Consider the following 72,089-nt stretch of genomic DNA (forward strand, 5'->3'; position numbering starts at 1 on the left):
CATATTACTCAATATTAGCAACTTTTCTGTGGTCCAGTGTGCCTTTTCTCTGTGGTTTTGGTTTGAGGTTTTTTCAAGCCTGTGACATGTATGATTTCTGAGGTCTTCAGAATAGGATGCACCTTGAAAACATCAGAATTTTAGAGACACAAAAAGACCATCTTCCTGTCTTATTTTTATCATGAATTGCGTTTGAAAACCGCTCTTGAAAATTTGCAGAGAAAAAATTATCACTAGAAGCCCATAATGATTTTTTCATCTGCAAGGATGGTGTTTTATGTTTTTTTCTTTTTTTTTTTTTTTACTTTGCATGCTGTTGAATCCATTCTTCCTAGAAAATGTATGCTGGCTTTCTCCCATTTAGTGTCTGTTATCTTACATTTTTTGTCCTATGTTTGACATGATGAGCAGCAATTGAATGAGGCATAATTATAAAGGATTCTATGCCTGTTGTTTAAAATAGGATTATTTGCATAACAATGTATCCTGGAGAAGTAGAAACCAAGAACTAGGGCAAGCCTGAGCTTAAACAGGCTGCTGCTTGGTGTCTACTTTAGGATGAACTCAATCACTCTTCATGTCTGACACACATAAAGATCAGAGGCATCATTCACTTGACAGCAATATTTGATGTGGTGAGGACAGAGATGACACAGGATTTAAGAGAGTTTCATAGCTCTGTGATTGTGGGATTTTGATGGTTGTTGGGATACCACGGAGTGCCTCTGTTGGCACTAGATGACAATACTTAAGCAACTGAGCTGACCCCTAGATCTCCATTAATTCCATTAACTGAAGTTCAGTCACTTACTACATGTGTGGATACTTATCAAAAGGTGCCTACATTTAGGAGTCTTATTTTGGAAATGAATACCAATTCAAATCACTGCTGCAATAAAGTCACCAGTCTGTTTAGATTAAATGTGCAAAAGGCGAAACATTTTTGATACAAACACATTTCTTCAGAGTCCCAAAATGTATGGAGTCAGAGACAGGAGTAGACAGGAGATTAACTGTCTGAACTTTATCCGTAGGTGAAGTCTCATCCAGGTCTTGCAGTCCTGAGACTGAGCTCCTAATGAAAAAGGACACTCCATGGAATATGCTGGCCTGATGCTGTCAAGGCCCAAGTGAGCATTCACAAATGGATATTTTGGAGGAAAAATCCCTCCCTGTTTAGGAAGAGGTCAGACATGTGATGTAGAAGGTACACCTTGATGTTAGTATTCCCACCAACAAAGAGTAAGTCTTTGCTTCTATAACGGTACTACAATGTTTTAGGGAAATTCTTGTCCCCCTCCTCCTAAAAAAAAAAATATTCACCCAATTTTCTTCTGAGAAATTACAGACTCAATGCTTGCAGTTTGACACAACATTATCAAAAACAGCTTTACAGTGACAGGTTTTAAAGAAATATAACTACATAGCCACCAGTACATACATGTATTTCATAAAAAGAGTGAAATACATTAAAAGCTATTGGGAAATGGAATGTGAAAGAGAATTTCATTTTTATAAATCTCATTCTAAAGTCACTATATAAGAGGAACCAATTTAGTTCTAGAGCACAATTGTCTATTTCATGTTTCTTGAAATATCAACTCATGGAGTTGTGAATTTGTGAAAATGACCACTACCTTTGAATCAGTATCATACCCATTAGAAAAACAGCAGAGTGGTCAGAACTGTCTACTAACTAAGCTGTCATTATTGAAGAGAATGGCTTGGAAAGCCTTCTAGCAGTTGTAACACTGCAATTGCTGAAAGAAAAGGCTATAAAACATACTGTGATTGTTTAAGACTCAGACCTGAATTGGGAGACACACAAAACATCAAGATATCAGAGAAATTGTGCTTGAGGCTTACAATACTGTGCATTTAATAGTGTCTTCTTTAGGCTTAATAATTTTAAAAGAATTATTTAGATGTATAACAGATCAATTAGTAGAAATCTAGCCGAAAATCAAGGTTTACACTGGGAAAATGTACACACGTATTTAAAAAAAATTCAAATAAAATACAGCTACTTTTGTGCATGCAAATTTCAGAATAATTAAACAATAATAATGAACACTTTTGTGAATACTTTATACATTAGAACATTTTAGTGTTTGCAAACCCTCCTTTTTGAAATTTTGTCCTTCTAGAACGGATTTTAAAGTGAATATAAGAATTTGACAAAACAAGTTTAAATAGTAGTGAAGACAGCATAACAATTTTAGGTAACTGTCCTCAATTCAAGATTCACTGGAAATAAATGTAAATTTTGCATGTAATGCAAATGTAAACTTGTCACTTTTTTTAGCAAGATCACAATGAACAGAATCAAATATATATTTTACCGCGTTAAAACTAGAAAAGGCAGAAGAAGCTCTGAGCTTTATGTTCAGAGTAGAGAGAAACAAAGGATGCGACATATTAGTTGTTCAGCAAATGTTTCTAGTTTAACTACCTAGCACTGTAAGCACACAAAAGCAAAATGACTTGGGATGTCAGATTGTGGAAGTAGCATTTCTGAGGAATCATTAGTCAGGTCAGCTGCATTTTTATTAAAATATTAGCTTGAATACATCTGTGAAAACTATAAAATAAAGTTAATATTCTGGAAGCTCTAAAAAAACCCCCACCTATTGTCTAGTTTCTAGTAATTTAAGAATACCAGCATAAGAAACAGATGGCAAAATAGCTCAATATCCTTTGGAAAATCTTCCATTACTGTTAAAAGCTACACCTGCTGAAATGTGTGATCTTACTTGAAATGTAGAAAAGCATTAATACGAATGTACAGCAGTCTGGTTATATCTCTTAATTGGTATACCCTAGTGGAAACAAACATGCTAATTAAGCGATCATGCTGATTATAAGAGCCTGATAGGAATACACAGTGCTAGGAGATATTAATTTCTGTTTCAGCAATGGCTTTAAACATAATCATAGTAAGATGATTGAAATATTTATATTGTAGAGCACAGAATAGGCATGAAGGGAAAAGGATTGAAGAAGAGATATTTGTGACAAAGAACAAAGTTACAGCTTCAATTTCCTCTATAGAGTATTGTGGACAATACCAGTCACTTTCATTTGACTAGGTTTTTCATTTTTCTACTCATTAGACAATGAAATTCATTACATTCAATGTATTTTCTGAACTCATTTGGTTTAACGCTTTACTTCAATCCATGTGCCAATCTAGAAATTGGTTTCAAAGGTCTTGTTCATAGAGCCTACTGCAACATTAATCTGGAATGCTTGGTTCAAATTCATCTTGTGCTCCTTTGGGGGTATGAAATATCATTCAGTGAAGTTTGTCTCCATACTCAAAATATGCTCCGGTCACACCGAAAACCATTCTTCGGTTTTAGAAGGCTGATACTGTCAGGCTCAAAGAAGCTGGTGGGTACAGCCAAATAAGAGGGCATCACAGCTTCCAGATCCCTGGCCATTAAACATAGCAGATTCAGGTAAAAAAATCATGGTTTAAATCCTTGAAACTTTCTGATCTATTTGTGACTCCAAAGAGAGAGAGGTAAAAAGAAAGAAAATTCATTTGGAAGTAGACATTGGGGATAGAAGACAAAGGGTTCTGTGACTTCCGAAGGAAAGGCTTTATTGTGGAATTAAAGACTATTTCCTCTAGTCAAATCTGACAAGGGCTAACAGCAACAAGTGTTGTCCTTAACTGAAATGTATACTTTTATTTGAACCATACCGTTGAGGACAACAAGAGCAACATTTATTTGACCCTTACAATGACAGGTCTGGATATACTGAATAGACAACAAAAGACTACAAGAAAACACAAATGCTGTCAAAGTACCATATAGCATAAGGGAAAAGGAGTGGAACAGAAGATTACTTCACATGATGTGTTAGGAACAGCATTTGGAGATATCTTTGTTTCAAGAAGAAAAGGAAAAAGAGTAAAACGAAACATATCATTACTACAAATTTTTAATTAAGAGCCTATTAAATCCAGTATTTTGTAGGAAGTTGAACGTAGTACCACAAATTCAGTCTTAAACTTACACAGAACCAAGAGAAAGAGGAAGATTCTGCAATATTGTTAACAATATTAATCACCTGGTATTAAAAAAATTCTATCAGCTAGCACAGCATAACATTTCTGATAACAGTTTTATTCCTTTTTATAAGTAGAGGAAAATAAGGACAGATCTGCTTAGCCTTTTCTCTGTTATGTGTCAACAAATAATAAAATAACTGTATTTATATCTAAAATGTCACAAAACATTAGCATATTAGCACAATAGAATTGCTCATTATCTGGCATAAAATATACCCTTTTCTTTTTTACAAGTAAAATTAATAGAATAAGGTTGTAAGAATCCTAACACCTTTCTGGTGCCAGTTCAGTTGCACTCTGAATTTACAGGGCTTTAAACTGTGTACCTCAACCCTCACCTCAATGCATTCCTGAACTGCAGGAAATCCACTCAGTGCAGCTAGAGCTTTTGAGAATCTTCTGGAAACTGCTTCTTTAGGATTTTGGGCATAATTTGCTATAAAATGAAATCTGAGTCTTTATATTTATATCTAATTTCTCCGATATTTCTATATAATTTAATGGATGTGGAAATATATGAAAATACAAATAGAATTTTAGTCTTTAGATACCAGGATTGGCTTATATAATATAATACAGCATACATGAAATTACAGAGATATGGGATTACTCTCTACTTGAGTAAAAGGGTAAAAAAATCTCTGAGCACAAAATAGTTGCTGAATTGCCAGAATTAGAGATACTCTTGGAAGAAAAATACCAAACCAAAAAACCGTCCTTGTTGCCCTTGTTTTGTAACTGTATATAATACCTGAAGAACTCCATAGTAGCTCTGAGGTTCCTTTTCTGAACTTCAGGTGTGGCTCTCCCTGTCAATTTTTTGCAGGTTTTCCATAAAAATTATTCAGAACACTGAGCGATCAGTCCTTTGTCTTTCATAACATGATCTGTGAATCCTTGACCTTACAGCATACATAGGTATTAATACGCTTGTGCATTTGTCTCTCTCTAAATATGCATATTCACATACACATGGATGTGTCTATATAGGCATATGAATATATAGGAAGTTGAAGCTCTGAGAAGTTAATGAATATATGATACCTAAAATTTAAGAGTACTAAGACAAACGGTGCAGGAAAGAAAAAGTTCTACAAGTGCATCTGTGCTGGAGACTTGTGAGTTTCATTCCAGTCCATTGCAATGTAAAATGTCTGACTCTTTCAGCATACATAAAAGACAGGATTTACAATAAAAGCACCACAGACCTTTGATACATATGTGGGAAGCAGGACAACAGGGCACTTGCTATAATAAGAAAACTAGTTGAAGAGATTCCTTGTACAGCTGAGTGACGGTATCAGAATTTTCAGTGTTCAGATGTAATTAGAAAACAGCTGTGAAGGAAAATCAATTGTTCCTGGTCGTCAGTGCCTTATTTTCCAGAAGTAGAATAAAGAATGCAATATGACATCTTTGAAAAGAGCAAGTAATTGTTTCTCCTTTGTTTAATGTTTTAAGATTTGTCCATTTATTTCTTCTAGTTATCCTTTATTTGCTTCAGGACTACTCTTAAAATTCTTCAATTTTCTGATTTATATTGAAGTCCTGTCTAGTTGTAAAAATCTCTTTCACAGAGTTCTTTAAGGTTATGATTTGTGATTCACAAAGGAAAAGTTGAACAAATGCTTATAAATTAGTCTGTGATGGTTTCATAACAGAAGTCTTGCTAAATGAAAAAAGTTGAAACCCATCAATGAAATTTCAGACTTATTAATATTAATAAGTATTTGACCCATCAGAAGGCTTAACCTTTCAGATTCTTTGTCCATATCTTTGAAGTGCTTTTGAGGTACACCTGTGTTCTAATATGCTCATTTTCTTTTTGTTGACATTTCCATGAAAAGAGTAGGAGTTGAAGAGTACCATGTCCTTCACATGGTCCACTTAACAGATTGTAGAAAGAACCTCTGCAATCCAAATAATGAGATCAAATTTCAATTCTAGCAGGAAAATATGAGTTTTAAGCTATTATCATTTGTATTATATCAATGTTGTTAATATTGATTTAATCTTACACAGTGACAGAAATTGAAATGCCAGGAATGATAGCTTTGCTGAACTGTTTTGAACATGTAAAATAGTGTGGTGTTCTATTAAATCACCCTCAATTCATTTGTTTATCTTGTGCTGCACTGTAAATTTAATCTCTCATTACATGATTTGGATCCTAATTTACAGAGGATTCCAGGCGGGAAAGCAAAGCGTATGTATTTGCAGCATGCAAGGATGTATTGCAGGAACCTACACAGCTATTCAGGAAAAAAAAAGACAACCCTGTTCTCATTGTGTGTTTGTATAGCGCTTAGCCCAGAGAGGACCTGATCAATAATTTGAATCCTGAGGAACTACTTCCATGTAGCTGACTATTGAGACAACCATTTTAACAGGTCCTTGGCAGCCATTCTGGAGCAATTCTGTGCCTGCTGTACTGTGCTGCTGTTGAAGAGGCTTCTGCTCTGGCAGGGGTGGTAGCTGTTGTCACCTGAGCACTGGTTTTTGATGTTAACATCCAGCTGCAAGCTGTAAAACTGTGAGCTGTGAGCTGTGAGCTGTGCTCACCTCTGGAGGGTAAGCTGAGGCACAGACTCTTGCAGCAAGTGTATCTTAGCTACAATTTTAACCTTTCCTCCTCAGTCGTCAGGTCTGGTGTACAACCTGAGGGCTGGACTTCTGCCTTCAGCCCATAAGTTAGGTGCTAAGGCCACAGACCTGGACATGTATTTTGTCACTGTTCTTAAATAAGGTTGTTCATTTAATGGTTGTAAACAAGATTCTGCTAAATACAGATACTTTGAAAGAGATCTTCAACTGCAAAGGTGCTAAAAACACCTCGCAAAATAATAATAAGGAGCTGCAGCTCCCATATTTCTTTTTCAAAAAAGCAGACTTCACAACTTCCAAATGAATCTGACAGAAAATTTCCTAGTCACAGCTTTGGGCTTCATATAGGAAATATTGTAACAGTATTCATTTAAATGGAATATATTCCTTCAGAATTGTGGGGTAGCAAAATCTAGAGTTTAGGATCCAGACAAAACCGTAAAAAACATTAGTGAGGACAAATATACTGTCATCCATAAGTTTCTACCTAGGAGTTTTAAGAGATTATCTTTCCTTGGTAGGATGCATAGAAATCAATGCAATATGTCTGAAGCATGATCTATTCATTCACTCACAGTAGTGGCACTGACTTGAGAGACAGCATTAAAACTGGTAGCTTTTTGGATAAAAGCTCTATTTGTCTACTTACAGCAATTTTACATTGCTGGTCATTCTGTAATTGTGATGAAATTCCTCCTAGGTTACACCAATATAGATGAAATTAAAATAAAGGTCAAATGGCTTCACAGATTGAGTAATTTATTTCCTAGTGGCAGCTTCAGCTCAGATCAGGAAGACAGAGGCCAAAGGTTGCATCATCCAGCACATCAGCTACCTCTCTTAAATGCATCTGATGATTTCAATCCTGTTCCCAGGACTGATAATAAGTCTTGTTCCTGTTTCCTGACAATAAGCAAGCAAATAAACAAGTTGATAAATAAAGAAGTGCCATCACAACTGTCAGTCTTGCTTAGAAGTCTCTATAAAGGGGTCAAATAGTAAGGCTGAGGGCTGAAGAGACACAGAGAACAAGCTATTTTGCCTTTTAAGCAGTTTCTGAAGATGAGTGTGGTTTTTGAGGCAGCAGCATGGCAGGGAAGGTGGTGGAACTAGCCACAATTCTGCCTCTATGATCAACGAGCTTTTAGGAACATTGAATTTGCATATCAAATTTTTTGAGACTGAAAACTGAGCAGAAAGAATTTCTACAAATGATTGAAAAGAACTATTTGAAACGTTTAGTATGAGATTAGTGAATTGTTTACCTGATTGGAAAACTATGGACTAGTGTGAAGATTAAAAACCCAGAGACAGCATAATTTGTGAGAATGGTGGCTTTGGAAGTATGAACAGTTGATGAGCAGTGGCAGAAAGTGCCTCTCATCTGCTGAATTTGAAAGAGAACTTATTAAGGCAGTGTTTTGCAAATTAAGAAAAAAATCCTATAGAATAAATTTGCAACAGAAGGTAAGAAAGAAGAAACACTATCCTGGTGGCTTGCAATGAGAGGTGCAAAAAAGGGAAAGGGCTCAAGCAGGTATGATACAGGATGAAGCATTTAGAATTACAAAAGCAGAAAAGGGAAGATCTAGGAAACAACAGAAAAAAAATCACCTGTATACATGAAAGTTTGGATGGGTTAAATTAAAGGAAGGTTATTGAGCCACACAAAGATTTTAAATGAAATGCAGGATCTCAGCGTTAACATCTTCCTTCATCCTTACATTCCACAGCACTGCTTTATTTCCAACATTAGCACAGATAATGCATCTAACTAAAAAGATGTGCTGTTCTTTGTCATACAATTAGTAGTGTAGGGGCAGGGATGCTAACGGCTGAGCAAAAAAACTTGAAAAATAATGACATTCCAGGACAGAGATCCAGCCCCAAAATTCTTCATATTCACCCGTGCTAACTCTTCCTTCTAGCTGTGTGTTTTCAACCTCTGAGCCTTTTGCAGGTGACAGCATTAAGATTCCAGAAGGCACAGGGGGGGCATTGAAATTCCCTGCAAGCTTTGAATCTCTCTCCATTGATCGGTGTGTCGGTCCACGATGCAGTCATGCACAGATGTTACACAACAAGCAGCAGGTTGCAGAGCTCTAAAAATATTTGGATTTAATTGAAAAAGAAAAGGTAAATGTGTTAAGCCCTTTATTTAATACCTCAGCTTCTTCTCTGGCATAAAGCAGAGGCTGTTGTAGCTAGAAAGTGGCTTATTCTTTTTGGAGACTACAATTGATTCACATAGAATTTGAAAGGGGAAAAAAAAGGAACAGAAAACATGGCATCTGAAAAATAGTGTAGACAGAAGAAGAAGGGGGAAAGCAGACACTTGAGAAATTTTTCAAGCATGATTCTTTGTCTTCTTGAACTCTGATTTAAAGGTTGCTTAGCAACGGTGGCAGTAACAGCTGGGACACCCTTGATCTTGTTGTGTAAACTATTAAAAATAGGTGATGGAAAGTAGCACCATGGAAACAATGACAATTCTGAAGCAGGTGTCTGCAGTGCTGCTTTTCAGTTTAATGACAGAGGTGTAAATTACAAAATTTATTTCTCCCTTTAATGGGAATTTTTAAAAAGGAAAGAATCTTTATATTCCCAAAATTAAATAAGACGGAAGATAATGTTATCCCATTCTGTGGCACTGACTTCTGATTATTGCTTTATTTGGTTTCTTGCCAGAACCTTTAGAGGATCTTCATTTCCAGAGACTGAGGTCATTTTGCTCCAGTGAATTCCTGAAACAGTCCTTCAGCAAGGGTCATAACTGGTATTTACTGTATTAACCTCAGCTATGAAAGGATCATAACCTTGATTTCAGTTAGACAATTTAGCTAAAGCCTCACCCAGAATTACTATTATTAAAAGCATCATCTGAAAATGCTTACCGTATATGGGGCCAATAATCACAGCTAGGATAAATATAAAAAACATAGACAATGGAATCAGCAACACTCATTCTGAAAACATTTAGAGACCCAGGGTCAAGTTTTTCTTAATATGACTAGTAAATCTGGAGCATGCAAAAGAGGACCAATTCTCAGAAAGAGTAATTGTCTGCCCTTTAAAACAGCCTCCTTTTAAGGCTCTTAAATTCAATGTGCATCTTAAAAATGTGGGACGGTATCTTTTATTAGGCTAAGAATACTGAGTGTGAATAAAACACTGCAGTGCTAGTGAGATTTTTATCCATTGTTAACTTTAAATATTACAAAAGAAAAATTATTCTAACCCATGGCATAGTTGTATTTTACATTTTTTAATTTTTTATTTTTTCGTAATGAGAGGTAAACAGAGTCAAATATTCAGAAAAGACTCAGAGGTCTATGTCATTTTGACATCTCTGTCCTTATTGTATCTTGGATGTACTTGCGTTCTGATTGACTAATAATCACCAATTGCACAATTGAAACAAAGAACTATACGGAAAAAGAGAATAAAGAATTGTCTATCTGCCTAATAAAACTAGGTATGAACCTAAATAACAACTCTTAGGGTTATTCTGACTGACTGAAGCAACTCCATCTCTTTACTACAATATCTTTGAAGAATTCCACTTAATTTCATAATGCTGCTTATGAAGTTGAAAACTATTCTCTCTTCTGAGGATCTTTCCTGCTGAAGCAAGTGCATTGCTGAAGCAGTATCTTCTATCAGTCTTGCTTTTGCTTATATTGGAAGAAATTAGGTACTAGAACGCATAATTTTGGTGTTATGTTGTAGTGCGCCGTACAATTTCTAGAAGATATCCCACACTGAGGTAGGACAGAGCTGATACGAAATTTCTTCTCAAGGAATTAACTTCTTTTGCAACCTGGATGTAAAGTAAATTGTGGGTATAAACCTTATACTTTTCAGTTTACAGCAAATTTGGTAGAAACCTTTACTGGTATCTTGCTTGGATGGGCAAATGTAAATTACCATAGAATGGTTTGGGTTAGAGGGGAACTTAAAGATCATCTAGTTCCAACCCTCCTGTCATGGACAGGGATGCCACACAATTGGATCAGGTTGCCTAGGGTATAGGGTAGCATGAAAGTTAGACTGTTTCTTCTAATCTAATTTAGTCTTACATACTTTCATACATTCTTAGACAAAAGAATATCACACACACAGAGGCACATTCAAATAGTCAAAATGACACTAGAGTGTATTTGAAAGAACATAGGAGTATTAAACCTTTCTGCTCAGCACCCATTTCTATTTTTTGCTCAGCACCCAAGGCTCTTCTATATTGTGCAGGAATGATGTACTATCCAAGTAGATAGACTTGTCTTCCTGACCTCCATGAATTAAACTAAGTGCCAGAACTGACTTTCATGGAAGTCTATTCTTGCCAATAATTTAATAGGATCTATTCTGCAATAGTCTAGTAACATTGAACTATTTATTTTTCTCAAATTATTTTGTGAAATAATGTATTTGATTTCATTTGTCCTGCCCTGTATGGGAAGTAGCCTGTCCTCCTCTACAATTTCAGTGTTCTGTCATTTGAATCTTATTGGTAGCAGCCAATTCAGAAAGGAAGCCACACTAAAAAGTTTGATTGGGGAATTTAAGTAATGGGACTTAATTTGTGGCATATCCAAAGGTTGGACTGACATCTACCAGATGGAGGAGTAAAAAAGAGACTTCTCATTTTTAACCCTAGTATTACTCTACTTTATAAAATCATCTGAAGTCAATGGAACCTAAGGAATAAACCAGTATAATTGACCATAATATCTCTTGATTGGCTATAATATTTTAATCTCTTACAGATTAAGAAAGCTTTTCAAAAGCTATATCTGGTACTGAGAAAGTGTCATGGAAATTATTAAATATTTTCTTAAAATATTTTGGAGGGAATAAAACTTACCACACATGTCAATCTATATCTTCAAGCATCTATTATACCAAAGCATTCCTTGAGTTATGCCAAGAAATATGTCAGTTTAAAGGCTTTATAATATCAAGCTGTTACAAGTTGCCTTTTACTATTTCCTAATGTCCAACATTTTTTGAGATTCCCGGTTTTCTGTATGCATAGATATATTTTACTCTAACAATCAGAGCCATTAAGGTAGGATATCAGAGGCAATGAACTGCATTTTATAGGATGATTATCAGTTAGGAAAACATTTTAGCACTGCATCACTAGCATACCAAAGCACTAGAAATTTCTAAGTATGAAGGAGTAGGTGTCTAAACTTTTCTTTAGTAAAGGAAAGTTTTCAACTGACATTTTCTCACAAATATGTCTTTTTCATTGGAGGACTTTGAGGAATAAATCCAGGGGAGAAATAATCTCAGTGTTTCTACAATTAGCTAAATTTTTTTAAAATTATTTTCTACTTTTTGCTAATGTTATGATTTTCTGGGGATTGCTAATCTAGACATAATTTTCCATAGCTTTTTATATGTCTCTAAAAACCTGCTTTCTTCCTTTTTCCTTACTTGCCACTTGCATAGAAAGCCTATGTACTTAGGAGTCAAAAATTTTCTGGGGTCAGTCCAAGATTAGTAATGAAACCTCACGGGAATTTATGACCAACATGGATTTACTGTAGTCTCTATCAATCCCTTCTAAGCACAAGGTATACCTGGCTTCTTCTCTAACAAACATACTAAAAAATCCTACCACAACAACACACTTCGTTGAACAAGGTTTTCTTTATTTGAAGGATCTTAGGAGAACAACTAAAGCTACAGAAGTCCATCACATTGCTCAATGTACTGCTGCAATGGTCTGTGATATTCAGTAAGGCAGTGAAATCCAGGGCTACCTGTTGGGGCTGAAACGCACTCTAATTGATCATCTTGTCTGGCAGAAGAGCTGCCTGGAGGCTTTTCACGTGGATTCTGAGATTACAAACTTTAGCCTAGCTATTCTCTTCTGTGTTTGTATAAGATGAAGGATTATTTCTTTGATTTAACAGGAACCCCCTGAAGCTGCCCTCTGAAAATGAATAAAACCAAAATAGTCACAGTATATGTGCTATTACAGATCTTCCTATATGGCTCTTCCACTTTGGTAGTGATGTCGTCAACCATCCTTTTACCTCTCTTGTTAAACTGATCACTCAGGTGGAACAGAATGGTAATGAGGAGTCTTAGGAAGCACACTAGTCATCTTGTCATCCAAAAAAACCCGTACCTTCACCTGATCCCACAGAGTAGAGTGGGAAGTAAGGGGAAAGGGGCTGCTCTGGGCCCCAGAGTGTTAGAGAAGACTGCAGGGCTGATCTGCTGTATTAGGGAGGATTCGAACATACTGAAATCTTGAAACCATGACACCATTGGAAGCTCAACAAAACTGATATTTATTACCAAGAGGTGGCCAACAAAACAAAGAAACCCAAAAGAGAGGAAGAAGGAGAGTAATAAGCCCCCAGCATGACCTCCCCAGTTATGCAGCTGCTACCCATAAAGTTATCTTACTGACCTAGAAATGCCTATAATTACCAATAGCAGAAGCTGCATCCTTGGAATGTCAGTAAGTTCACAAATTGGCAGGCGTCCCCGCCAAAAGGCAACATTGTCCTTGATGTGAAGCTAGCTTTCCTCCAAGAAAGGGCTATCTACTTTTTATACAATTAACTGAGTGACCTCAACCTGGGCCGGTGTGGTCAGCACTGCCCAACCAGAGGCCCTCAGTCCTACCCCCTTGGTTATGTAAGTGCATCTCTTCTGTGCACGCATGGCTTTCCCCGCGCCTGCGTACTGCACTCAGGGGGGTCTTTTTGAAATGAGTCTAGGGGTTTCCTTCATCATCATAGTCTTCAAGTTCTCCTTCAAGTGACCTTGGAGAATGATTAGCCAATCAGAGAACACCAATTAAATATAGGTTATACAAGAACTCCCCTCAAGGACAAAGTTCCCTTTTTATCAGTGCTTGTTTTCTCATAATTTGGCAGGGAAAGAACAAAACTTTTACAGGTGGTGGGGCTGAACACAGACCAAAAATATCAGCGTAATTAACCCCTGATACACCTGCCTTTGAACATTGTTGTCTCAGGTATCTGTGGGATTTGGAAGTCAACCTAGAGTTGTGGGACAGACTGGGGACCAAACCCCAGCCAAGGCTTGAATGGCATCTCCATGCCGCAAGGAGAGTACCTGAAGAGGACTCAAGTAGGGCTGGTCCAGTGACACTTGTGAGTAGACTCAGGGCCCTGATGCCTTTTTCCTCTGTCAGGTGAGAAATTTCTCATCCACATTTCAGTCCCTATCCTCTACTCCCTCTTTTCCAGCTTCTCTTTGTATATTTGCTCAATTCAGCGTTTTCAGAATTTTTTTGTGAGTCTGTTTTCTGTACATGCTAGCAAGTAAACATATGGAGCAACCCAAAAAGCCCATCCCCTTGCTGATTTCAATGCCTGCTGGGCAGTATAATGAACTACCAAACAAACTGTTTGCCAGCAATATTTTGAGATTAATGCTTCAAAAAATTAAGCTTAAGAACAGTAATAAAAGACTTGAAAACTGGACTAACAGTATTCCATGCTTCTCAGATGAGATGTATTTTATTCTTGCTATGCCTTGACAAGAATCTTCCCATCAGGACTGCAGTTTATAATGTAGAAATTAATCAGATGTTCAAGATAATTAAAAACACATTTCTAAGTGCTGTTGGGAAAGAGAGACATGGAATGAAGGGACAAGTTCTTAAATGGGCTTACAGACAATGATTTTACAGTTCAGTTCCCCTGAGCATTCCCATTTAAATGAATCTTAAAGTTACTTTCAATCTCTTTGCAGATTTACAGTATCAGCAAAACAATTATGGACACTTTTCTCAAATGAAATGCACACTAAAAGATTTGGAGTTTTGTAGTGTTTTTTTTTTTTTTTTATTCCGAGTGGCAGCACTTAAAATAGTGGTAAGGGGGAAAACAGAATATTTTATTCAGAAAGAAAAGAAAAGCATAGAGGAAAATAAGAGAGCTTCATGTGAAGGTACTGAGCACCTAGATGCAAACATGTACAGTAGAAAGTCCTTTTCAAGAGGGATACTTGGACTACTAACCTAACAGCAATCCTGTCAGAAGGTCTCCAGAAATATATCTGTGACCTGGAGCCCATGAGCATGTGAAGTGTCCAAGAGACCTTTGACAAAATGGCAACCCCTTCACATTTGCACAAGCTGCAGAAATGTTGGATCTACTAAGTGGGTTGCCTGAGAACTTCACCTCATCCAAAAGATAAGAGGCATTTCCTTTGCTCTCTCCTTCTCTTATGTGTCTTCCCAGTGGAAGAAGCTGTCAGAAATGTTAGAAGGATTTGTTTCCAAAATCCTTCCAAAGATTCATGTGACTATTTTAGAAAAAAAAATCTACCCCTTGATAGTTTTTCACTGTGAAGATTATGCCTTTTCAGTGCTCTGAAATCAAAATCTATGCCTTTGTGATTAGCCCAAGAAAGGAAAAAGAAGTGAGATCTTTCAAACCTAGAGGAGTAGTTTATGCTTCTAGTAACATTATGCAATTTTGTCCATATGTTACATATTTATTGAAAAGACTGTTTATTTGTCTGCTTAGGTATTTTTTATTATTATTAATTTTATTTTTAGAATATCTTGCTCTTTTAAAGTCTCACTGTCTCTTCTGGCACTGGAACTACATAATACTGAATATGTGTGACACCAAATTAATTTCCATAGCAGAGGATTAGGCTATTACAAACATGGGATTAGGCCCACTCAAAGGATCAAAGCAAAAAGAGAAGTGAGATGTGAAGAATATTTTTTTTTGCCAAGCAAACAAATATCCAGGATAATAGAGCAAAAAAAGAAAGCAACTGCCCAAGTGAATTTTTATAATTTAACCTGAACTCCCGATCCATAAGAATATTGGATTTCATCTGATACATCTTTTACCCGTAGAAAAATTCTGAGTTGTTTGTTTTCTTTTGTTTTCCACTGCTGCAGTGTTATTCATACAGAAGCCAATATAGAATCTGAAACAATATCCTGAGGCCATTTTCATACAATTTAGCATCTTGTATTCATGTGCATCAGTGAACAGATACACTTCCCATTCACGTTGCTAAGTTATTGCAGTACATTTGTGGTTGATTTTTCCATTGATGCTAGAGCAGTGTGTAATTAGCAGTGAATAACTTATTCCATGAATTCAACCTCATTTTCCTCTTTGTGAAATTTCCACAAATAGATAAAAACATATTGCTTATTCCATTTCACTGTAAAATGAAGAGAATCTTTCTGTTTAAAACTCTACAGCTTTGTATTACTCTGCAATTACTCAGTAATTGAATTTGGATATTAAACTGTTGTTTGATGACATGATTTTTTCACCTGATTGACATAAATTTTTATCATTTAATTAAAAAAGTGTTACATTTTAAGATGAGAGATTCATCTGATACAAAACTGATATAAATTTGTTGCATATAAGAGATGCTTTGTGAAGTGAAGAGAAAAAACTTAAGTAACATATTATGTGTAGAGACACTCTGGACAAAACAGAAAATTATAAGAGAAATAAAGCCCTCTGGGTCCAAAAAACCTACCATATTTCTCTTCAAGGAAATGTTTAGATATATCCTCCATCTTCCTTAAGTGGTCATGCTTTCCTTCTTAATGGAATAAGAGGTTCAGTAATCTTTGGTTCTTGAAAAGCCAAAGAGCTCTAATTTATTCAGAAAAGCTAGAAGGAGAAACATGATTTTCAAATTTTTTTCCCGTTTATTTCCTTTGTTAAGCTGCACCAAATACTGTCTTTGTTGTCCAAAGAATGATCAGTTTTGCTTTCACTTTTGAACATGATATGTTAATCTAAATGGAACAATATCTCATTTCATAGGAAATTTCCATAGAAGGTCTGAAAATGTATGTGTTTAAATGTATTCTTTATGATCCATACGTTAAGTACTGCATTCCTTGAAGATGAATGAAGATGCCTGTCACACACTCAGTGAAAGCAAATTTAATGATTAATCAATTTTAACTACCCTTCAATTTTCTGTCTAGTTGGAGGCATCATTTCCAAATACATTTAAGTACTCTATGTTTAGCTGGTGGATATTAGGATGAGGGAGGCTTCTCTTAGGGACGGTAGGGTAAACAACAGAAGTGTTTATGCTGACTTTGGTAGGTTTACGGGATTCTGTCAACAGAATGTGATTCTGTTTGCATCAGTTCCTTGCAAGTGACCATGCATGTGTGGAAAATTATATTTGAAAATAGTAATGATGTGATATGTACCACACAGTATTCACTTAAGAATTTAGAGTACTCATTGCCATCAATGATTAGATAAAAGGAAAGTGAATGAAGAGCAAATGTAATTTGTCATTTGTCAAGACTGAGCCCTGATCCCTAAAATGAGCAAAATATCTCCCCATTTACCTGCAAATTTGCTAAATAAAACTTGCCTTTGAGTTAACTTTGCAAATCAGACTTCCATACTGTGAGTAAATGAAAAGTAGGTAGATAGTAAGAATGCATGACTGACAGAACTACCAGTAAATCTAATTGCATATGGAACTTGAAGATCTCACTGGAGAATGCTGTACACTCTAGGCTGCAAAGTGTGGAGAGCTTAAAACTTTTTAAAAAATTAAATAAATAAAAGGAGAAAAAAACCCAAGAGTGAGTGAGAGCATTTTCTTGCCAGGCATATTTATCCAAGCTCACAGCTCAAGATTAATCCACAAGGGCATAGAGACAGAAGATTAACAAACTAAAGACAGTCTTCATTCCTTGCTGAATTTTATTCTTACTTTGAAGCTACTATGGACATATTATGTATGTCCATAATATTGCATTCTGACAAGCACAAGACGTCGTTCATGAAACAGATGTCCAGCACATTTGTATCATCTTTGTAGTGGCACATACATACAGTTGTACAATGAAAGCTATATTCTCACAGAAGATGCAGAGGAATTTATCATATGTGAGTAAGATAAAAAAAAAAAATCCCACTTGACTTGTTTTCAAGCAGCACTAGAATTAAGGCTATATTTACACTGAGGAGGGTATAGAAATTTTGATGGAACATAATATTCAAAAGGGGTTATGAAACAGCAAGATAAATTCCTCACTTAAATTTGAAATATTCAGGAATCATACAAATTATTGGAGCTCTAAATATGCACTACAGGATAAGAACAGAAAATTTAAAATTTAGCAGGTGTTAAACTCTGGTCTTAAAATATAAGAGAAATTCAGTCAGTCAGATAGCAGAAATGTGTTTTGAAGATATTCATATAGCCTGACACTGCACATCAAAAATTTAGCTGAATAAAATTAAATATCGATGTGGGCATATGGACAACTAAAGGGTTCAAAGTACAACACAACGTATCAAAGAATTTGCTGCAAACCTGAAATTATTTGCTTAGTGCTAATATTGCACTGGTGGATTCCCAGTTATCCAAGTTCTTTTTTGTTTGTTTTCCTTAATATTCTAGGGTTAAAAGTACTTAAAAAATATTTTTATTTGAAATAAAATTAAAATTATAGTCTACAGAAAGCATCTCATGTACATTGCCGAAAGAGATATGAAGTGGGCTCTGAATTGAACTAAGACTTAAGAAAAGTGATGGGAGGGAAAAATTTACATAAGTAATGCAATAACTTGAACATGGTAAAGAAGGAATAATTTTCTACTCATTCATGAAATCAGAAATACCAAAAGGAAGGCATTGATTCTGGTGATGGAAAACGCACAAAAATAATAAGACCCAGATGACTTAAAGGACTATATAGATTAAGGTGACTTCCATGTGTTTGATCACAGAAAAAGATTTCTGGAAAATGAACATATACAGAAACATCAGAATGTAGGTCTTGAGTCTGTGCTGGACAAGACTTCTACCCTGTACTGCTTTTCAAAATTCATCACAGCAAGATTACTGTCATATGCAATGTATTATTCTTGTCCTCACACAGCTATTCTGGGGCAGTTTATATTTAGTTCGACAATGTCCTAGAAAATCAAGAAATTTTGGAAGTGAAACAGCTTAACACAGATCTTCTCAACATGACATATAGGTGGTCCCTTCCTTGAGTGCCTTCTCATTTAAACTGTGTCATGCAAAAGCAAAGAGAATTTGTGTTTTAATCTGGAAAGGAGATTCAGGGCTGAATGAAACATCCAGATGTTTGTGTATGATAGTTTCTTCAATGAAAATGCAAAATTTATCCAAGGTGCAAGACATATAGGTGAAGTTAGGATCAAGAAGGGATAAAAGTTTCTGCTAAGTCAGTGGAAGCAGAATTTCACACCATACAGTGCCTGTCTCTCTCTCACAGAACAGTGATGAGCAAATGCTTATGAAGACCAAATATCCAAATATTAACTGTTATGAAAGTAAACTGCACACGAACAACACACAAATCAGGTATCAGAAGGACAGTACCTTTTTTTTTTTTGAATACTTATAATCTTTAAAGAAATGCAATACTGTATTCAAGACACTTACTGCTTTTGGAGGAGTAAACATATAAGAAAGATATTCTCTTTTTCTGCCCCAGATGTTGAAGAGAACTAAGGAAACCCTTGTGCTGGTTTTGGCTGGGATAGAGTTAATTTTCTTCGGAGTAATTAGTATGAGGCTAAGTTTTGGAACTGTGCTGAAAACTATGTTGATATTTCAGGGATGTTTTTGTTACTGCTGAGCAGCACTTGCACAGTGTCAAGGCCTTTTCTGCTTCTTACACCACCCCACCAGCAAGGAGGCTGGGAGACCACAAGAAGCTGGGAGGGAACACAGCTGATCCCAACTGATCAAAGGGATATCCCACATCATATGGTGTCATGCTCAACATATAAAGCTGGAGGAAGAAGAAGGAAGGGGTGTTTTTCTCCTTAAGTGACTACTGCATGTGATGGAGGCCTGCTTCATTTTGCTTTTTGCTTGCATACATGGCTTTTGCTTTCACTATTGAGTTGTCTTTATCTCAACTCACAAGTTTTCTCACTTTTATTCTTCTGATTTTCTTCTCCATCTCACCAGGGGAGAGCAAGTGAGTGGCTGTGTGAGGCTAAGTTGAAGCTAGGGTTAAATAACGACAGACCCTTAGATAAAAAGCATTTATTACTATTATCTGGAATAAATCCCATAAAAACTCTGAAATTATTTCCAATCTAAGCACTGTAAAGCTTCCTAATTCAGTGGAAACAGAAGCCAAATGATGGTGATGTATTTAGGCTGATATGTGTTGGTCTGAACATCAAATGTTCTTCCCAGTCTTTGGAACTGCATTGTCAGAGCACATGCTATTTAACATTGTCCCTGAATCAGAAGCAGGTGGCCAAACAATGTTTGTCTATACCCCAATGAGAATTTTAGTATCTCATTTCTTGAGGTACTAAGTGAGAGCATAGCATTATTTCATTGCCTCACATGAACTGAGTACATAGTACTGAATTACCAGTATTTTTGTTATACCAGTACCACTTCTTTGAGCCACGTGCACATATAAATGGACTTTACCATTCATAAGATTTATATTTAGGACTGGGATTGTCTCTACCAGTACATCTGGCTTGTGCAGCATCATTTCATTTCATCTTCTTTTCAACTTCAGGATCTCATGCAATATTTCTTAATTACTGTAACAAAGTGGCTCCCTGCAAGAAAGTGACAAAAGTACATTCTACCAGGAGACAGAAGGTAACCTTTACCAGTGTTGTTCTTGGAATACTCTGTACACTGAGCATCTGATAATTTTCTTGGCCACGTACTTTACAGTCTTCTGACAGCTTCTGATTTTCATGTCAGACCAGAGCAAAAAGTCTATTATTGTGGCTTAGAACCAGCACAGGAGGTACTGTAATAAAAAAAATATATGTGAGGAAGAAAGAAAGTGCAAATAAAACATAGTGCTGTGAGTTAGACAACACGGTGATTCAATATGAGTAAAAATGGTCCTTACCTAAACATGTAAGGCACAAGATCTTTCTTGTTTCAGGCTTTGCGTAACCTTTACTACACTGTTCTTTTTGCTGCTGTTTTATTTTTTTTCTATAATTTTTTCTTTTTCTTCTGAAAGTAAATAAGTGCACTGGCATTTAGCCCTAAGGCTGTCCAAATTCTACCCAGTTAATGAGAAGCAAATACTTTGACTCATTTTTATAGAAGCCTGAACATATGCAAATCCCTTAGGCATTGCAAAGACAGGAAAGGTTCTAACCCACTTTTTAAAAAATTCTGCATGTATGATGGGTACACAGAGAGGTAACTTTGGTGTCAAAACTTCTGGTGATAGCATTACCTGCAGATCTGAAGGACACCTGCTCTTCAAGTTACTTCTTCATTTAGAGAGAGCATTTTGGAAGGTTGCTCCATACATGGTCAAAATGTTAGATACATTTTAGGTGTCACCATCTGGGCAAGGTGTTAGGTCTGTGAATTCAGTTCAAGGGTCTCTTCAAAATATTCTTCTAACCTTCTCTCTATATTATTTTTAGATTGCTTAAATAATTTTTAACTTTTTCCTGACCACCCTGTCAATTCCCTCACAATGTTTTAGAAGAGACTGTCAAACTCACTCACCTGTCAATAATGAGACTGTCACTTAACAACAACAGCAACAACAACATGTGGGAGAGAAATAGTTCACCGTCAGACAAAAAGTATAGTGGTCGTAACTATTATCTGCCTGTATTGCATTATGCATAAAAAAAACGTTGTGCACAACAGAAGGTTTCTTAAGGATGCCAGCAGTTAGAGACTTGAACTTGTGCCTGCAAATTAAATCTACAAAAGACAAAGAAAGTTCAGTATTTATACACTGGCTATGCCAACGAAGTTTTGGACATTAGGGAAATGAATTCTAAATGAAATTATTGAGGAAAGCAGAGACAAGTTTCTTAGGAACTGGATTAATTCTGGGACTTAAGGATAAAATTCTGAAATTTGTCCATCTTCTTTCTGTCAGCATCTTCCTAGGTGTCTGATCACCTGTACACCCAAAGGCAAACTGAACTTCACTGCCTGTACCTGAACTGGGGTGCCTATGCTGACTGGTATGTTTTCTCAGATAGGTACTGACTCTTTTGAGGTTTCCCAACTTCCATTTTGTCTGGACACAAACAACCTTAGTTCAGAAACTGGATAGCCATGTAGCCTTTAACTTTACAATTTTTTAAGAGGGAAAAGTTGCATTTCTTTCAAGGGTGCTGACACTGGGATGTGGGAAAAGGCCTGAAGGAAGCTAACCACTATCTTACTGTGCACGGATAATAAAGATAATTTATGCTTACCATTCTCTTGGTATTGCACACAAGGATAACCCAAAGATATCTGAGGAATTCTAGAGAAGCAATTCTCTGTGATGCTTTGACTGCCTGAATCCCTAAATCTAACTGCAGGTTCTAGTTCAGCTCAAGCCTTTGATGCCTGTCACTTTTTGAATTAATATATCACATTGGAGATCCTCAGAAGAAACCTAAAGAAAGTGAATTTGAGAAGAGATTGAGAAGAACCAATATATTTGGTTCTTATCATAACATCAATATCAGAGTCTGTGCAAACCAAGAACGACAACACTGTCAAATGTGTTCCATCTCCTTGAGAATTTCACATACCAGACCACCACAATCCCACCGTAGTGTCTGGAAAAAGTAAGTGATGCATTTCACAGCAGCAGTGGTCATGGATAACTTCCCAAGTTGAATTACTGTGTCAAGTGTTCTAGATCCTTGGCCTGTCAAAGACCAGTTTTCAGGTTGGCATGTCCAGGTAGTGAGTTCTATGGAAAAAAGAGTGGATGGACAGAGAGCTTCCTGCTCTGATAAACCATTGGGCCCTTTTTGATAAATTCTGATACAACTGACAGTTCAACATAAAATAAGCATACAAAAACCTATGGAGTGGGAATCTTAAAACTCTGTAACTTTCTGCAGCAGAGCTAGATATCAGAGGTAATTTTCAGTGTGATGATTACCCTAGTTCACCATTTTTCTTTCTAAAGAAGGAAAAGAATTAGAGACACAGACAAAGAATTTAACACTCCTACAAGAGTAAGATTTCTCTTGCGCTGGTAGTGGTAAATGGGTAGTGTTGTTCTTCCCAAAATACATGTGAATCAGATGCAGGATGACAAGAAAACACAGCAGTAAAATTAATTAAAGAAACAGAAAGATAACATACACAGTAATGAAAAGAGGAAATAGAAAAAATAAAAAAAGACCAAAACCCAGAAAAACTCTGCTTAGTAAAGATCTCTGACAGAAAGTACTTAATTTCCTAATTTTGTACTGCCTGCAAAATTGTTTCAGAAGGAAAAACTTCCCAAAGCAAGATACTAGTCAAAAAACCCCCCAAAAAACCAATCAACCAACTAACAAAAAAACCCCAACAACCAAAAAAATAAACCAACCCCCCCCAAAAAAAAACCAACAACCAACCACCACCACTACCACCACCAACAAACACCCAGTGCATTGAATAATTTAGCAATATTTTTTCAGGGTAGTTCCTTGCATATGTGATGACACCATACATATTGCAAAATAGCGACCAATTTAAATTACTGCATTTAGCTATGTCTTAAAACCTCACATGTTTTCACTAAGGCTGAAAAAAGCAATTTTTAATTGCATTTTCCTACATCATTAACATATTGTCATTTAAAAAATGATTATCAAGCAACAATGATAAAAAATTTCTTTGGAAATGAGAATATCATGTTCTTTTTAAGTAAAAGGTAGGTGCCAGGGTTTCAGAGGGGTGTATGCATTTAATACAGCTAAGGAAATGTTTTATGAAGAAATTTTCAAGAAGAGTCAAATAAAAGATGTTATTAATGAAGTGAAAGTTGTGTTTAAAAAATAAGAAGATTTGGAGAATACGTTCATGAAAGCTAATGTCAGCTAAACCTGTCATTGCAAACATTCTAGAATTGTTTTTAAAATATATCAGTCCAAGAATGCTCTTATTTCAAAATAGAAATATTTTATTTAGCAGCAACTAAAAGGCTTGATAAATCAAAGCTAGTGAAAATTCCTCAAAGACAATTGAATAATATTTCTGTCCTAAAAATATTGGTGGTGTCCCACCACTAAATGTTAATGGTGTCCCACCATTAAATATTTTTATAAGCCAAAGTGCTCCACTTTGAATAATTTACTCATTCTTTTAAAAGCTAGAGAACACACATGACACTGTACTTATTAAACAGAATGCCGAACATGAACAATTAACCAGATAAAGCAGCACTGACACTTTGAACACTGTCATCTGTCGAGTCTTCTGGAAATGCCACAGGATTAACTGATGAGATTTGAGTTCATTGTCACAAGAAAGAGAAGGATGTATCACTTAATTCCAAGAGAAAAAACTCTGCTGACCTCATGCTCAAGGTCCATATTCCAATGATTTTCTCTTTAGTACCAACAAGTGTCATTATTTGGGACTTTCACCTTATTAATAAGGGGATAAGCCTGCAAGATTCTGAACACTACTGTGTGATACTAAGAACTCTGAATTTTAAATGCAGTTGAAGGAAAACTTCAACTTTCAGTATCACTTTCTAAACGAAAAATGCATGTTAACCATTCAGATTTCTGTACTCATGGTCAGAAACTGGTATACACTGTTTATACACTGTGCTTGTGCTCACTCAGAGGAAGACCACAGCTGAGTGGTTTGATTTCCTTCATTTAACAATGACTACTAAAGACAACTAGAGCGTAGCATGTTGCAATATCAGCTTGCACCTAACTGGGTAGGCACAGTATTTTCGTTCACTGTCTGTGCTGTATCTGACAACCTTTTGAGTGTTCAATGTACATTTCAATCCCGGCAATACAGTAAAATGATGAGATTAAATCTGACAAGTGAGGAATTTTTTTCAAGGAAAAAGTGTCTGCAGACAAAATTTGAGTTCAGAAAATAATCATGAAGTCTGTTTCAAGTATCTCCTCCATAAACAGTAAGAAAAGCACTCTAAATAACTGTGAATTTTATAATAGTTACAGAAAAAAATCTATCTTTTTATATATTAGGTGTTTGTAGTCTTAAGAGTGCTATTTAGAATAGGACCAATTGCACCTGTCAGTCTCAAAGAGTGCCAAAACAATATGCAGTATTTCTTCCTTAAATTATTTTAAACTCTTTCTTGTACTGCACACACTTTTGAGGGTTTTCCAAACACTAAAGTGAAAACAAACATACAGTAACTGGTAATAGGGTATTTTTACGACTCAAAATACAAAGTCCCTGTTCAAAGTTAGAAATATGAAAAAAATGTCCAACCTGAAGTTGATCTGTACAGGTTTACTATTTTTAATTTTTTAATTTGGAACTACTATGATAAAAGAGATTTCATAAGACAAAACTATCTTATGGAGTCACGTATCGCTTATTTGTGTTATGTTTTATATAGCAATTGTTTTAAAACTTTGACTAATAGTTTTTCTTCTATTAGGATAAGGCTTCAATATTGACCTATTTAAGTAATATTGATTGGAAACTTTTCAGGAAACTAGTGAAAGCAATGAAGTGTAAGCAATGCAAAGCAGAAATTTGTTTCCCAGGAAGAAAGTAGAAATCAATGGCCATTGATCATAGGCATAGAAAGTTGATTAGCACCTAGTAGTTAATAATCTCTGTTTTGGATAATAATAAATGCCTGAACTAATTCCTTAAACTGAATTATGATGGATTAGGGATAAGAAGAAGGAGAATCATAATCAGTTTGAAATTAATCCACACACAGAGACTAAGTGACATTTCTGATACAAGCAATTTCTGATAATATTCTGTTCAGGGACAAAATTTTAGAGAGTAATTTAAAACACCCACTCTACCTGAGCCTAAGACATGGAGTATTAGTCCTCTAGGAGACTCAATATTTGAACTAAACTTGAAAAGGGTATAAACTTGAAAGAGGTATACGTTAAATGAAAAATTGCTTCAGGATCTTTGATGCATATTCTATGGATCTAGGATTTTAAAAAGTCTGTCTTCCTGAGAGACACTTTTTACCAAGGCCTGTAGTGACAGGACAAGGGACTATGGTTTTAAATGTAAAGAGGTTAGATTTAGATTGGACATAAGGAAGACATTTTTTATGATAAGCAGTTGCCCAGAGAAATTCTGGATGCCTCATTCCTGGAAGTGTTCAAGGTTAGATTGGGTGAGGTTTTGAACAATCTGGTCCAGTAAAAGATGTTCCTGCCCATGGCAGGGTGTTTGGAATAGGTGATCTCTAAAGGTCCTTTTGGACCCAAATCTTTCTGCGATTCTATTATTCTATGAAATTTTTTTGCTGTCTCTGCTTATTTCTGTGATTTCTTCTCTAATGTTCTCATGAAAAATTGGATAACAGCTTTTATCTAAGATACACAGTTTAGATCTAAACACATTCAAGATCATGAAGAACTTAACTTCAAGGAGACTGGGGCCATGTAATGTACATTATGCAGTCTTTCTATTGAAATGACACTATATATAAACTTTTATAAAAATAGATCAAAGGATGTAAGCTATGTAAACAGATTAAATTTTTTTGCTTTTAGATATAAAATTGTTTTAGCAGGACTGTCGTGTAGCCTGACCCTCCATTTGAAAAGGGCTTGGGCTAAATTTGATTTAAATTAAAAACAAGCAAACAAAACCAAAACAGAAAAGGATGAAAGTTCAAGGGCAAGGCATAACTATGTTTCTATCTGGAATGATTTAACAACTGCTAGCAGGCTTGCTGCAATAGATAGATTTTTCAAGCTTTAGTCTAGGGTTTTCAACACTTACCCATCTCCCACATTCAATTGCTTTCTGTGAGACAAGGGAACGTGTCTCTGACAGCACTTTTTGATTTAATTTTATACTGTTGGGCAACAGCATATCAGCCATAGTGCACCCCTGGTGGATTTGTACAAGCTGGGGGATATAGCAATATCCTATTGGATTTTCTGCTATCATAGGCAGGATGCCAGACACAACAGGGAGAATTAATTATTAACAGTACTGCAATCTTTCCAACGTAGCTTCAAGGCACTATTTTGTTTGCTCTCACTGGTGGTGATCATTTCTCAACTGTTCCATGTATAATGAACTGCATATGCTTCTCAGATTTCAGAGCTTAATCTAGCAGGTTATCTGTTGTAGCCACAAACCCTGTCATTCCTTCAGTATCCAGGTCTGTGATTTCATCTACAAACCTCTCTGGTGTGGCAGTGACATGTACAGGATTTCAGTAAAGAGCATGCTCAGGCATATCCATGGCCATGGGGCGCTGGACAAATTCATGGAGTTTGGCTACTGGGAGACTTTATGTTCATATATTTCAAAATAACTAGCTAAATTTTATACTCTAACTATTGGAGAAAAGTATGGATACATAGTATGTACTCATTCACAGGCGATGACTTCCATTGCTTCAAGAAGGAGGTGACAATTCTCTTTTAAGTCTACAGATGCCTTAAAAGTTGAGTTATTGTGAAGCCCAAAGGCATATCTGAAAAACTTTTTTTTACTCTGAAAATTGCCCTTTCCAGTGTCTTCAAAATTCAGCGCTGTAGTGCTTTTTTCTACAGTCAAGAGCATCTGCTTAGTATACTATGTAAACAATTAAAACTCACAAATCTTTGTCAATATATATGATGGTCTTTGTATGTTGAGGAATGCATATACTGTACATATTGCAGTCCTAAATCAGACTACGAGTAGGCTGAAGAAAATTAAGTGTGAAAATGAAGAAAAAGATTACGAAGGAGATTTTCAAGATAACCATAAAATCAGCAAACACCGGTATTTTTTCACTAGAAGAAATATATACTGAACCAATGCAAAATGAGGTTAAAGCTATTTGTTTTTTTAGTATTTACATAACACCAATTATTAATGTGGCCAAATAGGCAAAAAAAGTGGCGAACAATTTTCTTTTAAGTGCCCAAGGTAGGGCTTTAACTCTTCCTATTATAAGGAGTTTTTAGTTTAAGCCTATGTTCAAGAACAAACAGAGAGCTGTGTAGGTCATTTCTTGTCAGAAGCAGTTAAAATTTTCAAAACATGAACATTTCAAAAGATGTTCACTTAGGAAAAATACTGCATTAAAAATATATTTTCATTTTAGAAATATATTTTCACTTTAGAAAAAATATTGCTTAGCATTGAAAAACTTTTTTATTTGAGCATTTAGATAAGATAAATTTTATTTGTGATTAATCTTAGAAGTGATTTATCTGTTTATTTTATATGTATCCTTAAAATATAATTATTCAAATAATAAAAAAATCATTTCAAAACAAAGCAATGCTTAAGCATGAGATGGAACACTGTGAAACAAAATTCAAAAAATTTAATCAAAACTTCCCACAGATAGTAAGATGATATGACATCAATGGATTGGTATTTTCAAGAGGAAAACCATCATATATCAAAAATACTTTTCATCTTCTCTTGAGACTCTTATGAGACTATCTCAAAGATTAACCTGTTTCATTAGATTAATGGTAATATTCAGGTGTTTTCAAAGAAAGGCTGGAGGCACATCTTCACAGAAGAAACACAAGGAGAATTTTTTTCATGTGCCATTTTTCAATTTTTTCTGCTTGTGTATAATAGGGTAATGAGATACATATTTTGGATTCTAGATTCAAACCTCTACTATTTGAAAAGTGCTATAATGGACTCTGCTTTCTTATTTAAAGTTAATAGCAGAGAAGTTCAAATGCAGTACTTAGTATGAACTAGATTACATTTTTAACAATATTGAATTAAATTCTTGCCCTAATTTATCAGAAATTTTAGTCGTGAATTTTGCTTACTTATTTAGAATAAAACTAAAAATGTTTATGGACTGTTATTTACAAATTACTTTTAAAATCATGGGTTTATGCATATTGATACATATGGTGAGTGAAGCAGATAACCAAATTTGGGTTTCAAAGTCACTTTGAGAGATGTAATAAAATAATGTGGTGCCACAATGGTCTATATAGCCTTCTATAATCAGAATATGATAAGGTGTTAGGCTTTTGTTATTTTCAAATATCTAATTACATCTAATAACATCTAAGGTTAAAAGATGAAAAGAAAGAACAAGTGAAAAGTAACAATAAAGATATTTAGTAGTCAAATCCCTGTGTTCCCTTCACCCAAGGTATGATTTAAAATCTTTATATCTTACCCTCTGCATAGCTTCTGTTACATAAAACAGAATGCTGTGGCATGGGAAACTGTAACTTCAGGTCTCAAAAATTCTGGCTGAATACATTTTATGTATTCATCAGATAATCAAGGATGCAGTTTATAGATGACATAAGGAAAACAAACAAAAAATCTAAAAATTTGTTTAGCTAAAGAAATTTGCTGCAAGTACTCACCTGCTCTTTTGGAGGTTGCTCTTTGGTAGGCAACATCTGAAATCATCATCTTCAGGAGGATAGAATTTTTTTTTTTAATTTTTTTTTAATTGTTAATTCTGAAATAGCTAGTATTGCTACAATACATGCAATGTTAGTTTGAGTTCATGTCTAGCTTGATGACAAAATAGCTCCTACCTCGTAAAAAGTTTGACAAAAATAAACTTATCCAGAGCACTTAAACTGCACTTCTGGCTAGGATTCCAGATGTTGATTGCAATATCTACTTTTCACCAAATGCAACAGATAGTGTTTACGTCATCTATGTAACTTCATTTTTCAGCCAGTAATTCTTTTCTTTCATCCTTGTTTTGTAACCTCTTTTGAATTGCTTAGAACTTTTAGGACAATGAATGAGAGAAATCATACACTACTCTGTTTGGCAAAATATAAACATTCTGGGAGATGTCAGATTAATTTTTTTCAAATATAATTGTCATTTCTGCAAAAAATATTCTATTTTTCCAAATAAGAACAATATATACCAAAAATATTTTGCAGCAGTACTGCAAAGGCCGATTATATTTTTAGAACACAGTAGAGCTTTTGAAGGAAAGTGCCTTGGTATTTGCTGAGTAAAAGCAATGAATGGCCTTATTTTCACTTACATGTTTGTTGAACAAGCTTTGAAGATTATCATGTGGTTTTACACTCGACTCACTAGTCTATTCATTTATTTTCATGGAACAAGCTCCAGAGAGCAATAGAGAAAAAAAGTCAAATGCATGAGCAATACTATCTGTTCTCAAATATCCATAGAAAAAGAAATGGAAATCATAACTATTCACTGTGTTAAATAACATCCTTTTACTGTCTAACATTTATTTTGAATGTTAGAATCCAAATACCATGTAACAATAAAGACCCTTACAGTAAAATATCTTTCAGCACAGGGGGCTTATGTAGCTAGCTTCCATCCATTATGTGTACATTTCCAATTTGTTTAGTACAAGAGTATAATTAAGGAGAAATACAGAAGAATAGAAACAGTTCAGTTTTGTCAGAAATGTGTACAAATACAGCATGATACCAGAGAGTAAAGACGACAGTATTAAAAAAGAAAGGGCAAAGCATTTAAGAAAAAGAAAACTTTTTTTGCAAGAGAACGCAATTGAAGCAGGAGCAAAACAGGTGAATAACTCACTTGTATATGGCCCTGTTAAAGATAATCAGAATAAGCACCTGAAATAAATGTCAATATGATCCAAAATACCCCCAAGGGATACCAGAACTAAGACAAGGGGCAAACTAGCATGTGTCTGTCCTACAAAACTGACACTGCTGTAGCTACTGCTAGAGATAGTATCGCCCAGGACACACAAGCTTTTCTCAAACAACAAATAAATATATGTTTACACAAAAAAAAAGAGTGTAATCACATTGCTTTTTAAGCTTTAAAATGGGAAAATAATCATACACATAAGGTCAAACACAAAAGAACAGACTTATTTTGTACCTATTAGAAGGAAAAAAGTACACATAAAGAAGTTTAAGAGTGACTGAAACAGCATGTATATATAAATATACATAACTGAGAGTATAAAGCAAGAATAATTACATATGGTATGGATCCAAGTGGATAGAAAGTTCTGAGAGCTGCAAGAAAATAGATTACTAATTATGAGCAAGAGGAAACTTAATTAGCTACAGACTAAATAATTACAGACTTATGTCCATTTTAGCCTCTATGTGCCAAATTATAAAGCACTTGGGTTATTAAAAGAAATATTTTTGGTTTTCTGACTTTTTTTTTCAATAGTGTTCCAAAAATAATATAGTTTTGTGGTTGCAGTCACAGTAATATCTCAAAACCATACAGCAAAAATAGGATTCATCATCCTATTCAAAGATGATTCAAAGATATTTTATGGATGTCTTAGTTTCTTACAACCATCAAATAAAGGATATCAGTGTCTATATTTTTGCATATCTACAGTTCAGAATGACTGCTAAACTTTATGTATATGATTACTGAATATAAAAGCCTCTGTTTTCAAACTTAGATAGATTATTTTGACAAATCCTTTTGCTCATAAGATGCCATCTGAGACAGAGGCTTAAATCAAGCTTTGACTAACCAAGTATCCCCACCCCATTGAGAAAATGGTTCAAAAATATTTTACTGTATATATATATTTATATATAATATACATAGAATTACAGTGGATGTTTGGAAGCTCAAAATAAGATAAATTAATGTTTAGATGCATTTAGATACATTAGATTTTCTGATATTCTAGTGTTTGTGTCTAGCTCCAAAATATTTGGAAAATGAGATCTTTTGACAATGAAGTAATATAAAATTAGTACAATCCTATGAATTATTAGAAGTCTTATTGCCACTGCAATTTGCTTTACATAGCTTTACAAACTACAAAATAATTTTAAAGCAAAATGCGAATGCTAATACTCTTTGCTCTTTACTACTCTCCTGCTTATTGATTAGCTTTACAGGCAAATACTGATATCTAAATCTCTGAAGAGAAATGCACTCATCCTTAATGTTCTCCCTTTAAAAAAACTGTTCATGCAGCTTGTTGTAGATTACAAAGATAGAGAACTAGGCACACAATTTTTTGTTTTTCTGCACAGCATGCTTAAGTGAGGGCTGTTCTATGCAAAAGGAAAGGTAACTTCTATGTTGTCCTAGACCCCTTGTGCCTGAAGCAAGTAAGTGTACTCTAAGGAACAGAAGGTTGAGGTAATAGATTATTAAATAGCAGCTTTATAATAAATATATTTTAAATAATTTTTCTCATAATATAGTTGGCATTAATACTCTATTAGCGGAGTTTTTCTACTGAAGAAAATCAGCAGTTTTAGTGAATTGATAACTCTTAATTCACCCACTGTTCCCTTTTCTCACTTTTGTCTCTTTATTCCAATTATCTATGTTCCTCCCCTGAAAAAATCAAACAAACAAACAAAAATATTAATGCAGAAAAAATAAAAAACATGAAACCTATGGTGATCTTTGTGGTGATCACCTATGGAACTATGGATCTACAAATGCATGCAATTACACCTGCAAGAATATCTCCCAAGTTGGCTTATTATGGTAGTTGGTTGCATTCTAGGCCCACTTCAGTCCTAGGAAGAACTTCTTAATTGCTTAATGGCTGTCTCCAGAAGCTGATTTCCTCCTGTGAACTCTTGCAGAAATTCTGATGTAGGGAAGAAATTATTTATATTTAAATTTTAAAAAAAATCTCAATTATCCATAAACAGCTGAGTGGCATCAAGCATACCCCTGTAAAAACCTTAGGTACTTCTAGGCATTATTTTGCCTTGTGTTCTGCTTTGTATTCTCAAGTGATAAAGGAGTAGACTTGATATATGATGCAGTAAGTAGAGGACCACATAGATATCAATCATAAAAAAATAGTTAAAGGAGTAAGAGTAAGTAGTCTCGGTTTAGTCCTAATGTGGTATAGTTTAGGAAAAACAGACCTGAACTTCCCTGGGTAGGGAAATCAGTTTGAGATGAAGAATGTATGAGATATATGTGGTCCTGTTTATGCTGGACTTGAGAGCACTGGAAAGCATTTCCACCCATGATCTTGTGTTCAGTGTTTATTTTCTGTACTCAATATATTCAATAAGTACCACTACAAAACTTAACATCTAAATTTTTTTTGTGCACTTTAATTTGAAATATTATTCCAGTATTCAGGGGGATGGTGCAAGAACATATAGACATATGGCATCCATATTCTTAATAACTGTTTTTTACTTTTTCACATAAGAAATTTTGCTGTTTTAATTAGTATCAAGCTTGAGTAAAATAGTTTTGAATAAAGGAATAAAGAAAAGCATTTTTTCTTGATGCCTATCTGAATAAAAATATTGAAATAATTTTTATATTTCATGTGTCTCTACCTTTTCTAGATTTAAAGGACTTGAAGACTGAAACAAAGACTCTAATAGTAAGTGTTTAAGAGCAAAAATTATTCATAATATTCATTTTTATCCTGTATGACCTTCACACCTTTCTTCCTTTTGCCACTGGACTTTGAATTAAGCTTCCTTATATCTCTAAAGAACTGTTTGAGCTTTGACATCCATTAACCTTCAGAAAACTACTATCATGATTCTCCTTGAATTTTTCAAATTATTCTCTTTTAATGTGCAACAACACAAAGTATGCAAATGAAATAAGCGAAGTATTTCCATTCACAGCCTACAGAGCCTTGCAAAGGTTGCAAACTGTGCTGAAGTTGCTGATGCTTTTCGGTATTCAGCTCTGGTAAACATAGTCAAAAGCACACTTCTAAAATGTGTAGAGGAAAACATATCTCCTGCAGACCTTGCCCAGAACAGCAAATCTCCCAATCCAGCCAAACTGAAAAGCAATTTTAATTCAACAGCATGTTATGTTAGTGACATTTTTCTTCTCTATGTAATTTCAGGCTTTTGCCATCAGCTAGGTCAGTGCCCATATTGTGAAATAATTAGTTACAAAAGTGATTTTAATAGTGACTATATATCCCTGCCCTTGGTAACAAGCCCAAGAAGTTGATTCTTCACAGAATTCCTAATAGTTTCTTTGAGGACAGAGGCAAACCTTGAGAATTTTAAGACAGCAGAAAAAAGAGAATTTGATTTAGAATATAATTCCAAGATTCTGATTCTGTTTTCAGGCTACAAACACTCAGAAACACAAGTTTAGAGCTGCCTCAAGCATTACAGCTATGATTTCTATTTCACTTGAAGACAAATATACACTCTTTGTGTTCATAGTGTATACACATACATTTCTATACTATAAATATTTGAATCCAATAGCATATGAATTACAGGAGAATAAGCCATTTACCATACAGTATAATTTTGGAGTTTAGAGTCAATTACTTGGGAAGGCAAAATAGAGCCAGCACTGTAAAGCCAACAGCCAGTAGATTACTCTGAAGCACCCATCATGATATTGATATTTTGACATGGATACTAAGTAATCACATCTGGAGATATATTAAGTAGTTTTGAAAACAGTAGATATATTTAAACTATCAGACCAATGCTGCTCTATAGAGATTGAGATTTTATTTAAAAAAAGCATCTTGAAACGCTGTGTAAGTTGTTGAATTTAACAGCATAATGGCAATGGAAATTTCTATTCTATTCTGTTCTATTCTATTCTATTCTATTCTATTCTATTCTATTCTATTCTATTCCATTCTATTCTATTCTATTCTAAATATGTGTTAGACAAAGAAACTGAGATGTTTCAGAAACCTTGATCACCGAAAGGCTTTATAAAGAGTAAGCAATTTCCTTTTTTGCTATGATTAAATTTGGAAGGAGACACCTCCTATTTGAAAGATATAGTGTTTTTAACTGTAGGTATTTTCCAGTTTGAAAAGGATATAAGTAACAAGTGTTTTGAGTCAAGAAAATGACTGTGGCTCAATTTACTATGGTATCTTGAGAAAGAATAATGGGACTTTATTCAATTCACTAAGTATTATTTACTATAGGAAGAACTACAGCTGAAAAGAAGGAATCAAAGACTTTAAGACAGTGATCATCTTAATCTTCCTTTAGCTAAAAGAGAATACTAATCTTATATGAATGTGTGGGGGAAATATGCATTAAGAAGTCACTCTGTAGAGAGGTTAAAGCAATTGCAAAATATCAGTTCCAGGAATTGCTCAGAAAATTGCGCAAGAAATCCTCTACTCTATGCTGCTAAATCCGCTGGTGGGAGGATGACAGCTGAGGGATTATTTTATTTTTTTTATTTATTTTTTTTTAGTTAATGGAAAGTAGTTTTCTCTGCTAGGAAACTGCCCTAACCACAAAGAGAAAGATCACTCTGAAAATATGAACTCGGTTCTGTGACATGTCTCGTTTCATGATGGAGGGAGTATCTCTTAAAACTGTGGTTGCTGAAATCAAGAGATTAGAGAAACACCTCAGATTTCATTTTAAAAATGAGTATACACTGATCTTTCCTACTTACAAGGAAAGCCAGAATAATATTCAAGTTCAAAAGTAAGTACAGAAGCTTAGTATTTGCTATTTCAAACCCCATTAATTTAAAAATCAATCTCCTGGCTTCAAGAGATCCAGACTCAGGGTTTGGTAGTGTTAGGAACTGCTAACACTGTATGCTTACACCCATGATAAAGTCACAGGCAGCCAGGAAGATATTTCAGCAGGTTAAAATGGGACAATGAAACGGGGACACTTTGATTGGGAAATGAAATATTGCTGTCTATCAAAAGTGAAGAAGCTGATAACTTTTCTCCCACACACAAAGTTCAGCAAATGACTTCTGTGTCCCATCTAATAGCCCTCTTAGGGCAGGAGCATCAGATTTCAAACACCAGGTGCAGGAAGAACTGGGACATTAAATTTCAGAAATCTGAAATCAGGGTCTTATTTCCAAGAAAACCTAAAAGAAGGAACTACCTTAGGACACGTCCATGTAAACATGTAAACTCAAACTCATTGCAAAACAGCTTATTGATACAGGTTTGATGGAGCACAAATTTATAAAACCTTCAGCTCTGATCTACCTTCACTACAGTAGTTTGCAACAGTATTATGTTAAACAATCAAAGTTCCTTCTTTTAGCTAAAGGGAACACTTGATATGCAGAGAAGGAATAATATTCTGTATCTTGGCCTTACTGTGGCCTACTTTTGAATAAGGTATGCAAATGTGGTTGGTGAACTATGCAGAGAGAAGTTAGAATCATCAGCAAAATGTGAAGGTGCATTGGACTCAATTCAGCAGAGATCTGGCCTCGGTTTTTTCCTGTGGAATATTCTATAAATAATCTATATGATGGAATACAAGAAATACTTCTTTATATTAAATCAGTACAAAAATTGAAAGGATTTTCTTAGACACATGTATTCTTGGCAAATAAGACATATGCCCCGGAAAAACAAACAAACAAACAAGCAACAATAGCAACAAAAACAAACAAACAAACAAACAAACAAACAAACCAGAAAAAAGGGGTACAAATGAAAAGCATTTCAGAAGAAAAAAAATGAAGACGCTTTAAGCATAGAATGAGAAAGTCAAGTCTGGTTATAAAAGTGGGGTCAATAAATGTGTCAATCTGACAAAGGGATTTGTGGCAGGAATTAAGCCTGCTTGACATGACTTTGTTTTATGCAGCACTGGCAGTACCCCAACAAGTGTATTGCAAACAGATTAGAACATCACACCTCTAGAAAAAGTAAGATCACTTGAAGAGCCTCCAAGGCAGTGAGAATGATCTGAGGTCTCTAATAACTTTGTTCTAGGATGAGAGAACAAAAGACTGTGATCAGTGTGGTCTGAACAAGGGAACAGAGGACAGGGAAACATAAAAACAGTCTCTAAAAATTTAAAAGACTGGTACAATGAGTGAAAAAAACCACCCAACCTGATTTGTATGTCTTCATCTGAATGATATAGAGATAATTGGTTCTACCATGGTTTATATAGCCCAGATCCCTGGATTCATGTTTTTTCAAAACAAAATTTTTTAATCTCCCAAGGTCTGCTCCTAGTATTGAGTTCATCAGGGATGAAAGCGATTAAATCGATAAGCATGCATTCAGATTTAATTTTGGGAAAAAAAATAAAAGAAAAGGGAAAATTTTTAACACATTAAGAAAAAAACCATAAAACTCTTCACAAAATTTTCTGAGAATTATTAATAGCTTTGGTCTTACAAAAGCTCAGTTTTCCAAGTGTTTTTTTTAATCGTAAAAACAATCTTAATAATCTTTTAGATTGTTTGATTCAATAATGACTGGTATATATAATCTAATAAATAATGAATAAAAACCTACATGTAAATCTGTACACAATTTTGCCCCATATTTTCTATATCCTAAAGTGAAATAGTGGTAAGAGGATTCAATAGTGGTAAGAGGATTCTTCTCTATTCTATTTCTTTTGCTGAGAACACAGTTGCATTGGGCAGGACACGTCTCAAGGATGAAGGACCACTGCCTCCCTAAGATCGTGCTTTATGGTGAACTTACCACTGGCTACTGCAAGAGAGGAGTCCCGAAGAGGAGATACAAGGACTCCCTGAAACAACATCTGAACCTTGACCATATTGATCTTCATCACTGGTCTACTCTGGCCTCAAATCAGGAGGTCTGGAGACACACCATCTATAACACTGCTGCTTCTTTTGAGAACACACGCAGGATCACTCTTGAGGAGAAAAGACAATGCAGAAAGAATCGTGTCTTGCTGATACCACCTAAGAAGTCTTTCCCTGGGCCTTTTGCAACCGGTCTTGCCTATCTTGTATTGGCGTTTTTAGCCACCACTGTGCTTGTAGCAAATGTGGATAGAGCCCTTCCCAAATCTTCATTCGCGAAGCCTAGCCATGATTTCTCTATATCAGAGTAATTTGAAGGGGAAATGGCAGAGCAGTCACAGACATTTAGAAGTCCAGAATATTTATAATCAAGCATATTTCATCCCTAACAATAAATAACTTATCAGACTAGTTCTGTGAGGTAATTTTTAAATGTTCAAATATTTGAAAATGTGAATTGTATGCATTAAATGATTAAAATAATTCAGTCCTGTCCAGTAAACAACTGAAGAAAATTTGTTTTGAGTCTCTTTTTCTTCTCTTCCCCTAACAACATAAGGGGTCTTTGGCTCATGGTTTCTTTCTGTGCTGATTTTAGTTAGGGCCATTCAATGATGGAAAACTAGAAAGAGATTTAAATTTAGCAGTAAGACATTCTATTTGTTATGCCACTAACATGGTTTAGGACTGGTATTCCCAATTTAGTGTTCCCACTGAAACCACACCAGCACTCTGAGCTTCCTCTTCCCCCATCCCCTACCCATTCCTCCTACAGGTGGCCAGAGAGGAGACTTGGAGGCACAAAAGGCAAAGATCATGGCTTGAGACAAGAACAATTTACTGGAAAGAGCAATGAGATAAGAAAACGAACAGTAGCAACAAGAATACTAAGATACTAATAACAAAAATGTACAAAGAGAGGGTGATTTCCATGCAAATAGCTCACCAAGCCAGGCACCAATAAAAAAATAATGGCGGTCAGGCCCTCCACCCAGCACCCTTTCCCATGACTGGAAAGGAACACCCTTTCTTCCCACAAGTGTGAGAGAGTCCCTTGCACCTGCCCTGGCAATGATGAAAGACGGTTTCGAATAACACAGCTCCAGGAAAGATGATTTAGAATAACACAGCCTCAGGCTCCACCCCCTCATGACAGCTGCAAAAAATTAATCCTGTCCTTGGCCAGAACCGGGACGGCCACATGAAATGATACCAGGCTGAATCACTTCCTTATATACACTCCAAAATAATTAAAGATTAATTTGTGACACAAAACACAGTTGAAAAGAAACAAATACAGCTACTCCTGTCTTCATGTGTGCATTGTAAACTTGGATGAATATATGCTTGTATTTGTTCTTTACCTGAACTTATACATACTGGGATATACCTGTGCTCTGTTTAATAGCTGAAAATCTGTCTGTTCTATCATTTACAGGTTTTATTGTCTGCAGTTTATTTATTCAACAGAATATTTAAAATTAAACTACTGAAGGAAGGATTCTTGCGATTTTAATTATCGTATGTTAGTGCAATTAAGCTAATTGATTCATTGAATGTTCAGATAAGCAAAGTACCTTAACAGAAAAGGATCTAATTTAAAAGAAACAGAAAGTTTGAGACACTGACTATAAAAGAATATAACTGTATTATCAGGATGTTGTGAAATATGTCTATTTGTATGATTAAATTTTGGACCTTGATAAAGAATTTTTCAACTCTATTTCCTCTTAATGAAATATTTATTAAACACTGCTTGCATTTGTCTCTATGTAGGTGAGTATAAACAAAAAGAATGGATAGAAGTTAAAAAGCGCATATATACTAAAATATTGTAAGGGAAACCAGACAGCCACTGCGGTGCTTCCTGACAGAGTAAAGCAGCAGGAGACAGCTAATGAGGCAAGTCATCCGTTATCATTGCAGTGCTTAGCCTGATTTAGTTATCTGAATCAAAATGACAGATTCAGGAGGAAGGCTCCTGGGAACTTGACTGAAAATGTTATGTTGATGTTACCATGCATTGATCAATCTAGTGGAGTGCCTCTTCGTCTCCATGCCAACAATGAATAGAAACAAAAAGCAGGGGTTAAGGGGCATGCTTTCGGAAAACTGATATTGGGGAAGATATTTTCTTTATAAACAAGTTTTGTTAAACACTGAAATAAGCTTCATGCCTGGGACGACTCATGGCTCTTCAAATATGGGAGGCTTTATAATGTAATTTCAACTTGTCAGGAACAATTTTCCCCCTTTCTTTTAGGATTACTTAGAAGTTTAGCTTTAGAAGCTACAGTCTATGTCACTGGTTGCTTATTAAATTCATTCCAACATTAAGAGAAAGGAAAAGACTTCAACCATTTTAATGCTAGTGAAATGTCCCTCAGTAGCTTTTTAAAAAGGTGAGGTCATATTTTTACAGAATATTTATCTTATTAGATGGGCAAAGTTAATTTTCATAGTATTAAATGTTTTTTGGAAATATGCTATTTATAAGACAAAAAGTAGTTACCGTCTGCCAAATTAAGAAACAAATAGTAACTACTTTTGATGAGGAGTCGAAGGTAGAGCATGGATTTTTTTGAATGAGCGCTCTAGACTGGGCTTTCTTGCAAAGTGAGTAAATGGTATTTTAAAAAGAAAACAAAGGAAAAAGCAACATTTGAGAAGAAAAATGAGTTCATAGAATCATAGAATCATAAGACTCTTGGCCCAAATTTAGAATAATAGAATTGTTAACATGGAAAAGACTTTTAAAATCATCAAGTCCAATTATTAACCCCGCACTGATAAATCCACCACTAAACCATGTCCCTAAGTGCCACATCTACTCATCTTTTAAATAACTCCAGGGATGGTGACCCTCAAACACTTCCTCAAGCAGCCTATTCCAGTGCTTGACAATTCTTTCAGTGAAGACATTTTTCATAATATCCAATCTAAACCTGTCCTGGCATAACATGAGGCAGGTTCCTCTTGTTCTGTCACTTGTTACTTGCAAGACGAGGACCACCCTCACCTGGCTACACCCTCCTTTCAGGTAGCTGTAGAGACTGACAAAGTTATCCCTGAATCTTCTTTCCTCCAGGCTAAACAAACCCAGGTCCCTCAGCCTCTCTTCCTATGACTTATTCTCTAGACCCTTCACCAGGTCTGTTGCCCTTCTCTGGACTTGCTCCAGCACCTCAATTTCTTGTACTTAGGGGCACAGAACTGAATGCAATACTCAAGGTGAAGCCTCACCAGTGCCAAGTACAGGAGGACAATCACTTCCCTGGTCCTACTGGCCAGGCAATTTCTGATACAAGCCAGGATGCTATTGACTTTTAATTTCTTTGTGCTTCTCTTCAACATCTCTTTCATAATACTCCTATTCCTCATCCTCTGTCTTTCACATTTAGACTATAAGCTGCTGGGTTGGTTTTTGGTTTTGGTTTTGGTTTTTTTTAAACAAAATCCCTTATTGGATAAAACAAACATATAACAGAGGAGTACTGTTTCTGAAGAGGATTTAACTACTCTTCGAGCAGTAGTTGTGTTGTTGTTGGCATTAGTAATGCAGTGTACAGACATTGACACGACTCTATCCTGTGTGAGCTGAATAAAACTAGTGTTTTACTGTAAACGTCATGGATGGGATGGAGGCCTGTCAAATGGGCAGTTCATTATGAGAAGGAATATCAGTGAAAATATATTCCTTGATCATATAGGGCTATAGAAGTTGTTATATTTCAGGTTTTTTAATTGAACAGCAAATGAGACACAGAGAGTAAATTATTTTTGTCTGTTACCATTAGTCACGTATACACTGATCAGAGTGAAAGAAATAATGCAGCTTTCCTTCCTGTCTTAGTAAAATATTTCACAATATTTTACACCAGTGCTAATGATGATCAAATCCTTATATACTCTGATGGAGTACCTATACTTATGAGTAAGGAATTCTAGAAATACCATTAGGCAAATTCAGTAATAGTGAGTTTTACAATAAATGGTCTGAGTACAGAAAAAACGGAGTGACAAATATGGTGCATAAAGAAAGCAAAGATGTTGTAACAGGAATTCTAATGAAATGCAAGATACATGATTGTACATGTTAACACTACATGCAGCCTATTTTTTAAACTTTATTATTTCTTCTTTTCATTAGTTTTCTTGCTGTACTGTCTTTTTTCATCTGAGATATCACTTAAGTTACGCAAATGGAGTGGCCTTAAGAAATAAGTCTAGTGCCATTTAGAGTAACATTGCTAAAGAAAATTATCTCTTCAATAGTGAACTTTAAATAAGAATGTAGTCCTTAAAGCCAGTTAACTTGTTTGTTCCCATGTCAAAGTTGAAGGATACTTTTTATAAATTACATTCAAATTAGGAATCATATACACATGCTAAATTTCCTGCTGCGTTCAAAAATGAAAGACAGAGCAGTTTGAGTATTATTAAAGAAGATAGCTTCTACTGTAAACTTATCCAAGAGAAAAGCTGAATCTAAAATGAATTGTATCAGAGCCAATACTTTATCTTATAAATCCTGAAAATACATAACCACTTAGTTCTTGTCTCCTCATTTGGGAAAAAAATATTAACTATACCCCTTTGTCATTTAAAGGTATTTCCAGATTGTCTGGTAAATTGATTGTTATTGCATTCCACTCATCTTTGTTGCTGAATCAGCAGTTCATTGACTATTTCATCTGCCTGCAATGCAACGAGAGTTTGGTTCATGTCCCTTAGTATATAGTAAACAAATTCAGCTTAGGAAGTCTTACCTTCATATTAGGCAGTACTGTATTTTACGAATGGCCTGAAATCAATCAGATCCCCTCCTTCTAGGAATTTCCATGTAATATGGATTAAATTTAAATATTTATACAGAAAAGCAATCTGAATTAATGACAGATGAAAAGGGAAAGTCTCTTAGTACGGGAAACTGCAGGCATTTTTGTGTGTGCATTGCACATTCTCCTTGAAACTCATGAGGAGTTCACAGGCTCCCGAAACACTCTGTAATGATCTTACAGACAAGGATCACAAGGATATTTCTTCTCTGTGTTTCTTTGTGATTTTGTGCAGTTCAGATATGTCTATGGCAGTGGAAGAGAGGACAGACTTTCAAATTGCACTTTTTGTTAACTAGAACAAAACAGGACAGATAATCAGATTCCAGAAGTAAAAAGCTTTGTGTATAAAGTGTCTTGTGCTAAACAGTGTGTACAACAAAAGCGTCAGACCATTGCCCTTTTCCTCTTCGTGGTAAAAAATGTTTAGGACCCTTTCAGCTTTGGTAACATCTTTATTCTTATCTCCCAGTAGTCCAGTCAACATCCGCTAGTGCAATTTGATTCTCTAGTATTGTATGAATTGTTTTTCTTCCTGGTTTTCTTCATAGTCTTACATTCAATTTACAGAATTCACTCATTCCTTTATAACTAATGAATTATAAAAGAAGTCCTAGAAACAGAACACTACATTGGGGTGTGGAATTGTCAATTAGTAGCAGTTTAAAAGATTTACTTGTTCATTAGAGAGTCCTCAAAAGGGAAGTGTCCCATATACAAGAATAGCAAATTTATTTCAGGATACATCAAGTGAAAGTTGGCTGTGTTTCCAAATACACCTCTCTACAGTTTTCTTTGAGTTCATCCTTTTGGTGTTGCTTCATTGTGGATCCAGATCTTCAGTTCAAGATAGGGATGAGTGATCTGGCAAGTGGGTAGTGGAGAAAATTTGAAGATTATTTGACTTATTTTGTTTTTTTAAAATCTGCAATAGTTTCATTAATATCAAAATTTAATGCAACTTCAGCCAACAGCTTTAACAAAGAGAAGCTAAAAAAAAGTTTAAAAATATTATAATTCTATGCTTTGTGCTTTCCATGCAACCAATGTTTTTTCTTTTTCATCAGAACTTTCTCAGCCTTTATTTGGTAAGGATTTTATGCCCTCAAATTTTAATTTTTGGTTAAAAAAAAAGGATAGGCCAACAAAAAAAAGTGCATTTTTTTTTCTGAGGACTTTTTTTTTTTTTAGGTTAATGCAGTTTATGTTTTTTCAGTTTTTTGTAGTTCCATCAGCAAAATGGGAAATCCATCCACTGTTTGTACAGTTAAGGCTTCATGTTCACTTGTCATCCTTGGAACTGGGTTGTTTCCTCTATGTTAATACAGTGATAAAGATTCAACACTGCAAAAATATTTACTGATTACAATTTGTGTGAACTCATAGTTTTCAAATTAAGTTGATATTTATGCACATATATAATTGAGGGTAATGTTTGTCCTGCAAATCTTTATTACCATAATGTTAGAGAAGGCAAGAGCATAATTCATCTCAGAATGCAGTCAGTACAAGCAGAAATAGAAATTTAAAAAATAAATTTTTTTTTTGTAAGCTAAAAAATTAAAGGCCAAAATCGTGAGAACTTAAACCATTTTAAAGACATTTTAGGCACTGTCTTCTCTATACATCCTCACTTCTTCCTTTTAGCCAAAGGCGAAGAAGGATAACGGAATGAGGAAACAGCCTGAATCTGTTTTATTAAGAGATCATGTCAGTTGTTATTAACTATTATGTTTCATTGGGCTGGTTGAAGGCAAACAGAAGGTCAAAATATTTGTTCTTATTTGGTTTTCTTGTCTTTGACAGAAGATTCATTTAAAATATTTCAGCTGACTTCAGTAATTTTTAATGTATTTTAGTAGAAGCACCGTTTCATGACATATTTTTAGAAAGTGTAATGTTTTTGAGAGGAACATATGGATGCAATACCTTTGGGGGACGGGGGGAAGTGCTTATATGACGGTATAAAAATGTCATGCCTGTAAAGACTAATATGAAGAATATAATATGAGACATGAGTTCTTTCTAACTTAACCCTGTAAGCAAAAGAAGATGGTTATGAATTTTATCAATAAACATTAGGGATATACCTCATTCCTAGGTATTATTGCAAATTAGCAGACCTAAAAGAACTTAGGGGTTTCCCCCTCCCCTTTTTTTTGTTTTTGTTTGTTTCTGGGGGGGTTTTATGGTTTTGGTTCGTTTGGGAGTTTTGTTTGGTTGGTTTTGTTTGTTTGTTTTGTGGGGTTTTTGTTTGTTTGCTTTGTTTTATTTTGTTCGTTTTTTGGAAGTTTTTTTTTATTTTTTTCCAATTGAACAGATCACAAGTTATCCAAGATAAAGTGTAGGTAATGTCAGAGCCAGTAAAAGAACCTGACTTGCCTGAAAGCCAGCTGTTTCCATCAGGAAATCTATTAAGTTATTCTGAAATCTTAGTTTTAACTGTACTGATGAATGGAGCTTAAACCCTGGAATTTTTTTGTTTACGATCACAGACTTCCTCACTTTTTTCCCATGCTGAAGAACAACTGAGACTTATATATGTTACCATACATAATAATTCTGCAAACTGGTTCAAGCAGCTTCAGGAGTTCAATCTATTCAACCGTACACCAGCAGGTTCCTCACATAGATGAACTTTTTCCCCTACAGAATTACTGCACCCAACAATGCTATTGCATTAAGTAAATGCTTCTCTTTGTTCATTCAGTGATGTATGATATTATAGACTCTGGCAACAAACCTGATTTCCTACAACATTAATGGCACAAGTACAAAATGGGAAAATGCATGATGGCAGCTTGATGTTGTAGAGTATTCAACAAAATAGAAGCTTTCACAGTTTGGCGCGATAGACAAGTAAAAGACCCTGCTAAACACACAGGCTCTGAAATTGCATCTTCCAAAATAACCTGGATTTGCCAACACATGGGTAAGACCCTTTCACCCCAGCTTCCTTTGAGGAAGTAAATAGCAATGCTTTGCTATTACCCATGTGTGAGAAGATTCCTGTTTAAAAATGCTGTTTGGTGAAGCGAAGTGGTTGGCTGAGCAAATCCATAATTTGGAACAATTTTTTAAAGAACTCAGAACTTGTTTGTGACACTTTTCTCAGTTTCAGTAAAAACAAAAATAAATAATTGCAATATTTTTAACAGGGTTTCTGTCAAATAATACATGAAATATTAAATCCAGAAAACCACGCTCACTTGAGAGGTCTCCATGTCATCACTTTCCAAGTGCCCCTAATAGTTCAACTGCAAAAAGAAACTTCTTGGCTAATTGCTTTCAGAACATCAGCAATTGCTTGTAGTTCCCTGTGGCAGTTTGAACCACATTAGAAATCCAAAATCCAATTTCCAGGCTTCCCCCCACCCCTTCCCACAATTTATCCCAACACCAGAGAGAAACTTTCAGACCAGAGGCTTCTGTAGAGGAAGGGGGAAGTATATACATTTATTTACACTAATAAATATACTGTACATACTAAAAGCAACTATATATATATTTGCATTTCTACCAGTCCTTTTAGTCCCTTCCTTTAACTTTAGTCCAAAAAGAAGCCTTTCAAGGCTGGAAAGTAACCAGTCCCTCTTGTGGGAGTGTTCTGGGCCTGAACGCTCCCCCCTCACCAAGCTCCAGCTGCTTGTTGCAGTCTCTCTCCTCACGAAGTCCAAGAAAGTAGCTTTGAGTCCTTGCTCTTCTGCTGCTGTGTGAATTCTCCCTCTCGGTGTCATACCTCGGTTCGTAGGCTGCTGCAGTGTAGCTTATCAACGTATGTATCTTGGAATCTTCATTCCTCTAAGTCAGTTTTCAGCTGCCCCTGGTCAGCTTCAGCAGGGCAACTCCCGAGCTCTTTTGGCCTGTCTCCGATTTCGCCTGGGACTCTTCTCCCAAGCCCCGAGCCTACCTCCTCCGGCCCGTCCACTTGGCTCAGTTTCAATGCTGAGCCTCTCCTCCACTTACAGTGGAGGGAAAGAAAAGCCCCCCTCTACAGCTTCACTGCAGAAAAGGAGGGGGAAGAGGGCCTGGCTGCAAAGCCTGCCTCTCTCTTCTTACCTCAGCTGCTGTGAATCTCTTCCTTCACAGCACACACTCCAAATGCTGCTTGCAACTCTGGCCCAAGCAGAGTTGGGGGGTCGCAGGGCCCCCCTCTCCTCTCCAGAGGGGGAGAGAGGGAGCCCAGCCACCCCCTGGCCTTGTCCACCTACCCGCAGCAGACACCAATAGTAAAACAACCAAGACAGAACTGCCAACAGCATCCGGTGCTGTGATATATGATTTTGAGAAGAAGCGAACAACATGAACGGTGACTGGCTCTCCAGGGAACACTGTCCTGGTACCCAATCACCTCTGAGCCCCCCCAGCCTCTCAGAGGGGGGTCAATTTCAAACTATGACATTCCCACATAGGAATATTTCAGACTACTATAGTGAGAGATGAATAAAGTGGGGCAGTCCATTCATTAGTGCATGAGTCATACATAGTATACAGCAGATCAGGTACTGAGAATTGAGTTAATCTTAGAAGATATTCAACACTGGAATATCTGTGCCACATTTACACATATTATAGAATTCCCCCTGGGATTCCAAATTTCTTTCTAGAATTTTAAAAACAGATCTTTAATGTGTCATTACTTAATTCCTAGATCTGGGAACAAAGGAACAGAAAACTTCCAATTTTTCAAGTCAGTCCATCTTTTCTGAGTACTATCAGTCATAATTACATGCTAGATACTTTCTCCCAGTACAAACAGCTGTTGGAAGGCAGAGTGGGATACGTGAGTTAATAAATTACTTATAATTATGGCAGTTTTGCTTGGAATTGCCCATCTGCGTAATTATTGTATGAATGGCCCTTCAAATAGTTGGGAGCTGAACAGGTATTCCTGTGAGTTAATCTGACAGCAGAGAGGTGCAGCACACTAGTAATGAAAACCAGGTAGCAGAGACTCTAGCAAGCACTACTTGAGTTGTAAGATGTTTCTGATATGATGGTAATGAGACAAATCAAAGAAGAAGAAAGTTGAAGAGAAAGTTGGTTTTTTTATTTTTTATTTGCTGGGGAAAATGAGATTGGGATTGAGGATTGGATGAGGAAAGGGAAAAAAAAAAGAGATGGCTCCATTTTTAAAGTGTTTATTCTTAGCTTTGACAAAGAATTCCTGCATGATTTAAAGCATTCTCTCATGAGTAGTAATTAACTGTGTATTCTTCATATTCTGGGCTTGACCTGAGATCAGGGGGTTTGGTCTGCAGAAGTGTTCAACTTTCATGGATCTCACACAAAAGTGCTTTGAACCTTTAAAATGCTCTGTAATGTGTGCTGTAAAATCAGATTCTATGTCCTCAATTTAGACTCTAAAAATCTATGAGTGCACTTGACCCCTTTGTCTCTTTCTAGTACCTATAAAATAAAGAATGACACCATCTCTTCATATCACTAGAGTATTATGAAAATTATATAATTTTTGTGAAGCACTCTGGTATTTGCTATCTGGGCATCATAGAGAAATCCATGAGAAAATGAATCACCCTGTCTTAAAAATAAGTGTGCAGTACATAAATCCTAAGGCTACACATTTGACAATGAAAATAAAATTTGATGAACAGCCAGTTTTCTAATTTATTTGTTCTTGTTCTTTCTTCATTCATTCTGCTTCTTCTCTTTCCCACAATCCACAACGTTTTTTCTCCTACACTTGCCAGAGACTCCTGGTGATAACTACTTCTCTCTACAGCTCCAAAATTCATCCCTTTATTCCCTCCCTGATATGCTGTTGTATTCTCCTCTTCCTTTACTGCCTGTCTAAAGTTTAATCCCAAAGTAAACAACAAAAAACTTCTGAATATGTAATCCTTGATGTCTTACTCCACCTTTTATAATTAATGTCTTTTGTATACTCTACCATTTCCTTAATTGGTTGCAGAGAAGAAGTAATAATTTTTAATGTGTGTGATGTTATAGAATAAAAATGTAATACTATTACTGTCATGGCTGTCTCATAATTTAGAATAGGAATCTTGCACCACATGCAGCTTAGTTTAAGTGTGAGCTCATAATTTCCTGGTATATGAGATTTAAGAGAGAAAAAAGAGTGAGAACTGAGAATGTTGATGCTCATTTTCTTGTTTTCTAGCAAATTAAATAAATTCAGGTTTTAGCAGATGTCTAGAACACAAGTTTGTAGATTGTCTTTTTAATTTACATAATTTTTTTACAAATATATAGCACACAAAATAGTTCAGGAACCATTTACCTGTATTGTTCTTCTTTATAAATTCTGTACAAGTCCTTTCCCTGCCATTTTTATTGAGAAACAGTTCTTCAGCCCAAAATGCATCCTGAAATATCAATCTGACACACAAGCTTTGGTTAATGACTTCTCTTAGAAAATGTTAGCTATGCCATACTAAAATGGATTGTTAAGCTTGTAGGGTCAGAAATACAGATTACATCACTCTGAGTTTAACAGAGCTAGCAAAGTACAAGAACAGAGAATCAGGTTCATAAAAGCAGGTTTAGAATAGCTTTGCTGAGTGTTTTTTATATTTCCCAAGGAAATAATTATTTTATAAGACAGCTACAACTGTCTATCTTTCATCAACACAGATTTAATGTTTCAGAAAGCTTCAGAAAAAATATTAATGGGAAGATAAAACATGGAGGAAAGACCACCAGCAACTGAATTGATGATTTGTGTTAAGTCTAACCTTTGGCAATTCAATTTCCCCTGATTTTAAAAGTGAAACTGTCTCTTTAATGGAAACATATTCTATTAGATTAGCTGATTTGTAAAACTTTTGATACAAATTTCCACACGAATGTTAAAAGCAAAAGAGCTTTTAACTGTGTCACAACTGGCTAGAGAATTGGATATTACTATGATGGGAATGTTTAGAAGACTGACAAATCAGACCAGTTTCAAACTTCAAGAGGACTCTTTTCTGGACTGATACTTGTTAACTATACACAGTGTGTTGTCAATGGCTAATCCCTAGCAATCATTACCACTTCATATGCAAAATAAGCAAAACAAGCTTAATCTAAACTGGCTATGAGTGTGACATAGCCAGGAACCGATGTGGTTTTGGTTGGCATTGAGGGCTGTCCTCCACTTGACAAAGGTTAGTCAGTCAAGGTTACTCCCAAGGGAAAATAGTTGCAGGGTGACCTCTCCCCTTTCTTCCCCGTCTTTCTTCTCTCGTTGCTGGTATTTCATGCTCTGTCATTCCCTAAAAGAAATGTGGTGATCTCATCTACTCTTGACAACTTATTTTTGGGATCAGGACTCAGGCTAGCTTAGCTTATTCTGCAGAAATCTGGTTTTAACAGACACCCTTCCTGCCTGTTTTCCATGTTTAGCTCTCGTCTGACATATTTTACTGCTTACACATGTTTTTCTCTTCCCTGCTTGTACAACTATACTAGAGACCTCTGTTTGCCCCTTGAGGGCTATGGCCATTATTTTAATATTTAATCTCAGCTGTCTTACAAAATGTTATTAGTAGTGTTATGATGGAATAAAATCCTTGAACATTTTACCAGTCATACTATTCTAAGTTTGCTTTTGTTTGGGTTCAAAGCAAAAAAATATTAATAATGTCTTCCTTAATGTGCATGGACTTACTTTTATAGGTCCAATTGACTTCTGCTTTGTCTACACCCAAGGAATGGTGAATCTGTCTTTCACTAAACCAGCTAGACATTTTTCAGGTTTTGTCCACTAAGTTTATTCTTCCTTCACAATTTGATGGCCAAAATGTAGTATATTCAGGAAAACACCATTACGTGATTTCTCAACCTTACTTATAGTAAGATTCCCACTCATTTGGCTACTGACCATGATATTTTTACTGAAAACATGCGTTCCAGGGCTTCCAGGAAACTCCTGGGCCAGTGTTCATTCCCTTGCTATGATAATGAACTACTTGTGTTCATAAATCTGCTGTACTGATTTTAAACAAAATTAGATTTCTGGTAGGTCCTGCAGGAAGATTGTTCTAAAACTTCAGTCCTCTGAACGTCCCTAAAAGTCAGAATAAACATACCTATTGATGATCTACATCGCTATGTGCTTGTGCAGTAACAACTTTGCACAGGTTTTTTAGCTTTACATCATCTACCTTAGTTTCTTAGCTCTTTCTAGCCACCTGTAGTAGATGTTTCCTCTTTCCTCATCACGCCCATATTATTTACTGAGTGGGAACATCCTCCAATGGTTCTCAGGAGAGCCATGTAGTTGTCCTGTTGTACAGGACCTGACATCAACAGCTGTGCTTGTGAGGCACTGGAAGTAGCAGATCAACCTCAGACCTGTTGGTCCTGAGTCATTTCTGAACAGTGGCACTAGCAGTCTCCAGTCCTTGTTAAATTACCTAGTATAACTGAAAGGTAGAGCTGTAGCAGGAAATTGCCATTAGAATGGCTTCTGATGGAAAAAGCCTTTTTATCAAAATAAATTTTTTCCCCAGAAAACTTATTTTCTGTGAAGGTTACAAAAAATATTCAACTGTTCATTTCTCAATCTGTCTTGCATGGTAATCAGGAAGCACTCTGATTGTCTAAGGATGCCAAGAGGATTGTTCTGCCAATCCCTCTATTGCGTTTGTTCAGATACAATTTTCTTTTCCAGTAGATGACTACTAAAATCTCTCTTAATCCTGACACGTCTAGAAAGACTTTTAACAGTAAGTGACATTCTCCTGACTATACACATTCATTGAATTCAAACCCACATACCTTTTAAGCCAAGAGGTTTGGCATGTAATTGCTACTCTTCCTGCTCCACCCTGTCGTGTCCCACCACCTCTCCCCCTCCCAAAGTGAAAATGTTAAAGTCAAATCCCTATCAGTGATTTAAATGGTGGTTATGTGAGTTTAGTTAAAATGTGAAATGTGTCCAAAAATAAGAACGAAGCTTCATAATATGACAAAGATTGAGCTTGACATCTGAGTCAGAAATTTTATGAAAAGAAAAGATCTTTTTGGATGGTTCTTCCTGCTTTCACATGTACTAAAAACAATTTTAGGGAAGAACCTGTCATTATATTACAGTTCTTCCATCTTGATGCATGCCAGAACCTATGCAATATTTCTATTAATGAAAGATAAAACAGAAAAAAAAAAAAGTAGGAATTAGTACAAGCAGAATAAGTAGGTTAAATAGCTTATTTTAAGTGCAATGATTTTAAGCAAATAAGTAGATTTTTTTGTTAACTGATTTAGCTAGTCAAAGGGGTAGATTTGAAGACTGGTGGAAATCCCTCAGTGATTGCATCTATCCAAAAGGAGCCTAAAAGCTTCAGAAAATTTGAGGATAAATCTTTTTCAATTCTCAGCTGAAATGGAGTTCCATTCCAAGGGCTGGGAAATGTTTTATTTATTTGAATTTCTACCTTTAAAGCATTTTGCTGTAAATTAGCTTCATTTCCAAGCAAAGTTGTCCAAACAATACAACAAAAAATAAAATATTACCTTTTGAAAAATGTCAAATAGGCACTTGAATAACTGTAAAAAGTCATGATTTCCTTATGCAAAATATATTTTTCAGAAATGACCTTTTCTCAGTTGCAGTCTCAGTTTCAACAAATCTTTCTTTCCCACTATGAGAGGTTATATATTGATAGAAATCCCTTGGTCTTCCTTTTGTTACAGTGATATTTAGAAGATAACTACTGCTCTCTATTTCTGTGATAGTGGGTAACTGTCAGCAATGAGCAGCCCTCAAAAAACCATGTTTTATGTATTGCTTCAATGTATTCTGTCTACCATATCATGAATTTGGCTAGATTGTGCAAATAAATGAAAATTATCATCTGTGATTCAGTACTTCTCTGGCAAAACTGGAGAAATTATAGTTCCTTGCTTCCAAATTTTTGTCTGTCTAGGCAGGTGGTTACTTGGGGTAACATCTGGCGCTTATTTCATGTTTCTACTTCCTCATATGGTAGCAAACTTGTTACTACTAAATTATATTAATTATGACTATTATTCCCAGGAAAGAACAACAGAACAAAAAAATAAAATTCACCTATTTTTAAAGCAGCTATGGAAATCACACATAAATCTTTATCAAAATAAATAGTAGCAGTTCAACTTCACTGTCATTACTCTTTTTTATTGAAAAAACATGTTAGATATAGGGAAATTGTCTTTCTCCACAGAGATGTCATTACTTTTCTTGGCCATAAACAGGCTGCCACAGCAAACAGTGCACATTTGTCTAACATTCTGAAGGATAATTTTGTCTATGGTGAAATATATCATTTTGCTCAGCAGCCTTGAGTCAAACGTATGCTTCAATTGATTCAAAATATTTTATTCTCTGGCTCTATCAACAACATAATTTAAAAGCAGGGACAAAATAAGACACTCTTCTCCATTTTAAGGATTTTTTTTATCCTATATGATAGTCAAGGATGTCATACCTACACTTAGATATGCTTAATTTCTAGTGCCCTAACTGAAGAGCACAAACAGCATCAATGGCATTTTTTTCTTTCGTGTTCTCTGAGATGCACTACAAAACAGGGTTTAATAAGCACAGCAGCTTTCCAGTAAACAGTATTTTTTAGCTTTTTGCAATGGCATGTAGCATGGCAATCTGGGACATCAAGGTTTCTTCAAAATCACTTAATTGCTTGTCATCTAACAAAGGATTAATTCCTTCACAATAAACTTGCATACAATGCATAGATTCCAGTTTTCTGAGAAACATAATGATCATAGAGATTTGAAAGGTGCCAAGCCTGACGTTTAAGGAGACTGAAAAACTGCACTTAGCCATCAAACATAGAGATCACAGAGATAGCTAGATCAAGCATTGACTCATATCCTTCTATTGTCACCTCTCCTCCAAATGGAAAGCACCACTTCTAAAGATTAGGAGTCCTGTTGTCTGCCTTAGGCATGCCCTCTTTACCTCTGTCTGCAGGAAAATCTGGCAACTAATACCTGTGGTGGTAACAGTGCTCTGGAAAAAAATGTCAATATCTAATAATAGCAATGTGCATGTGTTAGTTGATTGGTTGGGTTTTAATTACCTTTACAAAGCTATTTGAAAAATGGGTGATAAAAAGAACTTCACCTACTTCAACTACCAGCAACACCCACACATCTCCAGATGAATTTCATGTTTTTCCCCACACTTGGTATATTGATGCCTTGTTTCTCACAGCTGCTTCCTTCTCACAATCCTCTTCTGCCATTTTGTAAATTTCAACTGTCCATTATAATTTTCCTGTGGGTCTTCTTTTGCTCTATTTCCAAGGAAATAAATATGATGAACTGATAATAAATCTGCTGGTGTAAGTAACACAGGAAAAGGAGTAAGATGACTGTTCTGATTCACACCAGAAGAAAACAAGCTGTTGCTTTCGCTCTACACCTCCTTTTTCAGACACAGGCCCAAACTCAGCAATCAGTCTCAACTGCTTACTGAAGTGATATGCATGCTTTTACTAGTCTAAAATATGGCCATCAATTATCTAACCCTTTAGCTTTTTTTTCTTTTCTTTTCCCTCGCTCTTTGAATTCACTGAAATGACAAGTTAATTAAACATATAAACATGTTTATCCTCCATAGGATCATCAGAAACCCCCCAGTGCTCCCTGCAGATTTCATGAAATCCAGGTTAAAAATCATTGGATGGTAACAAATGTGGGTTGATGAAAAACTGATCTGATTTGTGCAGTTTCATTGTGCCTTTACCACCTGTATGTAAATAAAATAAAATGACTTTTATACATTGGAAAAAAATACTTGAAAAGGATTCCTATTCAAGACTGGAACATGACAACAAATACTTCAGATTCCACAGTCGTGTCTTGTCCTGTCTGAGTGATAAAGGTAATGGCTTTTTCCATCTTGTCTAGATTTAGCAGTATGATACCTGAAATATGTGTACAATTGGCACATGAACTTTCAGGTAAAAAAACCCCCTCTAATTCATTTTAATAAATACTTCTAACCTTTAAATATCAGAGTTTCTATAGAAGGCTTATTCTTCCCAGTCCTGAAGCAACTGCTTGCACTGAATTGTGCTATATTGCACTGAACCTCCAAATGCCTCGTCACCATGCCAAACCACTGAGCCCTGCATGTGGCTGATGAAGTATGTCAATCTGCTTTAGGATTAACCTGTTCTTCCTGTAGCACAAAACCTACTGTATGTTGACTGGAAAAGATGATTAACTAATTTTCAATGTGTTTGTGGACAGACCCCCATTTATAAAATAAACAGGCAAATCACTTCAAATAGAGGGAACACTCAAAGCTAAGTGGTATATTTCTTCAGCTAATACCCAATGACCTTTCAAGATGAAAGGATAATAGTCGACACAGAAAAGGAAGAAAAAAGCCCTCTGTGCTGTTTGCAAGGTTTAGAGGTCACTTGGCTATAGAGGGAGAAAGATACAATGGAGGCTGCAGAAAACACTGCAGAGGCAAACACGGACTGTGGTTTAGGTTTTTTCTTCTGAGCCTGACCATTCAGCACTGGCCTTCTTCATTTAACAAGGGCCTCTGTTTCCCTAACTAAAGATATGTTCTGTTTATTGTGTGGTGGAGGCTCTACTTATGTATTAGCTGTCTATCTGCACTCCTCTTTGGAGAGCAAGTAATTGGTCCAACCCAAAAGCAAAATGGCATGCTTATCCCATTCAGCCGTCTGGTGATCATATGACAGTGCTGAGACAATATGGCGGGGGTCTCACAAGACAAAGTAAGATATTATTCCCAGTGAAATCCTGTGACTAGATGCACCTCTGTCTTCAAGTACAATCAGGGTCTTTGTTCTGTCCCAAATCCTAGGAGTCAGCTTGCTTCTCCCATTGAGAAAACCCAAAGCAATTTCCCACACTTGTAGCAAGGCATCACCAGGCTATAAAGATTGTTCTGTCCTCTGAGCACACAACAATGTTTAGACAGAAATAGAAAATTAAAAACAATTCCTTTGCATTTTGCTGATGTTCAGAAGCAGTACTTTTAAGAGTACACAGCATTTGCACCAACAGAACTTGAGCCTTGACTACACAGAATATGCTTTCAGAAAAACTTTTTCCCATGGCCACTTTTGATTAAAACTTCTTATATTGCTTCTCTTGAAAGAAATCAGTATTTGTCAGCTTAAGTGCCAGAGATGTTAGTTACTTCCTACACATTTCACCTCCTTACACTTTCACTCTTGCCCACTCTTGTGTGTATACACATCCATCCTCACACAGCCACCAAAATAATGACTCTTCTTCCACATGCAAGTTGACAGACAATCCAGATAACTGCTCAGATATGTCAAAATTTTTAATGGTAGTCTCTATAAAGAGAAATGCTGAACTGACCACCATTCTAAAAGGCAGGGGTCAGCGCTCCAAAGTCACCTTGAACACTATCATCAGAAATTATCATTTAGCCCTGGATTATTCTGCCTGCATTTAGATAATAACAATAATAATAAAAAATAACAATTGAAAGAAGCAAAAAGCTAGTGAAATATAGTTCAGTCTTAACATTAGTTTCTACACAGGAGCAACATGTTTCCATCTGTATCTTACTACTCATCTAAAATATTATTTTTATTGCACTGCTTCCGAAAAACTTACAGATTAATATTTTTCCCCTGAAAATTGTCTCCATATTTGGGTTTTTTGCTGCTATGAAGCTAAAGGTTTTATGTAGAGCAGTAATACTGGGATGATTTGATAGCTAAGTTGCATATTTAACAGGAGGTTATAGCCTCTATAGGGAATGAACAGAAAAAGCTTTGCTTGTTTGGCTTAGTGAAACAAAGGCTGAGAAGGAATAGAAGCTAGTCTATAAATACATCAACAGGGTAAACATCAGGAGAGAAAAGAACCATTTAAGTGAAACGCCAGTGTTGTCACAGGAACAAATGGATGTGAACAGCTGGAAACAAACTTAGCAGGAAATTAAAAGAAATTTCCCAACTCCTAGAGCAGTCAGGTTCTGGAACACAGCCTTCCAATAAGAAAAGATAGGACATAAAAATGTAAACAATAGTTTTGAAAATAGAGGTTAGTAATGAATGAGTTTTCTGAAAGATAAGAAAATGTATTAAAGAATTTCAAAGACTTACTCCAGCCTGGGATTCTTGGGATTTTTTTTCATGGTTCTATATATTTATTTTGATTTTCCATAGCTGAAAAACCTGAATGTAAATTTCAAAAGGAAGTTAAAGGAACTAGATGTGGAAAACAAGTTAATTAGGTCTCTAATTTCTGCCTGGCCTCCTTCAAAAATCCCACTGCTGAAATAGATGTCTTTAGATAGTAATAAGGATTACATTACCTTGCTCTTGAAATATTCAGTGCTCCTCTGGGGAACTGAAGATCTCAAATGATTCAGGTTGATATAGACATAGTGACTAAAAGGTGGGTAAAATGTGTTGAGCAACCATCCCTCCCTGTGACCAGCTCTCAGGAGCCTGCAGTTATAAATATCTATCTGCTCTAACCCACAGACTGTGGGTCCAGCTATTTGCAGATGAAGGCCCACTTCTGTGAAACACAGCTGTATGACCCTGGCTTGATTTTACTGTAAAGATTATTGCTGAGCTGAGGTAGAGTTCTTACACTGCAGATGTGCATGATGAGAAAAAGAAAAAGAAAAAGAAAAAGAAAAAGAAAAAGAAAAAGAAAAAGAAAAAGAAAAAGAAAAAGAAAAAGAAAAAGAAAAAAGAAAAAGAAAAAGAAAAAGAAAAAGAAAAATAAAAAGAAAAATAAAAACAAAAATAAAAAGAAAAAGAAAAAGAAAAAGAAAAAGAAAAAGAAAAAGAAAAATAAAAAGAAAAAGAAAAATAAAAAGAAAAAGAAAAAGAAAAAGAAAAAGAAAAAGAAAAAGAAAAAGAAAAAGAAAAAGAAAAAAAAGAAAAAGAAAAAGAAGAGAGAAGATTTGAGAAGAGAAGATTTGAGAAGAGAAGATTTGAGAAGATTTGAGAAGATTTGAGAAGATTTGAGAAGATTTGAGAAGAGAAGATTTGAGAAGATTTGAGAAGATTTGAGGAGATTTGAGAAGATTTGAGAAGATTTGAGAAGAGAAGAGAAGATTTGAGAAGAGAAGATTTGAGAAGAGAAGATTTGAGAAGAGAAGATTTGAGAAGAGAAGATTTGAGAAGATTTGAGAAGATTTGAGAAGAGAAGATTTGAGAAGAGAAGATTTGAGAAGATTTGAGAAGAGAAGATTTGAGAAGATTTGAGAAGATTTGAGAAGATTTGAGAAGATTTGAGAAGAGAAGATTTGAGAAGATTTGAGAAGAGAAGATTTGAGAAGATTTGAGAAGAGAAGAGAAGATTTGAGAAGATTTGAGAAGATTTGAGAAGATTTGAGAAGAGAAGATTTGAGAAGAGAAGATTTGAGAAGATTTGAGAAGATTTGAGAAGAGAAGAGAAGAGAAGAGAAGAGAAGAGAAGAGAAGAGAAGAGAAGAGAAGAGAAGAGAAGAGAGAGAAGAGAAGAGAAGAGAAGAGAAGAGAAGAGAGAGAAGAGAAGAGAAGAGAAGAGAAGAGAAGAGAAGAGAAGAGAAGAGAAGAGAAGAGAAGAGAAGAGAAGAGAAGAGAAGAGAAGATTTGAGAAGATTTGAGAAGAGAAGATTTGAGAAGAGAAGATTTGAGAAGAGAAGATTTGAGAAGAGAAGATTTGAGAAGATTTGAGAAGAGAAGAGAAGAGAAGAGAAGAGAAGAGAAGAGAAGATTTGAGAAGAGAAGATTTGAGAAGATTTGAGAAGATTTGAGAAGATTTGAGAAGAGAAGATTTGAGAAGATTTGAGAAGAGAAGATTTGAGAAGATTTGAGAAGAGAAGAGAAGAGAAGAGAAGAGAAGAGAAGAGAAGAGAAGATTTGAAGAGAAGATTTGAGAAGAGAAGATTTGAGAAGAGAAGAGAAGAGAAGAGAAGATTTGAGAAGAGAAGATTTGAGAAGAGAAGAGAAGAGAAGAGAAGAGAAGAGAAGAGAAGATTTGAAGAGAAGATTTGAGAAGAGAAGATTTGAGAAGATTTGAGAAGATTTGAGAAGATTTGAGAAGATTTGAGAAGATTTGAGAAGATTTGAGAAGAGAAGATTTGAGAAGAGAAGATTTGAGAAGATTTGAGAAGATTTGAGAAGAGGAAAGGAAAGGAAAGGAAAGGAAAGGAAAGGAAAGGAAAGGAAAGGAAAGGAAAGGAAAGGAAAGGAAAGGAAAGGAAAGGAAAGGAAAGGAAAGGAAAGGAAAGGAAAGGAAAGGAAAGGAAAGGAAAGGAAAGGAAAGGAAAAGGAAAGGAAAGGAAAGGAAAGGAAAGGAAAGGAAAGGAAAGGAAAGGAAGGAAAGAAAGGAAGGAAAGGAAAGGAAAGGAAAGGAAAGGAAAGGAAAGGAAAGGAAAGGAAAGGAAAGGAAAGGAAAGGAAAGGAAAGGAAAGGAAAGGAAAGGAAAGGAAAGGAAAGGAAAGGAAAGGAAAGGAAAGGAAAGGAAAGGAAAGGAAAGGAAAGGAAAGGAAAGGAAAGGAAAGGAAAAAGAAAAAAAATTTGAGGTGATTCTAGTTATCAACTCAGGGAATGAACAGAAAAATAGCACTGTGAGCTAATGTGAACTAACGTAACATAATGAGAAAAGAAAGTAGATAACTTAAAGGTAGAAGTCAGCAAGAGCCTTGTTGGAAGGTTGATATTCTTCATCTGTTCAAAGGGTGTCTGGTCAGCAGAGACTCATCAAGCATCTGCACACTAGTCATTGGTCTAGTAACACATTAGTCTTAGGAATTAACCAACGTACCTATCTCATAAGCACATTATAAAACAAATAACTGCTTTACACTTGTAAGCTCTCCATAAGTTGATAAACCCCCCACATTTTATCAAAAATTTGGTAAAATTTTTACCAAAAATTTGGTAAAATGTGATTCGGCAGAGAAGGAGTTACCTTGTATAAACAGGAATTCAGAATAATATTTTAGCGTTCAGAGGGCCAATACAACCAATGGAAAACTCAGTTTGATCTTTTAAGACATATTACCTTTTTTAAATGCTATCCCCCTACCATTTTGGCCAAAATTCTTACCACCTCAAAGGAGCTGATAAGGCGTATGTGTCCACTGTCATCTTGACTGAGAGCTGGAAGTATTCTTTCGATTGTGTCAGAAGAAAGAACTGATAGGATTTCTGCTTCCACCACAGGCCGTGTCGTGGCCTTCCACCATATTCCTACATGCCAAAACTGTTTCCTGTCAGTTCAAATTGGCTCCTTACTCCTTAATATCATCTACACTGATGACGCAGATGAACACATTTATATTTAACTGATGTTAGAGTTGCACGGCAAACTTTGCCTTTTTCATGGTAATGCTTTAAGGAAGCATCTGGAACAAGTAACAAGATGGTACAACATAGAGCAAATTGCTTGGAGACTGTAACTTATGCAGTTGCTCAGAGAAGCAGCTAATAAATATGGTTTGGATGGAAATGCTAATGAAATAGAGCTGGATGCTTGTTATGTCATTTAAGACTACTGCATATAGAGCAGTTTATCTTTTTCAGGATTCTCTTTATTGTCACCAAGAGTTGTGCCTCTTTTTACTGCAAATCAGATAAATGCTGTCAGATGGTGGGAAACTGAACAAATGTAGTGATGTAAGGTTACATTCAGCTGGACACCGTCTACCTGAATGATTAATTGAAGGTGTATGCAAAAAGCTGCTAAAATTCAGCACTTCTGCCAGATAGCAAAAAAAAAAAAAAAAATCAATAAGAACACCACTGTCTTGGTGTGTTGCACTTTTGTGAAAAACATAAAGAGAAATCAAGGATATATTTTCAAACCTGACAGGAAGTTGCTGCAAGATGAAAGTCTTTTATTTTTTCCCCACTGAATTATAGCTTCAATCACATCTGCAGTAAGGACAGAATCTAGCATGCAACACTCCTCTCTTGCATTTTGTAGTCCCTGGAGCTTAAAATGTATTCTTGTTCAACCTTTAGTTAAAGACCATTGCTACTATAAATTCAATTTTTTCTGGTCTCCTGGATAAATGTTTAAGAAAGCTCCAGTTATGACAAAAAGGGTCATTTTGGCACAAGGAATTTAGCTGTTTGTTACATGTGATATTCAATTAGCTTAGTCCATTGGGAAATCATGATGAAGGAACAATAATTTCTATGGACAATTGACCACATTCAAGATCAGCTTCTTTACAGTTCATGTCCATCCATGTGGGACTTCTTCACTGGGATAGTAGTGGGGAGTCTCTGAATCAAAACCAATTTACACTTCAGAACATGTAGAGATGTATCTGAATTGCCTAGCCACTGTATCAAACCTATTTTCAGCAAACAAACAGATAAAGAGACTAAATGTTTCAAGCCAACAAGCTCAAATCACGTTGGGGAGTACCAAAGATAGCTAGTTTCTAATCCTGAGAGTCAACAGCTTCTATACTGGCTTTATCAGAGAATGAAAAAAAAAAAAAGTATTTGTGATTTTTTTTCCACCCAAATAAAAGCTCTGAGTCCAATAGGTTGTGAGATATGTAGGATCAAATGAACTCTGAAAACTCTTGAAAACATTCAAAATGCAAGAAGCTTTCTGAGTGCCATATGAATTCATTCTGAGGCCAATGTATTTACCAGAAAGACATAATAGATTTGTTCTTTAATCTTCTCTGAAATATTACAGTCATAGAATTAGTGGAAACATGTCTCTTTGCTGACTAGCAGTTTATGAATAAATAAAGATTACAATCTGGATTCCTGTTCAGTATTTTTTAATGTTATTCAGAAATAAATAAGGGTCCAATACAGAAAGATTCACTAATTCACAGACACAATGAATGTCTCAATAGTTCAATGAACTGTAATGAATCCAGTTTCCAATGACATCTCTTAGTAAGATGTGCTAAACATAAAATAAATAATATTGAGAGTGTTATGTCAGTATACAGATTTTGCCTCCATAATCTGTAGCTACTTTTGAAATACAGATTTCTACTTCTGAGCACATTCAGACATACAGTGTAGCTCCTGGAAACCGAAGAGGACAAAAGCTCTATGAAGAATATTGTATGAATGCTCCTGAACTAGAAGCAAAAAATACATGAGGAGAAAAGACGCATCTGTAGTGTCATGGTTTGATTCAAGAAGTAAAAACTGGATGCAAATGGTGCTTATTGTACTTGAAACAGGCTATACCTGCAGTGGTCTGTTGCTAAGCTGATATATTCAGTAATGAGAAAATATCTTAATTGCAAATCGAAAGAGATGGTAATCTCCAAGGAGGGATATATGCTATCCTAAAATGATAATTCTTAGGTGGAATAAACCGCTATCTGGAGATATCTACTTCTCTCTGTCATTCAGTCTCTGCTAAGGTAATGTTTCTGGGAGATCTCTTCCACGTCTCATATGTTTGTATGTGCATAAGGCCTCTAAAGGGAAGACAATGGATCATTGCAGTACAGTGATGCCGTTACTACATATCACTGTACATCTTATAAATCCTGTTTTGCTTTCATTTCCAAGAAAATGCTGAAGATGAGGTTGAAATACTGTGTCATTAGTAAATAATAAAGTAGTTAATAACTTTAATAACTCTTATGAATATTCAGGAAAATAGGTATTGTTTTTTGATCCAAGGTAAGGAGCTAACAACCTAGATTAAGGTTTATCCTTGCTTACAAATAAAGCAAGAGGAAACTTAAGAAAAAAAAGAGAATTTTGGTATTGCTTTTGATTATGGAAACTTGTATGTTTGGTTAAATATGAAAAGAAGAGAAAAGACTTTTTGTTAGTCAAAGGCTTGATCAAAGAGCATTGTATTTCTCATTAAGAAGAACTTTTTTTTTAAATCATCTATGTTAGCAGAATGTTTGTATACAAATTCATAAAACAGTGATCAGATCACAGAATCCCAGAGTTGCTGAGTTTGAAATACTCCATCAGCTATTTTCACACACTAACAAGATCTTTCTGAACGTTTTCTAGTCCAGGCTGAACAATTGCAGCTCTCTCAGCCTCTCTTTGTATGACAGATGCTCCAAGCCCTCGAAAATCCTTATGGGTCATCAGTGGACTTACTCCACTATACCCAGTTTACTCTGATACACAGAACTCTGGGAGTGTGTCGTGAGGGCTGAGCAGAGGGAAAGGATCAACTTTCTTGTCCTGCTTCATTCTGACAATGAAAATTTTTCATATATACATGTATATATGTATATATATGTACATATGAATGAAAATATGTATATATATTGCAGGAAATTACTGGTTTCAACATATGGCATATTTTGGATAGTGTGATAGTGTGAGAAAATGGGTGTTCTGAAGCATTTAAAAGTACTATTTGAAAATTAAAAAAAAATATTCGTAGCTAATTTGAGAAATATTTTATATGGAGAAAATTTACTTACAAGAAAAAACAGCAAGTGAAAAAAAGAAAATTTTAAGTAAAATATATTGGTTTACCCTACCAGAATATTTTGAATAATTTATTTTATATCCTTATTTGATGCATGAAACTTATTTGGGATTCTGTAAATTATAAGAAGATAAAAAGGTCCTAGCAGTAAATATACTATATATATTTAATATATATATAAAATATACTTATTAAATATTCTCTGCCAGCTTTAATTATATAACAGGAACCTGATGGCTACTCAGAAATCATACATTCTGTGTCTACAAGTCATCAAAGCACATGCTGACAACAGTAGGAGGCATATCCAGGGGATCTCCCCTCGTCTTGCAAAGCCACAAAAGTTCAGGATTTTTCTGTGGCTAAAGGCAATGAGCTAAGTATACTTATTTAGAGCTTAGTTTTCCACCCAGGTTCACATATCATTGAGTTGTTTGCTGGAGATTGTTTATTGATATAATGCAGAAGGCTGCTCTGTCTGATGTTATGATGGGGAAAAAAATCCCAAGAAATACTGATTCTTTGCTCCTCCAGAAAGGCAAAAAAGGGCAAAATATTATATCCCTCAATCCTTAAGGAAAACACCTGCTACGTTCACACAACAGTCTGGTCTTCAGAGAGTGTTCATTTACAGGTTGTCGATTGAGTCCTTCTTACTTCAACACAAAACATTCAAGCTTTATAAGATGATGCATAAGTTCAAACATTGCTATCTAATTTTCTCTTTTTTTCTTAAATAACTTCTACTTTTAAGAGATGTTCTTTTATTCAGTAAGTAAAATGTCTGATCTACAACAAAACTACTGAAATTACATTAAAAATATTTTTGCAAAGTTCTGGCATTGTGGTATAGTAAACGAAGAAGAATGTGTCATTTAATATATCCACTCTATTGCCTAGCATTAGATAACAATTGAACTGATTTACTCTTTTACATATTGTTCATCAGTTCTGAAGTCAACCTATTGAAAAATTGTCAGCAATATGATTTTCTTAAACAACTTGCATTGATGCTAGAGTTCTCTCAAGTGGTCTGTATTCCAGAAAATCATCATCTATTCAGAGAAATTTCACAATTTTCCCTTTTGCTCATTCCTTTTGTACATTATCAAAACTAATTTTACTATGACATACTTTAGAGTGGTCAGATCTTTCATAGCAAACCTGTAATTTTTTTTTACCTTCCTGGAGAGTTTACAGTAATGACTGAACAGAAGCTTACATTTTAGAGGGTACTTTTTTCAATCTTCATTTGACTCTTTGGTCTTTGTCTAATAAAAGCTTGTTTATAACATTTCTGTTATTAACTGAAATCAGTGAGAGACTTTTTCTTACCAGAGTAGAATATGAGGCAATTATGGATGAAATACCAGTGACCTCACAATTGGGAAGGATTTGAGGTTTTGTACAAATAATCTTGTATTGAAAACAGAAGTCTTTCTGAAGGTCTGTTGTAGTCCTAGGAGTAAAACTAATTTATTTTTCCTGTTATTACACTTACAAATGCAAGCTCATTTTTTAAATAAGAAGTCTTAATAGATGTCAGTGTTGCTGATCTAAAATTCATTGTAAAATTTATGAGTCTCACAAGTTGAAGGATAGTCACAAAAGCTAAAATGACAGACATCCTCGCCCCCATTCAGGGAAGAAACAAAATCTTACAGAGAGTAAATGTTAGCTTCTTTTTAACCTTAATACTAGAGAAAAGTTAGAAATTTTAACAGAATACATATATCTCATGTTTTGACTTTGCCTATGTTGTTGAAATTGCAGTTTAATTTTGGGGTTTTTCAGTCCGAGTAACATTGTAAATACATGGATTTCTTTCGTTATGTTAGTTTTGAACTCTACATACTACAGCCAACCTTTTTTTTTTTCAATGTACTCTTATCCATAGAATTCTTAAAAATAGGAAAATAAAATAGGAAGCAGTGGAGTTTTTTTTTTTTGCATATGTAATGAGTGTTATATATGGGGCAGGAAGAACGTGTCCTATAATTTATTTCAACATGATTAAATAATTACAGCAATTCATTTATACAGCACTCAAAGAGATGTGAATATTTTCACTCCCCTAAGAAAAGGAGAATTTTCTTCATATGACTTGCCCTCCAAATGACTGAGACTTCTACTGACACCAGCCCCCATCCAGGGAGCAGGGTAGGCTGGAGGGTAGCTAAGAAACACTTATATCTTACATACCATGGTTAAAGAACCATCTTTATCTGGAAAGCACTTGATGTGAACTACATTAAAGAATGCCTTACACAAAGATTTGAACATGGATTCTCCTCTTGTGCACTTAGTTGCTACCTAAGAGGATTATACAGTAAAATATAGTTGTTGCCTTTTATCAAGTAGATAATAGCATATTTAAAAATAGAATATAAATCAACAATAGCAATTTTTATATACTACAGACAAAGTAAAGACAAAAGAGAAAGGAAAAATGTTGAACGCTTTTTCTGATATGGTTCAATATATTTAAAAATAGTTTTGATTGATATTTAATTAAAAGGTATCTCTGTAGAATATATGGCTAAGAAACTGACAGTAACTTAGTTTTAATAACTTTAATGATTTTAATTCCAGTTGTAGCCAGTAGTTCATCTTAATTCAAGATTGTTCCTCTATTTCCAGGGACCAAGGTTACCTCTGTTGAAAGGTAATGATCTGGTAAGGACCCTACTCTCTCTTCTCCCATTAATTTTGTCTTTGGTCGTGATCATCATATTGGACTTAGTTAGCACTTCGTTATTAGCACTCTACTGTCATTGGGGTGGTCAGCCTTTTCATAGGAAAACCTGGGAGATCAACAAAAAGAAAAAAGTGTCTCACAGTTGATGGACAAGAGACAGAGGAGAAAGAGATGAACTGACAAGACATTATTATGAGGAGATATAAATCCTGTAACAACTCAATTCCCAGAGCCCCTGAGATGGAACTTTTTATTCATTTCTTTAGATTCCTGACAGAAGCAGAGGGAATCATGCATATTCTAAGAAACTGGGTAAAGGTTGAAGTACTCAAGTTGTTGGAATAAGACTGATAAAGGCAAGGAATATTGCTTTCACATTTACTAACAGGAACATCACGAGCAGGTGATCATTCCCAAGAAGTAGATATGCAAGACCAATGTCTTGCCATACTGTTAAATCTGAGGAGAAGTAGAAAGCTGAGTGGAACAAGGCTTCTGCAGTCAACATAGCAGACCTTTGTCAACAGAAATCCCAAATCTGGCTGTCTAATCAGCAAGAACTGAGCCTTACTCCAGTCTATGAGGGCAGAGTCTCATTCACCAAATCGTGAATGAGACTCAGTTCCTGAAATAGTGGCTTCCAGAATAAGGTCATGTAAAGCAGAAAGACTGTCAGTAGTTCACTTGGTTATTCCTCTCGTCTAGACTTTTCACTTCCATGACATCCCAACTAGCTCCCTGCTTATGCAAAGAGCTTCTAAATCATCAAGTTCCCAACTTAGCTGGAAATTTTCCTGAAGCACTTTATAATAGTAAACAAAAACCCCAGTGCTAAACCAAATGTTTCAGGCTGTAATTATAGAAAGAATTCAATAAAAATAACACCAACTCTGCCACTGTAGAAATCACCTCTGAACTGGTGCAGAGATCTTTGACCAGTACCAGATGTCGGAGGGTTGCCTGATTCATTCCTCTTTTTTACATGGTTTAACTTTTTAATTGGTAATTCCCTGAGAGTAGAATGTCTTTTTCCACTTTCAGTGAAGTTAAAAATAGGGTTGTTAATGTTAATTTCTGCTTTGAAAGAACAGGGATAAATATGAAAAATACTATGAGAAGCTTAGGGTTTTAAATACAGTCTGAGACACCTGCTTAACATTTACCATATGGCATTTTATATCATATTAGTCTTATACAGGAGGCTTAGCGTGCACATAGGTTTAACAGCCTGTAAAAATGGAGTCACAGCAATTTTTCTTTACAAGTGTATCTATTACTTATACTATTATTTACAGTTTACATAAATATATTTTTTTTAATTATTCTGCCCTTATTCTTGTCCTCCCAATCTCACATCTGACTATGTATTTTTCTTTGTTTGGTTATCTTTATTTTATATGGGATATTCATCGTTATTTAAAAGTGGAATTTTCCATGAATGGTTTTCAGTCACATTTTCCCAAACAGGTCCTAATTTGACATGAAGGAAAATAGTTTAAAAACAAATTAACCCACAGGATATTATTCTGTTTTATTATAAACACTAACATATTGTCATTAGAGTTGAACAGAATATAGGTTTTCCATTCTATGAATGTTTTCAGGGTAAGGCAAAAATCTCACACACACTTAATAAAAATCCAAAATTTTTATCCTAATCAGCAAAATAATTGTCCATTGCTCAAAGCACAATGATCTCTGAGAGTTAGATCCAGTAAGTATCCTGAAATAATAATTACTTAGACATACAGAAAGTTCAAATGGAAAATATTCATAGTGGTTTTCTTCTCCACAGCCAAATCAGGAACAAGAAATCAATACTGCAACTTAGATCTTCAGATACGATTAGAGACTTGAATTTTGAGTTTCTATATCCTATACAAGCACACAGACACATAGACTTTTAATAATTCTGTGCTAAGTCTTTCAGTTTAGTGAGAAATTTAATTCATTCTGAAGTTAGTCTACCTCCTAAAAGTTTTAAGTAGAATTTTGGAAAAGAAAATGAAAATAAAATACATTGGAGATACCCCAGCTTTAAGCCTTCATATACTTTTATATACGACAATTTGTAAATGTACAGGTTTCAAGTATGTCAGAAAGTAGTTAAAATACCTAAACTTAAAGATTTCTGAATCTGACTTTCCACAAACAGGAAATATTCACAAATTTCCTCCAAGTTGTTTCAAATTAGTGTTCCAAATTCAACCAGCTGAAGAAGGGTAGATTGCATAAACTTATCCAAACAATTTATTGAAGCAGAAGTCTGGGCTTTTAATTTTTGCTTTCTATTTCCTAGAAGCAAAGTCTATTTTAGGTTTAAAGGCGGAAAAGGAAACAAAGTTTACATTGAAAACATACACACATTCAAATAAATTAAAGTATTTACAAACAATCTGGATACAGTAAAGGACTCCAAGATTTCTTGCAGACTTAATTAATACGACTATTGCAAAAAAGAGTCAATTTACCCCCTCAAGCATAGCATAATGCTCCCAAGTAACTTAATCAGAGCCATAAAAAGCTCATGGAGAAGATCAGACAATTTTAATGATCTTCTTCATTACCTCTGAGAAGCTAATCTAAATAAGACAGATATCTGTATAGATCAAATGATATCACCAATATCCAAATTTACTCTCTTTTGGTGTCCGAGGCACTGGAATGGTTCTTTGCATTGCGCTAAAAAAATTGAATTTTAAAGCATAAACTCATTTGTGATTTCAATTCCAGACCAAGCTCAATTAGCTCAAAGATAGAAAGTGGGAATAAAAAAAGGTTGCAAGGCTTTCTCAATAAATTAACTCCATATCTGTATTCAGAATCATAGGCATAACTTTTTATGCTAGTTACATGTATACGCTCAATTATTTCTTAATGTTGTTTGCGCTTTAAAGAGAATACAGCTGAGAACAATAAAGTGATCTAAACCATTTTATTTTCTTTATTGTATACTGTTTAGGAAATTGAGCTGAATTATAGAACAAAGTAACCAATGATTAAATAGCTCCACTTTGGATGACTAACTTGAAGTATCTTTTAAAGCCATGATTTTCAAAGTCAGAAAAATATTTTTATCTAATACATGTGCCTTTAAGAAAAGTTTGATGATAACCCAAATATTGAGATGCTGAATAATTCCTAATCTTAGGGTTTTATTTTTCTATTTTGTAGAAGAGGATTTGTTTGCTAGATTTTGGCAGATTCTAACTGCACAAGTATATCTAAAACAATGATGTTGAAAAAGTGACCGGAGATCAAGATCTGGAGTAGCAGATATTTGCAGACACAAGTGAGGATCTAATTTATCAGTATACATGTCAAATAAACTCATGAAGAAATTGAGCTTGGTAAGCCACTGGTGATAAATAATCCTTATGACTATATACCTAGAAAGAGATCAATTCATGCACTGAAGTGAGATTGATTGAAACAAGATAGAAAAATCATGAGTAAGAGAGCAGTCTAGACAACAGTATATTAAAAATAATATAGGATGTTTATGACAGAGCTGTGAAGTAAATCACTTGTCTTTGCTCTTTAGAAGAGAAGGTATCTTTCCGTGCTCCCAGGCCAGAATGGGTACCAGCATGGTAATGCCAGGGTTCTCGATCCACTCTCTTCATTGGTTTTCTTCTAGCCAGGGAAACCACCACCACACCAGTCATCCTGACTGTTAAAGCAGGTTTGACTCTTGTGGTATTGTCAGAACAGAGTAGTTTATTGTTCTGATTAGATTGCAACGATTAAGATTTTGGCTACCAATATGTACAACACTGATGACATTATTCTCTTACCTCCTTACCGTTTCTCCTTCTTCTTGACTGAGCTCTTTACTGTCTTTTCTTCACCCAAGTCTCCTCCTAAATAAATAATATTTTTTTCACAGTAATTGCACTTTTGCTGCATCTATTGTTATTTCTGATACTGTTACCTAATGATCTCAGCCTTGTATGGTGCAAGAGATTCTTTTACATGGGTTCTGTTGACCTCACAAGACTCTTTTCCCAAAAAGCGTCTCTTCAGGTACCTTCAAATTTTCTCCTTTTGTCATTTATGTGTTCGGTCCTGGTTTTGCATGTCACATCCACATCCTGCTTAGTTAGCTTTACTATGAGCCAGGGCCTTGTCAGGGATTTAGTCATTCACCAGCAGCTATAATATCAGCTCACAGTTTCCCTCTTCCCTTTTTTTCCTACTCATGATGATGGAAAGAAAAGGAGAGACTTCAGTTCAATTCTGAGTCCAGCCTGCTCTGTGTCAGCTGATTACACCCAGTTTAACTTCACAGAGATACAGTGAGCACAGAAACTCACCCTTTCAATTTTGTGTTTCCTTTTCAGAGTACAGCTCTACTGCTGAGACCAGAATCTACCTTTGGAATCAGCCTTTTGTTTGTCATTGCTATTAAATAACAACCAGGCTGAAGTATTAAGAGTGACTAAAACTTAAGTCAATTGTTTTTCAGGACCCTACAATGCATAAGTTTTTAATTACCCCACAGGGTTGATTTTCATATTCTTAGTATAGGATTTGGAGTGGGACAAAAAAAGAGGCAGTAAAGTAGCAGAAATGGACTCCAAAGCATTTAATACAATGTAGGAAAGAGTAAGCAACATAAAACAATGGAAGACAGTGTTTATTTTTCAAATTAAGGGGCTTATAGGAAAAATATTAAAGAGGTATCAGAGAGAAAAAACAGAGCTAAAAGCAGAAGATGGATAGTATTGCTGAGATTGCAATACTGGCAAGATGTCTGGATTTTCCAACCCAGAAAGTCCCTTTTACCTCTGTGTTCCTAAGTCACATAAACAGAAAGTGGTAAGAAACTAAAATCCCAAATGTGTGATAAACAGATTTCAGTGACGCTTTTTCCTCTACATACCAGAAAAACTATTTGTTGAGAAGATTCTTATAGTACAGCAACTATGAACTGACCTTCCATTTCTCCAATGGTATCTTTCAAAATGATGCTTCCTTGGGTCTTTCAGATAATCCCTGGATTTCTTTGGTTTTGCAGGCATGCAGATTAAGGATGAGAGGAGAGAAATTATATAAATCTTTACATTTTTTCTGACTATAATGATATGTTATTTGCATGTCCAAAACAGGGAGATAATTTTTGCCATTAATAATGCATTTACATATGCAATTACAAACTTAAAGGGCTACGTAGGTGCTGGACATAGCAATTGTAGAGTTGAAGCTTTTGTATATCACAAAATCTGGTTCTCGTTGGAATAACATCACAACACAAATTCAATATGTGGTAGGTTAAACATCATAGCACAGATCTTCAATATTCTCAGGCATTAAAACAGTATTTAGATACTATGGTAATTTGCATTCTGTGTGACCAAAACAGATTAAATACTCTGTTCAACGTGTCAAGTCATTTTGCAATACAAAACAGACAAGTATTTGCTTTGGCTTCTGCAACAAATATTTAAAACAGAAAGTGGGAAGCTGATGCAGAGAAATACCATCTTAACATTCGATTTCATTTTACTGCTTTGTCCTTATTTAAGCCTTCATTTCAGCAGTAATGAATGCACACAGTTGTTTTTTGGTATCTCTTTTCTTTAGCATAAAATTAAAATGTGCTCCTGTTGGAGCAGAACAAATATAAACTAAAAAATTAGGAAACAAAAACTCCTTTTGCATCTCACATCTCCAAATCCATAACACTCTATTTTAAAAAATAGGTGTTTTAATAAAAGGTGTTCTGTAGAATTTAGATATTCTACAGATGTTAGAAACCACAAGAATCTTTAAAAAAGTCAGTGCTATAATGCTATATACAATGACTATAGGCTAGATCACAGAGTTTGTGTCAAGATTTGTCAAACAAATTGAGATGAACAAGTGTTTTACGTTCATTCTCTAATTATTTCAAGTTGACCTTTACTGTCCCTTGGTGTTTCAAATCCAGTTTTACCATATGCACAAGTTTTTGAGTCAAGAAAATAGGCAACTTTAAAAAATAACCCAACTTGATGAAATCTCTCATCCTCAAGAAGGCATATTTTTAACCTTATGTGTTCTCTAGCTTGATTCAATCCCAGTCCTCTTTCTACTGAATTCAATGGTGACAACTCTCGCTCCTGATTTTAGTGGATTTTAGTTTTCTAATGTGTAATATTTATAAATGTTGTCCAGAAGTTTTCTGTAAAAGACCCACAATTACAGTAGTTACAGTTCCTTCCAGTCTTACTATAATGGGAATCAGGAAATTATTTCCACAATTCTTCCCCCCCAGTTTGTACTGAAATGAAGGGTCACTTCTAATCGCTTTATGGAACAAGATTATAAAAATATTAAAAATACAAATTTTGCTCAAGAGCATATATATAGAGACACTATGAAGCCTCTGACAATTTTTTTTTTCAAACATTCCATGTTAAACATTTTGAGACCAATTTTTTTTTGTTTTTACTTCAGTTAGTTCATTCTGAGAAGGATTCTGGTATAAAATCTGTACCTTCCCTACCATTCAGGAGAACTTGTTCTTTATTCCCGATCAAAAGTCAAAAGTCTGATGCTCCTTTCTCTCACCAAAACAAACTGGATGTAATCTAGAGGAAAAAAATACACTAGTCTGTCTAGTGTACTAGTTAAATTACTACACACTAGTAATTTACCAAACTAGCAGCTACTCAAAGATAAGATTGTTGGACTAAAAGAAGGTGAAAATTCTCTTACAGAAAATATTCATGCTATGGGTTTTTTCTTATGTAACTAGCATATATTTATACTCTGTGTACAAGAACATCATCTTGTGTTTTGAATACTATTTATTGTATGTCCTACTAGTTACAGTATTAAAGTTAGTTCTTTCTAGCCTCTAGATAGGACAGTTTAAAATAAAAAAAAAACAAACAACAACAACAAACAACCTAACAAAAAACAAAAAACCCCCAAAAAACCCACAACCAAAAGCAAGCAAGCAAGCAACCAAAAAGATATATTTTCCAACTCTATTTCTGACTATTCAGCCTGAGATCTATAAGTTATATATTTCTGTGCAATTTATAAATGGTCACAAATGATAATGATTATTTCATGACAAAGTTTATCCTCTGGTGTT

General features: G+C 35.2%; 1 long non-coding RNA gene across 1 annotated transcript; it reads right to left on the reverse strand.

Annotated features, from left to right (window-relative positions):
• Positions 1-39,035: 39,035 nt before the first annotated feature.
• On the reverse strand, positions 39,036-45,742 carry LOC116785046. The gene is made up of 3 exons (XR_004356359.1): positions 45,527-45,742; positions 44,790-44,794; positions 39,036-39,047 (listed from the first exon to the last, which is right to left on the reverse strand). It is a non-coding gene; the product is annotated as an uncharacterized LOC116785046 (long non-coding RNA).
• Positions 45,743-72,089: the final 26,347 nt, after the last annotated feature.

This window comes from Chiroxiphia lanceolata, chromosome 3 (assembly GCF_009829145.1).
Source record: "Chiroxiphia lanceolata isolate bChiLan1 chromosome 3, bChiLan1.pri, whole genome shotgun sequence".
In the NCBI taxonomy this organism is placed as follows: Eukaryota; Metazoa; Chordata; class Aves; order Passeriformes; family Pipridae; genus Chiroxiphia; species Chiroxiphia lanceolata.